Source organism: Neoarthrinium moseri (genome assembly GCF_022829205.1).
Source record: "Neoarthrinium moseri strain CBS 164.80 chromosome Unknown scaffold47_Wmoseri_CBS_16480, whole genome shotgun sequence".
NCBI lineage: Eukaryota > Fungi > Ascomycota > Sordariomycetes > Amphisphaeriales > Apiosporaceae > Neoarthrinium > Neoarthrinium moseri.
This window is the reverse complement of record NW_026055161.1, coordinates 1-67,257: the sequence shown is the minus strand read 5'-3', so window position 1 is coordinate 67,257 and position 67,257 is coordinate 1. Positions and strand designations below refer to the sequence as shown.

Genomic DNA, 67,257 nt, shown 5'->3' with positions numbered 1-67,257 from the left:
CACGTCCGCACCAGGAGGACCACGGATACTCATTCACCCCCATATCACGCCTTCTTCTTAGTGCACCTTGCTTCAACCGTCCTAGGTCGATATTGGTCCACCCATATGTTCTGACTGCAAGCCATACATAATGTATCGGCCCTTACTCGTTCTTAAACAACACCTTCGGCCATGCGCCTCTTCTCTTCTGTCAAGTTTTGTTACGTCAGTCTCCCAAGCTCATCGTAAAAGTTGGACACGATTCCATAGGCCTTTGTATTCATCTCTCACGGCCAGTAATATATACATTATAGGGACGAGTGCGTAGGGATTTTATCGTATATATTGTGCTTTTATTTTGGTACGCAGGCCATGTTTTCTCGCCCGGGTCGGTCCGATAGGTCAAGCCATAGCTTTCGCAGCAGCAAAAAGGGCCAGTCAACTCAAGTACGTTCAAAAGTTTGCTTCCATGACCTAACCCCTCGGTCATAGTAGTGGAAACCCCTTAGTCTGGAGTTAAAGTCATGTATTATCGCACACATCTTGCGCATCGCTAAACATGCGTGGTTTCTTTTAGTCCAACCGGCAGTTGATCGACTCACTTCGACACCACAGAGTAAATACTCTCACAGAACTATGTCGTATCGAGAGAGTGGCTGCAAGCTGCGAAAATGAAGACGACGTAGTTGCTTTTCAAGAGCCAATGACGGCAGCCTGGACACACTATGTCAACAGCCAGCTTCTTACAGAACTCAGAGGCTTGACATCTAATTACCCGATGTGTGCCGACATCCTCAACGAAGCCGTAAACAGGGTCCGCAATGACCCCGACTCGAACCGAAGTTGGAACATGGCTTGGCTCTGCCTGGTCAAAATTCGCGACGAGTGAGTCAATCCTTTTCAAAGAAGAAAATGCAGGTATGACTGACACTGCTCCAGTGGTCTTGTTCCACATTATGCCGGAATAGAATCTTACCGAAGAGAGATGTGGGGAGGTCGAGACCCAACTCAAGTCGAGGCTGATCAACTAAGTCAATGTTTTGAATGGGAATGGACACAGGCAATTGAGAATATGCTCAGGCACTGGCGCAACCCACCAACATGGTATTGAGGACGTATATCTCGGATTTGGTGCCTACTTATATGTTTTTCTTCTTCTTTTTTTTTTTCCTATGTTCTCTTAGACTTTCATTACGGAGAACCGCAGCGTTGTAGGTGTTCGGCGCATTCAGGCGATAGAAGGGGTGGCAGGACCACAGCTCACTTGACTAATATTAAGATTCAAGGAGGGCATCATTGCTCCCTCGTTGATAAACTACAAGTTTACGACGACGAATTTGTGTAGCTCATAATGGCGATATAATTAGCCTCAAGCTCCTTATTCCAGCTACTCATCAGACATTGATATTGCCAACGTGTTTCGCGAGGAGGGGTATGGCCGCGACTGTCCTGTCCACCGACTCTCCATGATATCCGGTTGCCGTGATGAAGTTGAGCTGGAGCAAAGACCATACGGCTAGCAGGCACTTAGGCAGCTGACATTGGGGAGCAAAACTGCGGGATTTGGACGAATTGCGGTGGACTTGCAAGGTGGCTCGTTGACTGTGTAGAACGCGGACAGGGAAAAGCAGTGAGTAATCTCAGCGGCAGAAGCAAAACTTCTTGATTCGAGCGGCTCAGCAGGCTAGTAGCAAGGGGACACCGGAAGGGAAGTGGACTTCTGGGCCTGTGAAGAGAAACACGACTTGGACCTAATCTCTTATGGTTTGTGCTGAAAAGATTAAGGATATGCTCTCCATGACCGTGTTACGAGGTTCCTCTGTTTAAGCTTTGACCGTTCGTTGAGCCCACTTAACACAGCGCAAGGTGTTTCAACCCCGTGTTAGATAGACTCTGGAGTTGACAGCTTTACCTATTTTAGGTTTTATGGATTATACCCACCGTAACCACTAAACGTCAAAATGCTTGTATGAAAAATCTCCGATTAGAGTGATCCAGCTTCCTCCTGTGTGAACAGGAGTTACAGATGTCTTTGGGGCTGAATTCTCCTAAGCTTTCGCAGGTGGAGCCAACCAACATCAGACGATGGGTCTTGTATAATCGCGACAGCCCATTTCCCGTCTACCCCGCCAAAGCCCCAATCATTTAAAAGTCCACCAGTAACGTGCAGAGCGGTTTGCCAATTCGGGCATGACCTCCTCCACACCGTGGATCTGGATCTTCCGGGGTAACTCGGCATTTCAACCCCGGACCTGCATAACCGCAAAAGGCACAAGGCGATGCTGGGTCATTGGTGCGCGTGGGAGCAACCTGGCGCATGCGGCTACATGACGTCGGCCTCGTATTGTTCAAGTGTTGTTTGGTCGGTCTCATACTTAGTTTTCCCCCTTGCAAGGCTGTCTCTGCTTAACCGTCACGTATACGTATATAAATCAGGGACAATCGCCTAGGAGTTGTTTGTTCATTCAGCAAGTAACAGTGGCCCAGTCAAGGAACTTGGAACAAGATCATGGCGACAATAATGAGTGGCCTGAAAGTTGCCGGCCTTCTGGGTATTGCCCTAGCCGGCATGGCGAGCGCATCACCACTGTCACCTGATAAACGCCAGAGTTCAACGTATGCCAACCCAATATTGTGGGAGGACCTTCCAGATCTCGATGTTTTCCGGGTTGGCGATGTTTACTACTACTCGAGCTCCACCTTTGCATACTCTCCTGGTGCTCCGATCCTCAAGTCGTATGATCTCGCGAACTGGACGCCCGTGTCGCACAGCGTTCCGTCCTTGGACTTTGGGTCCACAAAGTACAACCTAGCGAGCTCCAGCGACCGCGCGTACGTCAAGGGAATCTGGGCCAGCACTATGCGATATCGTGAGTCCACGGACACATTCTACTGGATTGGATGCATCGAGTTCAGCAAGACCTACATCTACACGGCGTCAGGCACCAATGCGCGGAACAACAATGGCGAGGTCGACTCCTGGGACTGGAAGCAGGCCGCTGTCCTCGACACATGCTACTATGACTGCGGCTTGTTGATCGATGACGACGATACCATGTATGTGGCATACGGTAGCACAAACAGCAACGGCCTCAGTGTGGCTCAACTGTCCAGCGACGGGCTGTCACAGGTGACGACAAAGCAGGTCTTCACCAGCGACACCTACTTTGAAGGGAGCCACATGTACAAGATCAATGGCTACTACTGGATCATCCCGACCAAGGTGGCAACTGGCGAGTGGGCGTTACGGTCCAAGAATCCCTTTGGTCCGTACGAGGATAAGATTTTCTTCGATCAAGTGAAGGGCCCTCTCAGCAACGCAGGAAACGCCCATCAAGGTGGCATGGTTGAAGCGGCCGATGGAAAATGGCATTACATTGCGTTCCTCGACTCGTACCCCGGCGGCCGCATACCGGTCATGGCACCAATAACTTGGGATGCTGAAGGTTGGCCGCAGATTACTCTAAACGGCACAGGTGCTTGGGGGCTTTCATACGACATGCCTGTCTCCACAAGCAAAACCGTACCGGGTCCGACAGGAAAGGATTCATTCACCGGGTCCGCTTTGAGCGCTCAGTGGGAGTGGAACCACAACCCTGACACGAGCAAGTTCAGCCTCGCGGGCGGCGATGGTGGCTTGATCTTGAAGACGGCCACTGTGACTGATGACCTCTTTACGGCTCGCAACACGCTGACTCACCGTATCCTCGGGCCTAAATCCGAGGCGGTCTTCGAGTTCGATATCTCAAAGATGGCTGACGGAGATAGAGCCGGCGCGGCCTTGTTCCGGGACTGGTCTGCGTATATCGGTGTCCACAAGGAGGGAAACACTGCAACTCTTGTCTACGTTAACGATGTGACGCTCAACGACGACTGGACAACCAAGAGCAAGGGAACTGTAGCTGCCACAGGACCAACGCTGACGGCGAGCACCGTCTACTTGCGTATAGTTGCAGATATCACACCAGCGCTGAACTTGAATCCGGTACGTGAGGGTGTTTTTTCGTACAGTTTGGATGGCCAAAATTGGACGCAGCTTGGGGGAAGCTTCCTCCTGAGAAACAGCTACACCTTTTTCATGGGATACCGGTTTGCAGCTTTCAATTTCGCCACAAAAGCCCTTGGAGGACAGGCAACCCTGCGAAGCTTTTCCATGGAGTTGGCTAGCTGAGAGCCAAGGCTGGGAGAACTGCTGTACAGTCACCAAGCGGGCTGATTACGTGTACATACACATAGCCCTCCGCCAGATCACCCGGCAGTAGGGTCGATATAGTGTGGCGTTTGATGCACAATGACGAATCCCTATCCCCTGGTCTGCATAATCTCTATCATGGGATGCGAAACCCTGGTTTTTAAGATACAGTACCGTAGTAGTTTGTAGAAGGTGCTTTGAATTGGCTGATAACAAGTTCCGGAAGCATGGACCCGCGGCCGGCGTGTCACAGCTAGATTCTAGAACGATGTCGTTATTGCTCTAACTATAGTGTAGGAATAGTAGTTAAACTTTCTTTTTGATATCCTATACTTAGAGCTGATGGACTCCCGATAAGTGATATCAAGCTAGATAACTTCCCAGGCAGAGAGCCTTATTCATTCATGGCTTACAAATCAGCTACATGCGCAATAGCCGCCAAACCACAGAAAACAAAAACAAAACCACAAAAGCAACACTGATTTATCAAAGTGAGGTCAAATATACGTCAGTGTACTGCTGCTGGGTGAGAGCAATGACGACTTAGCTGTTGTCGTTGCGCGATGGTTGAGAACGTGTTGCTACCTTGCTCAGAGCGTCTTGCTGTGAGATCAGTACGTTGAAAGGGGCTGTGCACTATGATAGCGCGCGGCCAGACATTCGCCCGACTCACTCGAATTACCGGATTAGGACAATGACAATTGCAGGCCACATCGCTGCACAACACCTAGACTTTCCAACTAGAAAGCGTCCAGACGAACTCAACACCAGAGATTGCACGTAAGGTTTGAGCTAGTATCAGAGACTACAGTATAGTTGAAAGCAGTGTTGCTGCTGTTGCTGAACCCACGCGTATAGAAGGATCAGACTAGGAATCCAATGCCAGACGATTCTCTCCTGTACATTGGCCCGGGCATGCCGCGTTACAGATGTGGCTGCGGCTCTCGCAAGGGAGTAATCCACCCCCTCTAGGCGTAGACGCAAGGTACCAGGAAGTTGTCTATTCCGTTCTGAACCAAGCAGCAGACGAGTCCAAAGCCGAAGCAGGGTGTTTCTGGGTGTTTCCTGTTGCACCGTGGTATTAAGAACGGGTCGAGAGCCTGGCCAGCTGCCTGGCCAGCAACTATTGACGAGTCGCGACATCCGCGGGCCGGCAACACACACCACCAAGACACTAGCCCCGGGGTACTCTTAGCGTGCCTGGCTGCGGTAGTGGGGGGCTAGCCCACTAACTAAGTGTATTGGGGGGTTTACCACATCCCTTTCTCGGTGTGGCCCTGGGATTGGCATAGCAAACGGCGGCCGGGAGGCCGGATGGAAACATTGATCGCTTGCAATCGTGGCAGCGGCCGATCCTTGCAGGAATGGATGCAGGTTCGGCCTGCATACAAACGGGGCAGTGCTTCGAGGGTTTCCAAGCGCAGATGACCAATGACACCGTTGGCGAGCTTTCTTAGCCATCTGTCAAAAGGTAGTCTATTTTGGGCGCAATTAAATATCCCGTGGCACCTGTCCAGTGCCGTCTCCCACGCTCCTCACCGTCGGTCGACCATGAGTATTGCAACATGGGCTCACCGACGACAACGGGAGGAGTGACGGGCTTCCAGTTCATCACCTCCATCAACACGATAACCCGCGATGATGAGACGCGGCGGAAAGTGCGCTCTCACGCGCGGCGGCAAAAGCTGTCGAATGAGCCGTCAAGTCAGCCGCCTGCGACTAAGAGCACCAGCCAGAAAGAACGCACCTCCAAGTTCAGACTCGGCGCCAGGGCTTCAGGCTCGGCCAAAAAGCAGAGCCAGCCAAAGTCAAGATCACCACAAGAGGAGTCCTCGACGTCGAGTCCTGACAGTCTCGTCGAGGAGGTCAAAAACGAAGGCCGAGATGGCTGGCACACTGAGATGATCACCGAGGAGTTTGGCTTCACAGTCGCTCCCGAGCTGCAGAATTTCTCGGTCTTACCGATCCGGACAACGCCGCTGACGGACAACCTGTTCAAATGGATGATCTGTGTGTGCCTTTCGCCGCAAGAAAAGTTCGTCCAGAGATGGTTTAACCGGTGCGGGGCGCCTTCGTATTTCAACACATACCATTCGAGCTTTCTATCCCTCTCTCATGCGATGAACCCCCAGGGCAACTGGTTCGATTTTGTGAGCCTCATCCGTGTATGATTGAGGTAACGCGGTGCTGATCCTCAACCCTAGATTACAGTAGACCCGGCAATGACCCACGGCTTCATGGGCCTCGTGGCGGCCATGCACAACGCGCTGGCCGAGTGGGATGATATGACAAGTATCGACTTCCATCGATATGAAACAATCAAGTACATCAACAAGCGGCTCAACATGGAGGGCCGCCATGATACGACTGTGTCTGACGGCGTCATAGTAGCCGTATCTCTCCTGGTTCAGATCGAGGCGTTCATTGGCTCACTCTCGTCAGCCAGAGCGCATCTGATGGGCCTGAAGAAGATGGTGGAGCTTCGCGGCGGTCTTCGCCACGGCTTTGGCCATAGCCCCCTACTTCAACGTGCCTTGGCATGGGCAGACTTTGCCTATGCGACGGCTTCACAAACGCCGTTGTCCTTCCCTTTTATCCCGCAACTGGCCGACCCACTGGGTATCCAGGACAGATTCTTATCGCGTTCTACAATGCTCAATGCGGCGGCGAGCGCTGACCCTGGGGCCGGCCTTGTTATCCAGAATCGAGAGATCCTGGAGATATTCGAGCTGCTCTATTCGACAACGCGAGCAGTCAACGGCTTCGAGTTTAATAAGCTGGAAAGTCTAAGAACGGAAAGGGGCCAGATGAGTGACAGCATGTACCTGACAGACTACAGGCTTTGTATCCTAGAAGAGACTATCCGGTCTCGCGAAAGGAGCAGGTATGAATCAGCGTCGATGATTTCGACGTCGCCCGTTTCCGCCCCCGACGATCAACTCGTGACGGCCTACAAGAACCCCAAGGATCTGTCTGATTCCCTTGTTTACGCCAGCCACCTCTTCCTGCACATGGCTCTGAGGGGACAACCACCTCTGGCAAGGGCACATAAGCTGCCATTGGAGGGGCTAATGGCGAGCCTGTACGAGCCCCTTGCAGCGTCCGGCCTCTTGATCGACTCGACTCCCAGTCCTTCCCTCACGTTTGCCAGCCAGAGCCCAGAAACGCAGGCATCCGCTGGGACATCGCTGGACAGTTGGCCAAGCCCCGTCAACGACAAGCCAGATGAGTCCACACACACATCGGCGCTTCCTAGGAAAGATGACAGAGACGACTTGCACGAGGATTTACTCTTATGGGTCCTGTTCGTCGGTTCATGCGTGCAGATCCGGCCTTCGCCAATCCTAGACGGCTTCGAGTCCATGCCGGATCATCGAGCCTTCTTCCTCGGCGCATTGCGACAGCACTGTATCGCGCGAAACATTCTAGACAGGGACGTGCTGTTGTCGAAATTGCGGGACCTGATATGGCTGGACAGCTGGTGCGAGAAACAACTTGATGTGATCTGGGCACGCATTGGTAACGAGCTCGGTGTTTAAGCTCCTTGTCGTGTGATTTTCCTGAAAACAACGGGACGGCGCATGTGAACGGCTAAAGGACGGGTTACGGTTTGAATCAATGGTCCACGATGCTCTGGGTTTACGGTTACGTGGGTTAATGAAGTCGGATTCAGGGAGGCACGAGATGGAGATACCAGCCAGTCATGTACGCATGGGTTTTGTAACAATATGGACAACGGAGAATGGCGACAGACGAGGGCGAGTTGCGTCTGTCCCCGAGAAAGAGAGAGAGGGGGAGAGAGAGAGGGAGTACCTTGGGGATTTGTTTTACTTGATCGACTGTGATACGTAATCCACGACCATGTTTGTACGAGTTTGCATGATGGAGGCCATGACGACAAGTCTTCTTCCACTTGTTGACTGTCTTGACTCGACAGACTCGGTGCTAGCATGTGTGTGCCTCTGTCCGGCGGCTGCTGGACGCCCCGTGGTGCACGGCTGCTCCGTTGGCCACGGGCGGCAAGGCGGGATCCAATGCTGCAGGTGGCATTGAATTCCTGTCTGGTTAGTGGGTCTTTAGCGGGAAATCCAAATTAAACTGGGCAGTTTGGGCACCTCCCACGCTTGGAGCCCGCCCGGAACAGTGGGGTTCTGCCCAATCCAAGGATCTGGAACGGTAACGTGGATAAGGGGATAAGGGAAGAGGGACAGAGGGAAAGAAAAAAAAAAGTTTTCGAGGGGCAGACAGGCACGGCCCCCCCTTCGCCCCAGTGAGATAAGCGTTCCTCAGCACTAATAATTCCGATTTCTGGCAACTTGGGAGACGTGAGATTCAGATTCTGCATACATCGCACTTTTTTCCTGCCCTGTGTCGTGGGCTATTCTTGGGCGCCTGCTGATTGTATCCCCGGTACACAGCGCGAGTCTGCTTTTCAGACTCATTTAGGCCCAGAAATCCGCAGCCTGGCCTGGTCCTCGCCTGCAACAAGCCCTTCACGATGCCTCACCCAGTATCGCCGCCGATAATGATAGCCAAATCTGGCTCAACGACCCCTCCCCCGCCCGAGATTGCGGCGTATCGCGACACCGCGTTCAACGCCTCCAGCTCCCAAGCCTCGATCGACGCTGCCTATGCGCTCTGTGCCCAGCTGCTCGAGACCCCCGGCGGCTACCGTGGCCTCCAGCAGTATGGCATCCTGGACGACGTCAAGAAGGCCGCAGCCGACAAGAAGAGCGGCCTCAAGCGCGAGGGTGCCCAGAACCTCTTGGGTGCGCTCTTCGAGAAGCTGCCCTCCCAGCAGCCCCTGAGCCAAGTCTCTTTCCTGGTCGAGGACCACGCCGTCCTGGGCTGCGCGCTTGACGCCCTGTCTGACAAGGGCACCGTGGTGCGCGATGCTGCGCAGTACGGAATCGACGCCCTGTTCAGCCATCTGAGCGCCGAAGCCCTGGTCGTCGGTCTTCTCCCCGCCCTCATCACCTACCTGTCCAAGAAGACCGGAAAGTGGCAAGGCAGGGTCGGCGCTCTGAAGCTGATGCAGAAGATGGCCGACAAGGCCAAGATGGAGATCGGTTGCACCAAGGAGCAGGCCCTGGAGAAGGACCTGCTCCGCGAGGCCATGGGCGAGAAGCTCGCTCGCCTCATCCCCATCGTCGAAGGCGACATGCACGACCTCAAGGCCGAGGTTGAGAAGCAAGCCGTCCTCACCATGACCTCTCTCACCACGCTCCTCTCCAACGACGACGTTGCCCCCAGGATCCCTCTGCTCGTCGAGACCATGCACCACCCCTCGACCGAGACCCTTCAGAAGGCCATCCACGCTCTTTCTCAGACCACCTTCGTCGCCATTGTGACGTCCCCTGTGCTTGCCCTTTTGACGCCCTTCTTGGAGCGGACGCTCAACAACCCCTCAACCACACAAGAAGTTTTGCGCCAGAGTGTCGTTATTACAGAGAACCTGACCAAGCTTGTTCACGATCCCATCGAGGCTCGTACCTTCCTGCCCAAGCTGCAGCCCGGTGTCAAGGGTGTACTAGACCGTGCCTCCCTCCCCGAGGTTCGTGAGCTGGCCCAGCGCGCTTTGGACGTCATGGACAAGGCCATGGGCAACGAGCACGCCGTCGTTGAGAGAACCACTGGCGATGATGTCGCAAAGGTCCTCGATGCCGAGGTCAAGAAAGCCGTCGGCGGTCTCGATCTCCTGACTGCCAAGGAGCGCGGCTACATCTGCGAGATGGTGGCCGAGGACGTCAACCACCGCCAGATCGCGCGTATTGAAGCACGCATCGCCCCCTACTTGAAGGACCTCACCAAGTCCGAGCCCAGCGAGCCCATCGCATCCGCTGTTCACAAGTTCTACCTCGAGGAGGATCAGCGCAAGTATGGTGTTCCCGAGAAGGAGGACGACGGTGAGACTGAGATCGTCAACGCCGACTTCTCCCTCGCCTACGGTGGTATGCTCCTGCTGTCGCACACCAACCTTCGCCTTCTCAAGGGTCACCGTTACGGTCTCTGTGGCCGCAACGGTGCAGGCAAGTCTACATTGATGAAGAGTATCGCTGGTGGCAAGCTCGAAGGCTTCCCTTCCCAAGACGTCCTGCGAACCTGCTATGTGGAGCACAACCAGGGTGAGGATGCTGATATTAGCATTCTGGACTTCATGGTTAAGGATCCTACCATTGCTTCCGAGGGCCGAGAGCGTATCTCTGAGGTCCTGGCCGAGTTCGGCTTCACTGCCGGCCCCGAGGGAAAGCAGTCGCAGAAGGTCGGCTCCTTGTCTGGAGGATGGAAAATGAAGCTGGCTTTGGCTAGGGCCATGCTGCAAAAGGCTGATGTCCTCTTGCTGGACGAACCTACTAACCACTTGGACGTTGCCAACATCGCCTGGCTAGAAAACTACCTGAAGACCCACACGGACATTACCAGTTTGATCGTTTCTCACGACTCCGGTTTCCTCGACAACGTGACCACTGATATCTACCACTACGAGCCTGGCAAGAAGCTTGGCCACTTCAAGGGTAACCTGGCGGCCTTTGTGCAGGTTCGACCTGAGGCCAAGGCCTACTACGAACTTGCAGCGACTTCTGTCCAGTTCAAGTTCCCGCCTCCAGGAATTCTCAGTGGTGTCAAGTCTCAGACGGCTGCCATCATCCGTATGAGCGGGTGTTCCTACCAGTACCCCGGCGCTACAAAGCCCCAGCTTACGGATGTGTCTTGCAAGCTGTCACTGCAGTCCCGCATTGCTGTCATTGGACCTAACGGAGCTGGCAAGTCGACCCTCATCAAGATGTTGACAGGCGAGACGATTCCCACCGTCGGACGTGTGGAGAAGCACCCTAACCTGCGTATCGGCTACATTAAGCAACACGCTCTTGAGCACGTCGAGATGCATCTTGAGAAGACACCCAACCAGTATCTTCAGTGGCGGTACGCCAACGGTGACGATCGTGAGGTGTTCTTGAAGCAGACACGTATCCTTTCGGACAAGGACCGTGAGCAGATGGACAAATTCATTGATGTTCACGACGGCAAGGGCGCGCGACAGATTGAGGCTCTTGTTGGTAGACAGAAGTGGAAGAAGTCCTTCCAATACGAAGTGTAAGTTGCAGTCTGTCGTTGACGATGAACCGAGCTAACCTCTTATAGTAAATGGCGTGCAACCCTTCCCAAGTATAACAGCCAGGTTTCCCGTGAAACCCTGCTGGAGTGGGGTTTCGATAAGCTGATTCAGGAATTCGATGACCACGAGGCGTCTCGTGAAGGTCTCGGCTACCGTGAACTGCAGCCAAAGGTCATTTCCAAGCACTTCGAGGACTTGGGTCTCGACCCGGAAATCGCCAACCACAACGAGATCGGATCTCTGTCTGGTGGTCAGAAGGTCAAGGTTGTCATTGCTGGCGCCATGTGGAACAACCCCCACTTGCTGGTCTTGGACGAGCCGACTAACTTTTTGGACCGAGACTCCATGGGCGGTCTGGCGATGGCTATCCGAACCTTCAAGGGTGGTGTGGTTATGATTTCCCACAACGAAGAGTTCGTCGGTGCGCTGGCCAATGAGCAGTGGCATGTCAACGATGGCAAGATGGTGATCAAGGGCTCCACGCTTGTTTCCCTTGAGGACTCTCGCCCTGGATCACAGCTGACGAGCGCTGTTGCCAGCACCGCTGCCAGCAGTGTGGTCAGCAGTGCAGTCAACAGTGGCGTCGAGGACAACGTGCCGCTGAAGTTCAAGGCCAAGAAGAAGAAGAAGAAGACCAAGAAGGAGCTGAAGGAGCAGGAGGTCCGGAGACGTCTGAGACACATCGAGTGGTTGAACAGCCCCAAGGGCACGCCCCACCCTGTGGATACCGACGACGAGGAGTAAAAGTTTTACGGATGACTTCAAGATTTAATGATACGGCAACGCACAGCGGTAGATGATTTGGGCATTAGAGGTTACCGTCTTGGATCCTAGACAGGACCGCATTGATGATAGAACGATGTTTTGTTCTGCATAAGATACGGGTCATGGGTCATAGAGGCGTTCACGATAGACGGCCAGGGGCCTGGATACTGAATTTAATTATTATTGCAATCATCAGGGGAGGTGCACGCCCATACTAACTGAACTGGTGCTATGAGTGTTTGGTGCCAACTATGATGTACTAAGACTATCTCGAAACGCGCAACAGTCCTTCTTTCTCCTGCCAAGAATGACAGAAACCATGGGGCAGTACTTAGCAAAAGGGCCAATGAATGAAAATACGCTGATATCATGTGGGCTCTGTTTGATTCATCGTCATTTGCGCCTGTCAAAGCAACGTATGTGTAGGTGAAAGGATGCGTGCGGAGGATCTGCTGCGCCGCCACCTAAAATGTAGACTTGATGTCAGCTCTCCACTAAAGACGGCTTACCGCTCCTGCCTAAGGTCACAACCAACCGTAAGACTCATACGCCGGCCCGGACCCATCAGTACAAACAACACAATACAGAAAATCTCTCCATACTTCTCGTCGCAAGAGCAATTCCTCTCTTGCTTTCATAGATTGACCTGGCAAACGCAGCCCTCCCCAACTGCTGGCAGTTTCGTCTACACAAGCACTCCTTGTGCCTGCCTTCAGCATGGCTTCCCAACTGGACAACGGGATCATACGTGGCAGTTCGCCAACCGAGCTGGCACAATACCTACGGGCAGAGCTCCCTCACGGGTGGGAGCCCATCTCGAAACATCTCCTGGCATCGGTTGCTTCTGGTGCCATCCCACCAACCGTTTTCCAGGTCTGGCTGGCCGTCTGCAAGGATCCCCATGCCGTCGTATTCGCTCTGCGACAGGATGTATCGGTTCTTGCCAGACATGTGGCCATCAGACGTTTCGGCAAATGGCTAAGAACGGCCGATGAGCTGCAAGCCATCTGGCAAGCAGTAGGGGAAACCAAGGGCCTGGTCGGCTTGATGGCAAACTTCAGCGTCGATGAAGTCCACCTGTTATGCCGGACCGTCCAACTGCAGTGCAGAGCAACAGGTGCCAAGGAGCAGCGTGAGAGTATCGTTTCGGAACTATACGGTGCTCTGACTGGCACTGGAAAAGTTCCAAACCCTGATTCACGCCCTTTGTCCGCGATATATGGAAAGCTGGTACCAGCTTGCAGTGCTGAGACCACTTTGGCGTTCGCCAAAGACAAGCATCCTACTCGCAAGGCCTATGAGAACCATACCAACGCATACGATCAATATGCTCTACAACGCCTGTTTCCCATCGAAGGGGAGGCTGAAAAGATTACAGCATTCACGAAGTTGTTCGAAGTGAACCGCCCCCTCGCAGTCCATGTCCTGCAACGCATTGCAGCCGATAGCACCGCCCTGGAGCACAACAAGCTAGGACTGCGGAATGACCTCATAATTCCACTGCTCAGGCGATCGTATCATTCTCGTCATCATTCAGAGACTCAACAGGTCTTGCAGATCGCAGTCGAATGTGCACAGAAGGAGCCTGCAATCCTGGGTGGTTTCACCGACAAGGATGATCCATTGTTCTTCTATGCTGTTCAGCATTGGAAACGATCGCCTAGAAGAGAGAAAGCAGAGAAGCTGCTGGCTGACCTCATAGGGGTTATGCCGGAAATAACAGGTTTCATGCTGCTTGTTCACGCATTGATGCAAAACGTCGAACCGGCGTTGCGATATCCTCTTCTGTGCCTGAGTCTTCGCAATTACAAGAGTGTCGCGCTCGATCTTGAGTCTGAAGACTCCGAAGTGGATGAGAAGCTAAAGGAATACCAGATGCGCTGGCCGGCTGGCTTGTTTCTGGCCCTCCCAGCCCCAACAGCTCTACATCTATTCAAGCGATTGCTGAAGACTTTCCCTGATGGAAAGTTCTACTACAAGGTGGGCTATGGCGGCATGAAGAGGCTCATTGAAGCCTCTTCTGCTGATGATACGCTTGATTTGGACACAGATGTTGCTATGACGTTTCTTGCTTCTCGTGTGCCGGCTACTGTCAGCGAGAGTAAAACCTGGCTTGATCGAGCGAAGGAGGAAATCCAGGATCGGAAGTACAAGTCAGGCAAGCAACGCGAATGGGAACACCGTGCCTCATGGGCCGTGTCCGTCGTGGAACTGGCTTTCGCTACCGGTTCCCAAGACATCGTTGCGGACATTCTCCTCTGGGCACGACGCTACAATCGAGACACAAACGTCGTCGCTCATCTGTATCGGGCCGGTGTCTTCTTCTCAGAGGATTCATTCGATGTGCTCACCGGTCTGCCTCGCATTACAAGCCCTGGAACACCGCCTGGTCTTCCGGATATCAAGTCGGCGGTCGAAAAGGGCAACGAGATCATGTTCCAGATGCTGGAAACAGTCGCCATGGGCCTCAAGGAACCGGCATTCAAGCGGTATAATTGGAACGGGCTCCTCAAGCTCTTACCAAGCGTTCTGCAACGTCGTTTGGAGAAAACACAGATTCTTGAAAAACAATATGATCTTTCCAAAGAGGAAGTCTTCGCCCATATCTGGCGGCCCACTATTGAACTCATGGTGAAAATCGAAAGATTTGGGCTTGAGCCAAAACATAACAAGCTGGAGCTGGCTGCTATGGACGGCGGCCTGAAGGACTGGGAGCTCGTCACGCCCACGGAGGCATCCGCAATGTTCCTGGACAAACTCGCAGAAGAGCGCAACACGATCTGGACGAAGTTCCGTCCAGAGAGCCACCCAGCCACCACGACACTTGGTAGTCCGTGGCCAAGAGGCTTACCCATACAACTTCTCGTTCCGCGCCTGTCCGCCGATAAGTACAGATTTCCGGAAATGCCGTATTTCCAATCACGCGCTGAAGCTGTAGTCTTTTCGGATTCGTCAGCTTTGAGTCCTCCGCCACAAGACAAGGAAACTAGGGATGCGATAGGTCCATTCGTCGAAGATTACAAGTTTGCTCTGGACATGTTCATCCAAGGGGCCAAGGATGAAGAGGACCGCAAGGCACGTGCTCTGAGAGCATGGGATCATGCCACGACTGTTCTGACTGGTGATCGAATGTCTGAAGTTGAAGCAGCCCGGTTCTGGCTGCGCGTCTTTGACTCTGAAAGCTACGCGCATCTTCTCAAAGACTTGGCTTGGCTGAAACTTGCACCTAAACGCAAGATGTTGTTACCTCACCTTCCTGAATACGACGAGGACGGCCCTATTGAGTGGAATGAGTCCTCAATAAAGATGTCATTCCAGACACCCTACAAGACTTTCCACAAGACTTGCCTGGACTGTATGCTCCGTAGAGCACAGAGCTGGGAATGCCCGGATCTCTGGAGCACTGACTTACCTTTCCACGAGGGAGCGTCCAGCATCGGAGACAGTCGGCTCATGTCTTTTTGGACTAGTGCAAAGCCTTCGTCCATCCCCAGGTCTGCTGCTGATGCAATGACAGCTGCGGCTGTGTGTTATCTCAACAGCAAATACGGCGCAGATTCTTCCCTATTACTGAAACCACTCCCGTCGCGGAATGACATACGATTCCCGCCTTTGTATCTCGATCAAGACTTCCTAGAATCTACGAAAGAATCGAACAGGGCTTACTACGACCGCCAAGCTCTCAGGCAGCTTGCTTACAGTCCGCCCGCTGATATCATGGTCCACCTGGCCCAGTCAATCTTGAAACGTCTTGAGGACGAGGCTCCGGAGGAGGACCCGAATGGACGTGAAGTCGCCATCAAAGTGGTGAAGCACCTGACGCGTAGTGATCACCCAGAAATCGCTCGCGACTTCGTGCGGGACATCATTCTAAATCGGCAAGAAGACAGCTCATGGCATCGCCATCTCTTCAACGTTGGGTACTTGCGACGCCTTCCAGCGAACGGTGTTAGGGCTTTTTTCGAGAATTTAGCTGCAGAGATACAGGTGCGATTGCAACAGCACACTGAAGGACGGGCAAAGTACTGGGCGGAAAAGAAGAGGCTCGAGGATGATGAACCCGCCGAAGAGAGTGTCGCCTCCACAGCTCCCGCAGTCAAGGTGTCTACTGTGAAGATGTTTGCGCTTATGCTACGGGAGGCAGACTATGTCGATTCACGCTTCAGCTGCGACCTTCTCGTCAAACTTCTGGCGAGTTTCAAGCAACTTGATATCCAAATTGCCATTGTCGAAGCTCTCGTGAGCATCTTATTGGAGACAAAGGAGGTAGAACTCCAAGCCTTCATTTACGAAGCCTTAGAGAAATACGCCATCCCAATTGCATCCTCTATCAACGAGCGTCGCCCTCTTACCGAAAGGATGTGGCTTGCTGCCGAAAAGGACGATAGGGCTATCCCGGGATTCTACGAAGACAACCCGGCGACTCTGCCACCTCTCCTCACTCTTCTGTTGGAGACAACCAGCCGTTGGGAGAAGAACAGCACCGGTTACGACAGGTGGATTTCACGCATCTTGCAGCCAGTTGTGGAGAAGTCAATTGCAAACCACGCGCGCTGGAATGCATTATTTGTAAGAAAGCATGGCTTTGACATTGCTGAAGGATATCTAGCGGCGGTCCCGACGCAGCCAGAACTGCTGTACAGGCTGTGGAATACCGTGCCTAAAGCCATTACCAAGGCCAACTTTGAGGCATGGAAGCAGTATGCTTGGAACAACCTCAGGCCTCACGCTGGGTTACAAGCTGCAAACAACGCCATTGCAGACGATCATGATCTGCAGAAATCGAATCCCGGCAGGCACTGGCTGCGCATCTGGAACCACGTCGATGCGCCTTTCGACTGCGGTATCAACCAGGTCGCTCGCTTCTTTTCGACTCTGGGTCCTGAGGATCAACAAATACTCACCCAACAGGTGCCTCTTCAGGATATGCGAGACTTCCTACAGGCAGTGTTGGAGGACCTGATCATGCACGGCCAAAGTGACGAATTCTCAAAGCTTGTTGATCTTTTTACACAGTCCCCTCGCGAGAAGGGCAAGAAGCGTTGGACTATTGGCTTCCTGCCGGTCGTCGAGCACAGCCTTATGGTAGTTGAGAAACTTCGGACCGCTGAGTGGCAGGGAAACCCACAAAGACACCCAGCGACACTACCGCAGGAGATTGATATCAAGCTCAAAATGCTACAACTCAAGTACAAGGAGAAGATTGATGACGCGGGTGAGAGCAATGTTGACGACCTCGTCTCCGACATTTTGGGTTTTCTCAACGAGATGCTAAGCGACGATGCGCCATACCACCGTGTATGGGACAGGTTCTACTACGCCGTCCGGGGTAGTGCTAAATCCTCGTCTTACTTGCTTGTGGGTAACAAACTTGCCGAGTCCGTGTCACTGCAACGGCCGCAACTGGCAGATCAGTTGAAGGTCGACCTGGTGACCAGGCTCTTCAAGGACGCTAGGGACTCCCAAGAGATACCGGGCAGAGAGGCCGCCGTTGGCGTGCTCAAGGGCTGGCTCGAATGCCCCAGTGAGCCAATCCGGAGGTGTGGCAGCCATGCCGTCGAACACTTGGTTCGCGAGTGGGATGCAAGCCGTGGCTGGTTAAGCGCGGAGGACATGCAGGCTCTCGGAGTCCTGCCCAAGGAATCTAGCCGCAGTGCCGGGGGGCGAGGACGTGCCACTAGACGTATGCGAGGTCGAGGAGGTCGGGGAAGGGGGCGTGGCTGGTAAAACAACACGTCCCCCTTTTGCTAGGCACACTGCAACGGGAGGAAAGACATACACAGTATTTACCCTAGACCCGTCAGCGAAAAGGCCACAGACGTAGCTATTCTGCAATAAATCTTATATCGAATCCTAGTCACAAGTTCTGCCAGACGCTGTCATTTGCCGCCAACGATTAGACGTGAGATACTAAGGCCCAACACATGGCAGCGCGGGCGCTCTGCTTGAGCGTAACTTAATCCTAGCCCAGGGGCATTTATCGAAAATCACGTCAAATCTGGGCCATTGTGGTTAATTATATATGACCTATCTAGCCCTCTTCCCCTCTTGGTACAAGCATCCAAGGCCATTCCAGTCGTGTTCGAAAGGCTTTCCGCGCTCCGTTTCATTGGTATCATTGGGGGTTGGCAGAGAGTCCAGACTCCAGGTCCGAGATTCTCCTCTGCCTTGGGTTTCGTGATTTTTCCTCCGGTACGCCAAAGAATGCGTCGCAAATAGTTGGTACACAATCGAGGTACTATACAACACGTTCAACTAACCCGTGCCCTCTCTTCTTCTTTTTTTTTTGTCCTCATTTTCTCCTGTTCTTTATCCTGCTCTTGCTCCTGCTACCTGCCACAAGGATGTAGATTGGCCCGTAGCATATGAGCCAACTAGGCAGACTCCAGTTGGCTAGCTCAAAATCCAAAACTCGATGGACCTATGCCAGTTTCTAGATGTGCCGCATCTGAAGGAGACACACATGTCGAGAAATGGAATATATGTGACACCTCGCATTCGTCTGTGCTGCCTCGTGCAGTCTGCCACTAATCGTGGTTTCTTTCAAATGCCAGTAAAGGGGTCTCTCCGGCTGGGCGATAGAGTCTGCTCGGCAATGGTAGGCTCTGTCTGCTGGCGCCTCAAGTCCGGACGCGTGGCACAGGCAGCACGGTTGACCAGGGACGATTTCCGGGGCGGCGGAAACAGGTCCGTGGCCGAGAGTGTGCGTGTGTTCTACATCACGGAGCACTCTCCCTCCTGCTGCTTGCCAATCTTGCTTCGCGAGATGCGCTCGCGCTGGCGAGGACCACCGTTCTTTCCAGAGCGCTTCAGATCTTCCAGCCGCTCACGAGCCTTGGGGAAGTTTTGGGCTTTGGGAAACATTAGTCAAGCACTTATCGTCAACCCGCATAAGGGGGTAACTTACCAGCAGCACGCCAGTACCAACGCTTTGCGTCTTCCATGTTCGCAGCAATGCCGATGCCAACTTCTGTAAAGTAGCCCATGGCGTACTCGGCCTTTGCCAACCCAGCCTGGGCCGCCTTTCTTGCCCAGAGGTACGCCTCGGTATCGCTCTGCTGCAGGACTCCTTCGCTGCCCGTCAGATACCAACCACTCAGGGCGAGCTCTGACTGGTGCTCTTCTTGGGTCGCGGCCCGCGAATACCACATTATGGACATGCGCGGGTCGATGGGGCAGTTCATGAGACCATATTCATACGCACAACCCATCCTGAACTGACTGAACTTGTAGCCCAGTTCTGCGGCCTGCTGGAACAACGACAAGGCATACGGTTCATCACGCAGGATGACATCATTTGGCTGTGCAGACTCGTACAGAAGACCCAGCTCATGTAGCGCGTGCGGGTTCTCGGCATCAGCCCGCTCTGCTGCTCTCTTCAACCAGCCGACGGCCTCGCGAGGGTTCTTAGGCTGACCAAGCAGTCCCTTGAGCAAGATCATTCCAACCTTATACATCGCAGGGGGGTCTCCAAGAGTAGCAGCTCGCTTATACCACTGGATCGCCTTGAGGGGGTCCTTGCGCGTGCCACCTCCATCATCGTTGCCGAGTTCACAGCATACTGCCGTTCGGTAAGCGGCAGCAGCATGGCCCAGTTTGGCAGCTGACTGATAGAGAGTGAACGCCTCTTTGTTGTCCGGCTCGAACCCAAGATTTCCACGGCCCATGCAGTCTGCAAGGAAGAACATGGCGTCCGGGTTTTGCGCACTCACAAGCTTCTTGAGGATCTTGTGCGCATCCATGATGTACCTTTCTCTCGACCGTGCACGAGCCTTGGGATCGGGCAGTCTCGGGACCAGGACGTCGGACGCTTCGATCAGCTTCTTGGCAAGTGTGAGGGCTGATTGCTGGTCGTTGGGATCACTCTTGATCACGGCGCGCAGGTGTTCCAGTTCTTCTACCGTGACCGGGATGTGTTCCACCGGTTGGCCGTTCGCCGCGGGACTCGGCTGTTTTCTCCCCTGAGCCCCGATAGCTGCTGCAGGCGGACCGGTATATTGCCGCTGCGGCGGAGGCTTATCCTGCATGTTCACCATCGAGTTTGGCATCAGGCCTGGGCGGATCGGGGCCGGATGCCCAGAGCCGGGTCCAGATTGGGGTTGCCTATTCGGCGCAGGCCCCTGGGGAAGTCCACCAGGGGGTCCCGGCTGGTAGGCCTGGAAGCCTCCGGCAGGGACAGGAGGCAGGTCACTGGCCATTTCGAAAACGGCGGCCTGTGGTTCGCGCAGGTTCGGCTGAGACTTTGTTCGGCTGAGCTCAGGCATGCGCGCCGCAACGTGCTGGGGCATCTCCGGGCCGGGTCCCGGGCGCATGTGCTGATCAAATGAGCTCCGTTGCCCTTGATCCGGGCCGGCATCGAAATCGGGCATGTCGTTGGGTCGTCCAGGCGGATACTGGTTATCACTATTGCGCGGGTGATAGTAAGCATCGTAAAAGTCGCCAAAGGACGCCCGCACCGGCTCAGCCCATGGGGTTTGCTTGGGCGGTTCGTAGGCATCGAACTGCTGAGGGCCTGGTGGTCCGGGAGGTCCCGGCGGTCCTTGGTCGGGATATATTCTTCGAGGAGGCGGCCGATTGCCTTGGGCTGTTGACGGCCTCGGTGGCATGCCGCGGCCACCCGGGCCAGGGAAAGGCGCACTATCTGTCCGCGGCGGCTGGCGCATGCCCATACCCATCGGCGGCTCAACGTTGTTGGGCATTGTCATGCTGCGCCCCGGCGGCCCAAATCCGTCGTCCTGATATCCTCCGTAGCCAGGCCCCGGCGGCGGTCCACGCCTGTCGGGGAAGCCTTGAGGCGGCGGTCCTCGTGGCCCCGGTCCTCCTCTCTGACTGTCCATTGAAGGCCTGCCGCCGTACCCATCGTCCATGGTCGGCCTCCTCGATCCTGGGCCTCTGTGTGGACTGTCGCTGGTCTGGCTTTGCATCGTCGGTCTTCTCGGCGCAGGGCGGCGGCCTCCCCCGTTCATGTCGAGATTTTCCATGCCATCCAGTATGCGGGACTCCTCGTCGAAATCCGATCGTCGTTGCTGGCCGGGAAAGACTGGAAAGGGGCTGCCAAAGTCCTGCTCGTTGGGGCTCATCATCGGGGGCCCTCCGCGATTAGCTGCGAAGATTAGCTGGGACACCACATTGCTATTGCGCCTTCAATGCATCTTACCAGACGGATCTGACGAGCCGGAGCGCTCCAGAGGGCCTGGTCGACCTCCAGGGCCAGGGGTATAGCCACGTCCAGGGCCCGGCGCAGGACCACCACCTCGGCCTCTCATCACCGGTCCCCCGCGTCCATTGGGCGGCGGCGGACGACCTCCTCTTCCGGGGCCGTAGGGATCTTGTTGTGGAAAGCCTCCGTTCGGGGGTGGCCTACCTCGTCCGTAGTTCATGTCCTGCGGCGGGGGCGGGCCGTAACCTTGATCGTAACCATCATCGTACTGGTCGTATCCGTAGCCCCCGTACTCGTCTTGGTACTGGTCGAATTGCTGCTGCTGCTGCGGGGGGCCGAAGTTCCCTCCGGGACCGGGAGCAGGGCGGCGCGCAGCAGGCCCGGCATAGGGGCGCTGCTCAGGGAATCCTCCGTTGAATGCCATGTCGACAGGCTGGCGGCCAGGCGGCGCGACCTTTGCTCTACTATTGGGGGACTTTAGTAGCTATGTAAGCTCTCCCCTGGCCGGCGACTCGTGACGATTCTCAGGATACTTGGCCGGCGAAAGCTTGGGGGCGCGTGAGACTCATAAACAAGCCATAGGCCAGGGCGGATGTGGATGTGGATGTGGATGTGGTGTAAATGTGAATGTGAGTGTGGTTGTGGATGTGGGGGGGTTGTTGTCGCGGGAATGGAATGGGCGAAGAGGCCCAAGTTTGCGACCTGCGTAGCCGTGGTCCCTTGCTGCAAGGTACCCGAACAGCTCCGGTCAGATCTTCCCAGGAGGATGTGGTACGCCTCGACTCGAGCAAAGTCAGCTTCGTGCAGGTCAGCTCCAGGCCGGCGAGAGTGTTGTTTTTCTAAAATTGGGAGGGGGGCTGTTTCGCCTCGGTGTTGATCGCCAGTTTCGGCGCACTGTTATAAGGTTACCTGGGTTAGTTAGTTACAGGCCAACAGACAGGCAGACAGACAGACAGACAGCCCTGGGGGACGGAATCGGCGGCGGGCAGTTCTGGCGGGTCGCTTCTCTCGGGCGTTTATTTAGGGGAGCGCTGGGCGCTGGCTTTAAGGTACTTTTTAATGACCTAACCACCCAGACAGCGGGGTGGGATTCTGGCGCGCGAAAGGGGGCAGTGGGGGAACGTCGTTGTTGGTTCAGTGCGACGGGGGGCGAAGGACCCTGGCGATGTCACAAGGTCGAATTCGGGCGGGTATCTCCAGCACCCCATGCATGCATGGAGTCTACTGTAGGTTGTAAGTTAGGTTTACTACCTAACACAGTAAGTACTGGACGCCTTCGTTGGCCGCCTCCAACAGGTACCTAGGTAGGTAGGACCGGCTTTGCTGCACCAGAAAGCGCCCCCAAAGGCACCCTTTTAGCAACGTGCCGTAGATATGTATGTTTATATGCAAGCCACCGGCGCGAACCAAACGTGGTGTGCTCGACCCGGCTAATTCGGAAGGGGGACTACTATCGTGGAGTGGAGCCCTGTCCAACGCGGCAGAGCAGGGTGCTGTGGTTATGGGTTATGGAGCTGACCAGTCAGAGAAAAGAAAAACATCACAAGCAATAAGCTCTGACAGATGTAGCAACAAGCTCGAGCAGTTCGGCCAATATCCTGGGAAGATCAGAGTTTGGAGACGACTTACTGAAGAGGATGATGCTGGTTCCACGTGAAGATAGGTACATTGGGTAAGCTGAGGTATGGAGGTCTGGCCGTAACGTATCAGAGTGCAGTGAGTGAGCTTTGAAGACTGAGTTGCCTCCCTCACATCAGTCCGTGTGCAGTTAGTTGCGCCACTGCAAAGATCTAGTTAAAGCCAACGGATGCCCAGGCGCCCTAAGTGAAGTTGGATCCTGTCGATCGGCACACAGAGTGCTCCGTCTGCGACTCTGCGCCGCCAACGTCAAGAACGGCCGAGTCACGGTCACGCAAACGAGGCTGTCACGGCACGTCCACCGAGCCCGATCCTAGCGCTTTTAATAACGAGTGTCAGAAGGATGCCCTGGCGGCGGGTCGCCTTGCATTGAGCAGCATCCTGGTAGCCAACGGGGGACAGTGGTCCCTCGCTCCCAGCCCTACTGGGGGATGCTTGCGCGCTGTTTTCTTTGTTGCCAGACTTCTTGTTCTTTCTCTTCTGAGCCTTTCTTTTCCTTGTGTGTCCATGTAACAATGCGCCCTCTCCGTGTTCCCTGTCCCGAGTCCCGATGCCTCAGCAGACGCCAAGTGAAAGGACGTACAGAAAACCCGAACGAGTTGTCGGATGACTTTTTGGTGTGGTTCAGCAGCATGGAGGAAATCATTGCTCTGAACCCGGTAAACTCTACCGACGGCGCACTTCGAAACATCTGAACATTAGGGGATCTGCCCCATCCCTACACATCATGGGCGACGACTCAGGAACTTGTCTCTGAGGAATCGACGCATTGAACTGGTTCCGTGCCAGTTCCAGGCAATGCCCGTAGTCCACGTTACCGTCTTACAGAGCCTTGTGTCAAAAGTGACAGGGGGCTGGCGCCGCTATGTGGTTGATTGGGCGCTTGACTTCCTGAGATGTCTTGGCACGTTTTCTCCAACGTGCCGGCACTTTTCTGGAACCTTGAACTCTCTTGTTCGGATGACCAGGACCCAAGACACAGCAGGCTGTGCGTAACTCGAGCGTGTGTTCATCACCGTCTCTTGTTGGGAAGATGCACATATCCCGGCGATCTGCTGCTGCACTCCTACCACATCATATTCACCGACGCACAGAGAGGGTGTGTATCCCATAGGTTGGTATGAGTATTTTAACTCTATCCTGTGATCCAGAGACCACCAGGGTCCAACCACTCTGTACCTTTGCATGATACATAGTAGGTGAAAGTACAGGGTTTTCTGACTTATACCCACTTTTATAGTACGTAAAACGATCTCAACTTCATCAGCAAGGTTTGGACACGGACGTGAGGAACGCCAGGCCTCATCCGGGTTCGTGCCAGCACATACACAGTACAACTTCGCAGAACGGCTCTTCAAGTACCTCACGAACAACAGACTTAGTCACGGCGATGTACGTGCAGCAGCTGCCATATGACATAACAGGAGGCCTCGATACACTGCCTGGCCAATCTATCCGAGGATAACTTAGAGAGCAAACCGAGCTAGAAGCCTTCTGCCGTGCTAGGGCTGAGCTAATCTGACCAATGCAAGACGTAGATGGCCCTGCCCAGCAAAGCGGCTGTGAACCACTTTAACAAGCATTGCGCACTAGAACAAGAAGGAGGGTCGTTTATGTAGAACATTGCTGCCGCCGCGCATGACCTCCACTTCGGGGCATGCCGCAGCGGGAGGACTCCTATTGTCGCCACTCGCAGCGGTGGCCAGACGATTGGTTGTCCGAGCCTCTCGCGGCTGGGGTTCGTATACCATGGGATTCACGATGTCTTTTAGCCAAACGCCGTCGATCATGCGGGAACGGCGCGTGTGATATGTATCGTGTCGCACCGTCATTCACATGCAGGAGCAGGAACGAAGATTCCGGGCTCTGACGCTGCTACGTTGTCGGAAGAAGCAAGTTGCTCGAGACACCAAGCAAAGCTTCTCCTGACCTGACCCGTACTTTATCGTGCCTTTCTCAAACACGCAGAAGCAAGCCCTGCAGATCATGGGGATGCGACAACAGTAGCCGCGCTGCTGGGCTGCTTAGGCGCCAGCTCATTGCATTGGCTACGGTTTGAGGGTTTGCTGACGGATATCCTGCATAGCTACCCAAGTCAGATGCCAAGGAATGACAGGAACACTCTCTTCATGCTCTTGTATGTGAAGTCGTGCAAGTCGTGTCACGAATGAGTTGACAGTGAGTCTCGAAACAATTTCGTAGCATAGGGTCAAGGGAACAGTAATAGTCCCAAAGCAAAGAACTTCAGCGTTGAGATTCTAACATGGCCAAAATCCAACGTCAATCTCGATGCTTATAATGCAAACATCTCAACTATTTCCCTCTAAGCCCGTGCATTGTCGACACTTCTGCTGTTCGTCTTCTCTTATTATGTAGGCCTTCTAGAAGCCATGGCGCGGCTTGGTGCCAGAGATCAGACGTTAGCGCCACAGCGCGCACCGCCACAGCGATAGACTGCAGCTAGGACCCTGGATATCGTCATTGAACCTTTCGCTGGCGCGGCACCAAAATCCGCGATGGAAGCCCGGAATGCGCATCGCCCTCACTGCCCAAGACACGCAGCAACATAATCAAAGATGGCGGCAAAGCAATCGAAAATAGGTACCTGGGTGAAGATGCTGGGCACGTGAGTCAATCCCCAGAACCAAAGCACCACTCTTCCCGCCGCGCATCGAAGCGCAGGCTAATCCGTTCTCCTAACAGTGGTGCTGCAGTCTGCGTCGGCGGACCAGCGTTCGTATTCTGGATTCAGCCGACCGATGAGGAGCTGTTCAAGCGTTACAACCCGGAATTACAGAAGAAGAGCTTGGAAGGCCGGTACGAGCGGCAGAAGGAGTTCGACGACTTCGTCACGCAGTTGAAGGACTATTCGAAATCAGACAAGCCGAGTATGCACGCCCTCCTCGATGAGCAAGTCGCAACCATTCGAACCGAGAACTAACATATAATACTACAGTATGGACCGTTCAGGAGGAAGCTGCTCGGAAGTACAGGGCTGCAAGACTGGAGGAAGACGCAAGAGTTGCCGAGGAGGCCAAGGCTCGCAAAGAGGCCATGAGGAGAGAATCCGGACTGTCTGGAAACTCGAGCAGCTAGGCACTTTAATAAGGCACTAAGGCACGAGTGTATTATCATTGTACTGAGTTGGAAACATCAAAGGGCACTGGAGAACTACGGCGTTCTGGAGGGCTTGTACGAAGCTCAAGCTTTCCTTGATTTGGACATCATACACCACCCATTTACGACAAACGACAGGAAGAGGGAGGTGCGGATGATACGCAGGAGGATGTATTGGTATCGACTAGCTCTGGCATAGGAATTTCATGCCATTGTGTGGTCAGAATGATTTATTCATCACAACTTCGCTACCTCAAGGTAGTTATTATGAGACGAGGGGCGTGTCCGCAGAACGCATCCAAGATTTGCTGCAGCCCCATGCGCAAAACTCCACTAGCACGATCACGAATCGCACCTTGAACATTTCCAATTCCGGCACCGCAAGCCTATGACTCGACCCTTACAACATGTTCAGTCACTGAAGCTATTGCCAAAGATGGCCCATCGCCCTCGTTAAGATACTTCGTGAAGCATACAATGGCCATTGCTCCTCATAGAAATCCCTTTCATTCTCACATACACCCACCTTGACATCTCACCGTGTCGAGTAAACATCTACAGACATGGATCATATACCAAAACTGCTCGATTGGGCAGAGACAAAAGGTATTAAGTTGGACGGCATATCTCCAAAGCGCTTAGCCGGCCGCGGCGTTGGCGTTGTGGCAACTCGAGATCTTAAGGTCAGTCATTCCCTCGTAAAGGCTCACACAGCGCGCTTGGGAGCAGGCCGCTCGCCGCGACTCGGTCTGATCGTGATCTAAATTGCAAGTACTTGCTAACTCCCTTCCCAGACCGATGACATAATACTAGAAGTCCCAACGTCGTGCCATCGGAGCATTGATACGGTCCCAAAGACCGTCCGCTCCACATTGCCCAAGGAAATCTCAGTCCAAGGCCTGCTGGCCACCGATCTGGCTCTGGAAGACAGCAGCACTTCGCAATACAGTATCTGGAACTCGGTATGCCCGACACCTGAGGACTTCACCTCCATACCGCTGCTCTGGCCCCAGGCACTGCAAGCCCTGCTGCCGGGCCCCGCCGCGAAGCTGCTCGCCGCGCAGCAGGCCAAGCTCGCGCGAGACTGGGCCGCCGCGAGCGCCGCGTTCCCGGACCTCGCGGAGGACAGGTTCCGGTACGGGTGGCTCCTGGCAAATACCCGTACGTTCTTCTACCCGAGCCCGGCGCTGAAGAGGCGGCAGAACGAGGGCCGCATGGTCCTGCAGCCTGTCGCGGACCTGCTGAACCACGCCGAGGAGGGATGCAACGTCGCCTTCGACGCCAAGTCGTTCGTGGTGCGCGCCAATCGGGAATACGAAGAGGGCGAGGAGGTCCGGATCTGCTATGGCAGGCATGGCTGCGACTTTCTGATGGTGGAGTACGGATTCGTGCTGGATCCGAACCGGTGGGACGAGTTCGGGCTCGACGACGTCATCCTGCCCAAGCTGACCCGGCAGTGGAAGGAGAGGCTCAAGGACCGGGGCTTCCTGGGCAGATACGTGCTCGACCGCGAGCAGGTGTGCTACAGGACGCAGGTCGCCGTGCGGACGCTCTGCTGCGGCGTCGGCGAGTGGATGCGGTTCGCGGATGGGGAGGACGGGGGCGAGGAGAGCCAGGACATGGTAAACGAGTTGCTCGCAGAGATGCTGGGCAAGTACAGAAAGACGATCAGGAAGAGGATCGACGAGGCGACCCACACGCAAGAGGGAGAGGAGTGCCAGAGAGAGCTGCTTGCTGAAAGATGGAGGCAGATCGACCGACTGGTTGAGGCAACCGTGGACAGGCTCCAAGACTAGAATATCAATCGTCTGAAATTGTGGATTACATTCAATCAATTTATGAGGTGAGATGTCTAAAGGAAGTTTACAGTGTTGCCCACTAGGAGAGTAGCTATAACCTTTTGATCGGCCGCCATGCCATTTGGTCAATATCTTATGCTCTACGATGATAATAGTGACATCTTCCAGGTTCCAACATTCAGGCTCATGCCAATCATGCTTGCAGCAGAAACCCCATGAACCGAATCACAGATAGGTATACGTACGTTCGTAAAGCGACACCCAAAACGTGATCTAGCTTCAGGGACTGTTTTGTGGGGGCGCTGTTGGGGACTTAACCCAAGATGTGTCACTCTAGACTAGGTCAGTCAGTTGGTGGGTTGGTTGCAGTTATCACGAAATGATATACCCCTAGGCTAGGCTTTACGAGAAAATGCGTCGTTACAAAGCAAAAGTTCCAAGCTACCAAAGTTCTCGGCTTAAAATCCCGTGCCTAAAGACAAATTGGGTATGTGAGAGAAAGCGAGGCTATACGTACTTTGGGCATCTTATCGAGTACGGGCTACAAAACCGCTCATGGGCCGCGACCCGTAAGCTAAGGCGAGAATTCGTCCCGGCATGAGTCAACGGCCGGTAACCCATGAAATCTATTAAAGCACGATGTCTTTCCAGTATTCAAGACATTGATCATATTCCCAGTCATCCCAGTCAATTTCGCCTAAAAGGAGGCATTATATTTCACGATGGCGGAGCCGTCAAAGATCACGATCAAGACCAGGCTTCCGGTGGGACTGATCCCACCTAATCTGGAGCGGGCGCAGATCAAGACCGAGCGACTCGTGATCCGACCCTACACCCAAGACGACCTCGCTGGCATGCACGTGCTCCGAACGCAACCGGAGGTGATGCATTTCACTATGCGGGGCTGCATCGACCAGAACCTCGCGGAGACGCAGGAGAGGCTTGACTGGTACCTGCCGCCGCGCGACTTGGAGAGCTACAACTGGGCCATCTGCCTCGCGGAGACGGGCGAGCAGGTCGGCATGGGTGGCGTGAACCGCCTGAAGGCGAACGGCCAGACGGGCTGGCCCGAGGTGGGCTACATGTTCAAGCGCGAGCACTGGGGAAAGGGGTACGCGACCGAGTTCCTGCGCGCGTTCCTCGACGCCTGGTGGACGCTGGAGCGGAGCGAGGTGGAGCTCGAGGTCGACGCCCGCTCGGTGGACGGGATCGTCGACGGAGCCCAGGCCGTCGCGATCCCGGACCGCGTGACCGCGATCGTCGACGCGAACAACCGGGGCAGCCTGCGGGTTATGGAGAAGGCGGGGTTCCGGCAATACAAACAGTTCGTCGAAGCGGATAGTCGAATGGGTTACGAAGGGAAGGACATCACCCTCGTCGGCTTCATTCGGAGCAAAGAGACTTGAGGATGGACAGAATAGTGCCTGTAATAGAGCGTTGAGCAGCTGCTTGCACAAGCAACGAGGGGCTATAGTTGGCGATTACAATGGTTTCCGAACTCTTTTCAGCGGGCGAGTACTTCGTTTCTCACCAACGTTCCGGTCAGTCAATTAAGCATATCATAAACGGACACGTACATAGACAAGGAACAGTCCCCCATGTCTTTTGAACGAAATACCAAAGGAATATCCCATAGTCAGCTTCATCAAGATGGCCAATACCAAATGGATACAAACTCTAATTTCTATCATCCGCACTGTCGCTTATCGTGGTCGCGTCAGCACACCTGTAGGATTCAACCTAGCTCTTCAGGTTCGGGACCGAAGTGTTGGAGGCGTTATTCATGTGTGCGGCTAGCGATCCTGAAGGGAATTATAAAGTGCATCAGAGGTGCATGCTAACGCGGGACTACGGGCAACAGCCTTCTGTCTTACTACCCCATAATACGCGGAACAGTCACTTGTCTTGTCACGCGTTGTGAAGTCGTCGCGAAACTACTTGTGTGAGAAACTTAAAATCATCGATCGACTGGGCAATGTCACTCTCGCCGGGTTTGACGCTTGCCGCCTCGGCAAGCATTGTCGGTTCCGCAGCAGCAGCTGGTAGGTTTCAGCCCCAGAGAATGGCCGTCTCAAGTAACTACTATACTAAACGCACTATCTGAGTGGTTAGGAGCCATTGCCGCTCTCTCCGGCTGTGCCATACCGGCAGTCCTGGGAGCTGGAGCACCCACGGAGGTCATGTTGAGGCAGTGGTATATCATCTTCAACAGGGGTAAGGCAATCCCACTGACGAGTCTGATATCGGCTCTGAGCTACGGCGCGGTTTCCTACGGCACATGGTCTCATGGGCTGCCGCAATGGAAAGGATTCGCACTAAGCGGGCTGTTCGCCGCCGCCTCGATTCCTTTTACGATCGCTTTCCTGATGCCGACCAACAACGCACTCGAGGCTGCCGCGCATAGCGAGGTGAGGACGCTGAGCGACGATAAAGTTCGGGGGTTGATTACGAAATGGATGAAGATCAACAACATACGGATCTTCATTCCGCTTTCTGGCGCGATCCTTGGCTTGTGGACTCTGCTGGGTTGAAACTTGATGATGCAAGGCGTTCAGCACGTAGGTTGCCAGCGTTCAGCATCGTCCATTGGGGTCACAAACATCAAGTTGGATAGACTAAAGCCTGCAACGCCAAAATAACATGATCAAATTGAGTTCGGTCTGTCGCGAGCTGACACATTGTGCATCATTCAAATGAACCCATCTCTTAGGTAGGGTATCATTTCTGGCCAAGGAGGAGACCGGTGAGACATGGTGAACGGTGGAAGTTGTGTCGGAATCTGTTGTTGTTGCAGATCAGCCTTGTGCACAGTAACTTAACACACAGTCCTGCCATGTGAGGCGACAAGAGCAAAGCCTCAGGGCTCAGCCGTGTGGGCCCAGCTCGTGACAGCGTAGAGATGTCGTCAAAGCAGCAGCTCTGGCACTCTGGCACTCTGGCAGAGCCCCCAGCCTCTCTGGTATCGTAACGGACTCCATCGTAAGGTAGACTAATTAAATGGGCGGGTTGGCGGGAGATGGTGACATGATCCCATCTTGGGCCAAGTTCCCCAGGTTGGAGGGCAGTTGGGGCACGTGTCAAGCTGGTAGCCAACCTCCAGGGCCGATCGCCCCGCCCATCTGCAACTTTGTTGCGCGACACAGCCATGATGCCTGCTGTTCCTGCCCATCTGAATGCCTGAAGTTGGATGCGACCGACAGTTCGATGGATGACGGACCAGAGCGAGACACACCACCTAATTTGCCTGCACTGCACAGCTGAGAGAAGAGGCAGCAGCCCGCGCGCGCGCTCAGGTTTTGGGGTCGCTTGTTGCTGAATATAGGTACAGAGTACATGCATCCAACCTTTGACTCACTTGGTGGCAGCGGCAGTGGCAGCCTGTCGTCGTGCCTGTTTATTCCTTGTCTTATTTACAGGACCTGGGGTCGCTAATCCCGAGGTCGCCAGCCTGACCTCCTTGGAACTTTATATACCTTACCTATTTACAATTGATCCCCCGGGCCGCCCGAGAACCGTGATAACTACCGTTGCTGTCCTCTCTGCGACTCCTCTTCGTGGCTGGCTGTCGCAGCCTGACTTGTCTGTCCCTCGTCTTGGCTGGCCCGTCGTGCGTTTCTGTGCCTGGCTGTTGCGCGTGCTACCTAGTCCGGGGTCAAGTATGCCGCCTCCGACAGCTGTTGACCGCCCATTGTTCTACCTCGAAGCGAATACCGCGACTGCGCTCGCGAGGCATCGTCAGCCCTGCTGCTGCACCCGCCGTATCTCCCTGCGTCTCCCTTGAGCCGAATGCCCCCGATGGCGACAGAGACCAGGACCCAGGCGTCGGTTGAGGAGCCCATCAGTGCTCATCCTCCACCGCCATCTCCACCTACATCTCCGCCCGGCCAGTCTGGGGAGAGTAAGCGACCACCTCCGACGGCGCATGGCAAGGCGTATTATGGGTATCTCTACAATAAAGACAAGACGCCGACCGCGCTGCTGGACGCGCTACTCCATGCGATAGGGAAACATATTGTAAGCCTTCTCCTGTCCACCACCCAAGCCGGCGGGAGCCCGACGTCGTCCTAGCGCGGCCCAACTGCCCGACTCTGGCACGCAACGTTTGGCTGACACCAGCAACACGCACAGGAGACCGAGATAGGCGACAAGAGCCGTCGCATCATCGACAGGACCAAGCTCGCAGCCTTCTACAAGGCAGTGGGCGGCGACTACGATTCCCTCTTCGTGAATGCGCCGGACAAGTCGATATCCTACATATGGCAGGCGCTCGGTGTGCAACATACGCTGCAACCATCTGGCGATGACTTCGCAGAGCCGTCCGTCCCGGCCCTCACACTGAAGGGTTTCATACGTTGGGAGTCGATCCAGATCCTGCTGGAACCTGACGAACATGTGGCTTTCGTACAATATGCTGTACGCAACTGGGCGCTGAGGCATCCCGACACTGGGGAGCTGTTCCCTGCTGATCTCCCCAGAGATTCTTTCCCTGCAGTTTGTGACCCGCTGATAGACGATTGGCATAAGCGATGTGCGATGAAGTTGCGCGACGCCGCACCTGTGTTGGAAAAGCCCGAGCATACTGCCGCCCCGGACCCCAGGGTCCATGTGCATTTCACTCACGTTCGACCGAACGGCCCGTCTCGCCATGGGCCCGCGATGGACTATTTTGAGCGGAGGCGCCCAGATATTCCCTTCTTGCACATTCCCAAGCACGCAGCCACTGGCAACCCGCAGGGCCATGGCCACTCGCCATACAGGCATCGCGGCAGCGGCAGCAGCTCGCCAGATGAGCGTGAGCGCAGGAGAAGGAGCTTCTCTGATTTCCCCTCGCCCGCGCAGGACCAGTGGCGCACATCAGCTCACCCCGGTCCCCGTCCACCTGGGCCCGAACGCCGTCACAGCCAACCCAGACATGTCTCCTCGCCATCAAGTGGATCCGACTCGGATGCCGCCGTGAGTCCGCGGTCGAGAGATCACCGGCCAATGCGGCCTCCGACTGCCTCCGTTCGCGTTTTCCCACCTGATGTGCCCACAGGGGCATCTGCAGGTCGGCCATCTCACCGCGCTGAGCTGCGACAGGATGACCCGAGAAGGAGCAGCCTACCGTCAGGGCATTTTGGTATCCGGCAGAAACTGTCGTCCTTCTTGCCAGGGTCACTAAACCGGCCCCGTAGCACATCGCGGAGCGATCGTGAGAATGACAGTAGGCCAAACAGTGCTCGTTTGCGTGCCGAACATCCTTCATCTAGGTTGGGTCACCGAAGATCCGTCGAAGACCACTCATCTGAAGAGTCGGATGGTGAACGCTCTCCCAGATACCGCAGTCGCCATGACCTAGACCGCGACAGGGACAGAGATAGAGAAAGAGAGCGCGAAAAGATTCGAGAGCGCCAGCAAAGAGAACGGGAGCTTGAGGACGAGCGCGAGAGGCGAAGCAGGAAAGACCGGGCCCATCTGAGACCCGGGGTAAATCGCCGTACCAGCAGCGCAGCGGAAATCGAAAGACGGCCCCGGGAATGGGATGTGAGGGACAGATATAGAGACCGGGATCGAGACCGGGGACGCGAAGTTAGAGATCCTAGACGCAACCTGGCAAGTGAGGACAGGGAGAGACGACACTGGAGGGACGATGAGAGAGATAGAGATCGAAGAAGAGGAGGCAGCCCAGTGGTCGTTGGCGTTGGGGGAAGGAAATACCCGACCGACGGCGTGAAGCCTGCTTGGGCTTGATTTTTGACGAGATACGAACACTGGACTCACGTGGCGCATGAGGAGTTTTGGGTTACACTAATGCTGGCAAGTGAGCACGGCCTGGGATTCTCCTCTATTGGCAGTTTATATTCATGGAAGGTACACGGCTTCGGTTTATCAGTCCCGCGCACAGATACCAGTTGTTGCGCTGCCTCCTCACATGGGGACACGTACGTTATGATAAAGGCAATATTTAGACATTGGGCATATGCACACATTTTTCACTCGATAGCCCCGTGCCCGAGAATGAAGCGTGAGCCTTCACTGCTGCGCAACACTGTCAATGCTTTCCGCTAGACTTTGCGGCCCTGGATTGCTAACACAGCGAAGGAGTAGAAGAAGCACATTATGCAATCAGAAGATCATGGTAGGTCTGGACCATTAGTACTTAGCTGGAAAATGACCCCTACCTCAGGCGAATCCAAGACGCCCAATAGTCATACAGCATCTGAGTAGTAGTAATCGATCATCCACGGTGGAAGCCTCAGGAGATGATAAACCACACGATGGCTCAATGTGATGGTCCCAACGAGAGGTGGTAAAAAGCACATGCTGTATTCCCTCAACCTGTGGGGTCTTTCTATCCTACGGCCTTAGTGCCTTATTCTCTCATGCTTCTTCGTATCTGCTGTTTTACAGAATGGCGGATATGCCGTACTCCTCCAACTTTCTTATCATTGGCATCATCGAGTTGCCCAAGAGCACTCCGAGCGCCCCGGGAAGCGATTCATGGCGACAACCAAGAACACATATGGTTATCCGTCACATCGAAGTCTTTTCCATCACAGATCCTCTTGTTCTCACAAAATCCCCCAAGGGATCTCAGCAGACCCCCGTAGCTTCTCCTAACCGAGAGAGGAGAGAGTGTGCCGACAAGTCCTTCGCTGCTGTTGCGGCTGCTGCTGCTGATGCATGAATGCGGGCGATCTGGCGACGCACATCTGGATCTGCCGGGCATGCCAGGCGGACGACCGGTTCAGCAGCCAGCGGTGGTGGTGACAGAAGTCGCGGCCAGCCCAGACGAAGGCCCTCGTGACGTGGCGGCAGCGCGGGTCGGCACGGCCGTACTCGCACTCGTCGAGGCGGTAGCGCAGGTGGCAGGGGCAGCAGGCAAAGCGGAGGTAGATCTGGGTACACATGGCTCTCGTCTGGGTCGGGTTTCGGTCCAGTTGCGATGGTATGGCCTGCTGCCGTCGAGTGCTAGCAAGTGATTGGGTTAGCTAGGGAATTAACATGCGAAAAGTCATAGGAAGTGATAGATGGGGATCACCGAGTCGCCGACCACCCTATGCCGGAGTGGCTCTCACCACGGCGCACTGCCTCTGTTTTTAACTCACCGAGGGGGGATTCCGCTTCTCAGATCCTAGCCAATTCTGTGCCTGCAAGTGATCTGCGAGTATGGCGATGTGCTCTGGCTTGCAGCAAAGGTGGTGGTGATGGAGGCTGTGGCAAGCGTTCGTGGCCGGCTTGCGAAATATGTGAAGAAAGAAAGAACAAACAGGGAAATAATCAAATGAGTGAGAATTGAGAATGAATGAATCCACCGTCCACGTGAAGTTCTCAATGAATCAAGGCAATGGACTATTCGGTTTGGCGCCGGTGGTCTGCAATGATATGCACACCATAGCAGCCACCACAGCATTGAACGCACTTGTCAGTCCGTGAATTGAGTCTGGCTTCCCTAAACTAGAAGGACAAATTCTTCTCGTTATTTCAATCTTTCAACAAACATTTTCGTCTGCGATTCTCAATGGCAATATTGGTGATGGCATCGTGTGCTGGGAGTATCGTTGGCGGTAACCCAGTAAGAGCCTTAGGCAGGCTCGCGCTTGAGAAAAACTCGGTAAGCCTCTCTCCACCTTTTGTTTAGGAGCATCGCCAGCTTAGAGATCCTATATGACTTGGAATCATCCAGATGCTCTTTCTGTCTGCCGGGACTGCATTCCTACAACGTTAGGGTACTAGAACGATTGCCCGCATCCGCCTGTGATATCCAGCCTCGCCATTGGCAGCTGGCAGATAGTCCAATAATTGCCATGCGTTGCGGCTTGGCCCGACAGTATTGGGACTATAGCATGAAAATACCGCAATCCAAAGCCGAATTTTGGCAGCTCTTTGGAGGACCTATACTGCTTAGTCTTACGTGAGTAATACACGCAGCAGGGGTGAGTGGTCTCTTGATGTTTCTACTTCGAATGGGTTCTCTTGTATAAGCCGATGGATCGCACTGAATTCTGCCCGTCAAGACCTTGAAAAACCCTCTGTGTGCTCTCGTCTGCGCAATTGTTTTCATTCTTTTCTGGGTTGAAGCGGCAATTGAGAGGAGCAATGGGTTCTGGGAAAGGATTCAAATCTACAAGGTTGACAGAGAGAAGTGGGACTTCCCAATGGAGTCTATGAAAGGTACGTTTCTATTCGAATGATAGATGCCGAGACTGATGCGGCACATTGATTGCCATCGCGTAAAATCTTGTAACAGATTGGAAGACTTTGCATTTGGCGTATCATTCCACTTTTGTAGTATTTTCTTGTTATCAGTCGCTCTTCGAAACCGTCCTGGAGGTGGCCCTTAGCAATGGGTGTCTGTAGTTGACAGTCCCACAGTTTTAGTTGCTGATGGCGCTAAAGCCGAGCTTGGACAGGCCTAAAGGCGGGCGCCCCACTGGAGTCCCAAACTGGAAAGGGCAGTTTGTTTACTTTCCAGCTCCCCCCAAAAAGCGCGACGGGCTTCCCCGTCCCACCTCAACCTCAACCCACCATCACCCAGAGCTCGACGCGTCGGCCGACCACGACCATGGAGTCGAGAAACAGATACCAGTCGCGCATCCTTAGGGAGATGCATCAGAATAGAGAGAATCCCTTCAACTCGCCCCCCTCCTCTACCGGTTCCCACGGCACCGTCACCGTCACCTCCGACCTGTCCGTCGGCCCCCAGGGCGAGTCGACGCGACGCTACGACGACTCCATCATGCTGCCCGGCTTCTCGAACAAGCAGGCCACAGCCAGAGGCACCCACCCCCAGTCCTCGCCGAACAAGGTCAACACCTCCGCCATTGGCCGCGACTTCCCCGAGTGGAAGGGTTGGAACACCAACGAGCACACCGACGATATCTACAACGTCACGGGCGACTACGAGAACCAGGCCAAGGAGAACATCCCGCCCTCGTCTTCCACCGTGAACTCGCCCAGCCAGATTGACGTGAGAAAGGCGGCCCAGGGCACCTTTGGCACGCGCGCACATATGCAGGCGCGCGTCGACGACTACTCCGACCACTCGGACCACTCAGGCAGCATCCTGGGCAGAAGGCAGCCGGGTAGCGCCAGCAGAAAACACGCTGGCTGGAAGCCTCAGCGCGGAAACGTCACTTCACTTATCCAGACTCTCAAGGCTGCTCAGGCCGCCAAGGAATCCACGCCCAAGCGGTCGTCGCCGAAACACGACGACAGAACACCCAGCGCCAACCGACAGCCCCACGTCAGCAACATCCACATCAGCCCAACCACACCTAACCAGACGGCGCGGTCCTTCTTCCTTCCGAACCTCGAGCACGTCAACGACCTGGTATCCGGTGTCCTCAGATTGTCATCGCTCAAGAATGGCATCCCTGTCTTCGTCAAGCATGGCAAGGTACACGACCGCGAGGCTCACAACTTACCCGACGATCACGCCGCGCTTGATGCCATCGACATTCCGAAAGATGAGCAACAGATCTTCGTCTCGCTGGATAAGATCCGCGAGGAGATCCAGGCCCTGCAAGCACACGATGACCAGGTAACGAGGCAGGCCGAACAGCTCCAGGAGGAGGTCTATGAGCTTCAGTCCCACATGGCCAAGTCTCGGTCCCGCAAAGACAGTGCTATGGGATCCGACTCGGAGAGCTCCATGGTCGACTACCTCAATGGCCAGAAGTCACAATTGGAAGAGAAGGTGGCAACACTCCAAGCCAAGCTTGACAAAGCCAACCGGAAGATCAGCATCAACGAAATCCATACTGAGTCCTACGTTACCGAACGCGATGAGGCACTGAGGAGTACGACTGTCTATCTCGAGCGGATTAGCAATCTGCAGGCAGAGCTGGACTCGACTCGTCACGAACTGAAAGCGGCGCGTGGTGGCACCGCAGGTAAAGGCCTTGTCGATGATGAGATCAAGTCCCTCCGCGAGGAAAACATTTCGTTGCGGTCGCAGTACAAGACCATGCTTGATGAGAACCAGTCTCTGCGGTCGCATAACGGTCTTTTGACCCAGGAAAACACAGAGCTTCGACAGGAAATCAAGAGACTCCAACGGCTCCTCGGCGCAACAGAGGATGACCGTAACTTGCTCCACAGGGAGTTGGAAGAGGTGGCTGAGGAGAAGCGCGTCTTGCGAGAGGACCACCTCAGCCTTGAGCGCCACAACGAGAGGTTCTACAACGACAACAAATCCCTTCAGCAGAAGGTGACCCTGCTCGAACGTCGCGTCCACGATCTACAAGAGAACAACACCCAAATGCACCAAGTATTTGACACAGCCAGCAACAAGGCAAAGCCCGTCAAGGTCACGCGCATCATTGAGCCGACAACGGCGAGAAGCAGGTCTACTTTCAGTGAGGTCTCTGCTAAGAGCACGACCGAACAGCTGGACACACAGGCCCGGGAAGACTTCACACAGCAGATCGACTTGACGCAAGGCTCAGATTTCGATGTCCTGCCGAAGGAGGAAATGAACAGATTAAGGGAGGCACTCCGCAAGGCGCAAGCTGATAACAATCAGCAGACTGTCACAGAGGACTACCTCGAGGAGCGCACCGGAGCAGACTATACGGAGGACGCAAGCCAGAGCCTGCCCCCTCCGTTCATTCCTTCCCCGCGGCATGAGGCTTCGAAGACGTCTGAGTTTGTTGCAGGAAAGAGGCAGCCATCCGGGATCCTCAAGAATGCCCAGGCCCTGCGTTCCCTGCCCGATCAAGACACCGGCCGCTTCAGCGTCAAGTCGGCCATGAGCGGCATGAGTGTACCGAGTCAAACCACGAGATCTGAAATATCATTGAACCGCCGCCACTCTGACAGCGTTCGCTTTGACCTTGATTTGGATGAAAACATGACATCGGCACTGTTCATCGATGATATCACTCTCGACAAGCGTGCTAGAGTCACCCAGAAAGAGAAAGAGAAGGATGTTACCAGGACCAGGGTGGAACCCCAGAAGCCCATCCGTGCCCTCTCTGCTGACGCCAAACGGGTTCTCGACAGCCTCTGCGACGATCACGACTGCCGCAACTGTGTCATGTGTGTGCGTATTAACTCACACCTGCACGAGAGTGAGGCACAAGCGGGATCAAATAAGAAGAAGACCATCATTGTTCAGAAGCCGATCCCCGTGACCGACAGAGTCCCCAATCCAACTACCTCTGACGCGGACCACACGATGCGCCCGTTACAACAGCCAGGCCTTGCTCTTGCTACCGTGATGAAGATGCTCCAAGACGAGCTGGCCCACTTCAGATCCTCCGTTGCCAGGAAACGAGCCCAGTTGGTTAAGCTGGATCCTTCGTTTGGACAACGCCAAAGGAAGCAGTTGCACGCCGAGATTGCCCGGCTCACTCGTCTCGAGGAGATGAAGAGTGACCAGATTTACCGACTGAATGATGTGCTTGAAGGTCAAAAACAGGGCGGCCAGCAGATGAGTCAGACAGAGGTTGAGATCACGATTGACAGCATTCTGGCAGTTGATGACACATGGGATGGAATCTTGGATTAACTACACGCACGGTCTGGCAAAAAGGATGGAGTTGAGGTAGGAAAGCTAAGAAAGAATCCAATGGGCTGCGAGCGCTGCAAGGAGTTTGGATTCTATTGTGTGGGCTATACACTGGAACAGCCTCTTTGGGCTGTGGTATTTGGTTGCAAGGGGAAAGGAACGGCGTTCTGCATTTGCGTTTGTACAAATATTATTTTGGAACGATCCAGTCAATGACCATGCGCCTATAAGGCGTCAGGATAAGGGTCAGCATTGAGTTGAGTTATTGATTTGCATTTACATTGCCGAACAAAGCACTGCCTTGAAGGCCAGCCGTCTCAGATCGTTGTGATGATTGTGGCAAAATCAACTTGACCAGCCAGTTCCCAAATTGAAGTGCCGTATCTGAGGGGCCTTGTGATACATCATCTTTTCATCTGCCAGAAATCAAACCCCAGAGTATCATGAGCAGATCTCGAACTTTGTCAGACCGTTCTACAAACTTGCCTTGCCGCGTGATTCAAACGGCAGGGCCAAGACCAGAACGCCAGCGGCAATAAACAAAGCCCCACTGACATAGACGGGTGCGGCCGTCTCGAGATTGGCAAACATCGCAACAATAGGGGCCATAATGCCAAAGACGCGGTTCGCCGTCGCCGTCAGCGCGTTGCCCGTGCCGCGGTCCTTGGTTGGGAACAGCTCGGGCGTGAAGGCGTACAGCACGGCGTACATAACGTTGCTGGTGAAGTTGTAAGCACAGTTCCAGCCCAGCAGCGACTGCGAGCTCGTCGCCGTTGTCGAGCAGTAAAGGAAGACGCCCGTGAGCACCGTGCTCAGAGCCAGCGTGCCCTTCCGGCCGAGCCCCCGGACCTCGACCAGCACGCCGCCGATGATGGCGCCCGGTACGCCCAGCGACGCGATGATCAGCGAGTTGCGGTACGTCAGGTACGTCGACCCGTCGCCAAAGTCGGCCCCACGGGTCGCTTGGATGTAGGGGAGGAAGGCGTTGTAGAGCGGGTATCTGCCGGTCATGTTAGTAGTGAAGATTGCGAGACACTGGAATTAAAGGACTTACCCAAGACCAATAAATGCCCAGATCAACATCAGGCAACTTGTGCTCCAGGCCAGCTTCCCTGTGGCGAAGAGGGAGCGGACGTGCTCGGAACTCATAGCCTCCAACTTCCGCTTGATGGCGTCGCTAGCTTGAGCCCGCTGGACGTATCCTTCCGGCTCACAGACCTTCAGGTCTTCGATGGTCAACTGTGTCGTCTTCCCATTCCGTCTTGCGACCTCGTGCACGATGCGGATGGCGTCTTCGTCTCGGCCCTTGCCCATGAGGTACTTGGGGGACTCGTAAATCTTGAAGCAAACAAACCGGATGATGAACATGAGCAGGGTAATGGCGCCCATGGTGACAATGAAGTAGCGCCATCCGATGTTCTTGGAGTAGGTGCAGTCGGGGTCCTTCTGCTGGCAGGTGCGGAAGCCCAGCAGCGGCCAGGCGACGAGGGTCGCGATCAGCTGCGCGAGAGCCCAGTCGACCGACAGGATCGTCAGCAGGTACTGGTGCGACCCTGGCAGGAACTCGAGGAAGATGGCCGAGTCCACAGGCAGGTTCCCGCCGACGCCGAAGGACCACAGCGCCGCGAAGGAGCCGATCGCCGCAAAGTTGGGCGCCGAGCCTGCGATCATGCCCCAGAACGCCGCCAGGCCGAGCGTCAGGTTGAACGCCCACTTGCGCCCGAAGATGTCGCAGCCGAACCCCCAGAAGATGGCGCCGGCCAAGAGGCCGATGTTCTGGGCGAGGCTCAGGAACGGCACCTTGTCCGGGTGAAACTCATTGCTGATGGGGGTGAGGATAAGCGATGTAACGATGGGCCAGAGGTTGTCCGAGGCCCAGCCGAATCCCACGACGAGAAAGAGCTGCCACTGGTATTTTCCCATGCCAATGTCCTGGATCTGTTTCCTTGTTAGCCCATTCCCAGGCAATGATGGGGGCACAATACTATACTAACCGCCTTATTAAGCACTCGCGCCTTGGCTTCGTAGACGGGGTCCACTTGGCCTTTGTACATGGCCAGCTCCTCATTACTACTGTTCAAAGCCTCGTCGGCCAAACCGGCGCGACTGGTAGGACCATTATTGCTTGGGCCCATCTTCTCGACATCGACGTCCGCCATCGTGAAGTACGAGAGACGGAGAAGTCTCGAGGGTGTTTTGTGAGTGGGTGCCCGTGTGAAGATCCCTCGGGGTTGCTATTTGTACTTTTGTCGAACGTCGTGCACGTAAGACTTGGTAGGATGTCAATGGCGCCGCCTATGGCGTGCTCTCGGCCGAAGGCGTTATAATTGGTTGCTTGCGCCTGCAGGATTCTGCAACTAAATCGGCTTCTCCGCAAACACTAATCGTCGATCGCCCCAAGATTTGGTTCCCAGCTGTAATCTCATCAATGTTGAAGTACAGGGAGTGCATACCTGGTTTTCGCTGAGTGGGAGCAGGAAAACATGGTAGAGAGACAAGTTAGTTGTATTTATATGAAATATGGCCGGTTCGGCGCAAGTTTAAGACTTCTCTATCGGAGATGCCAACTATACTTCAAGGTTGTGATTAGGCAGGGCCCCACACAGACAGGCACATAGTCGACTCCATACTTTCCCGAAGCTATATCCGACCAAGGAGGGTTTTCTCTATTACGACCACGTACCATCCCATGTCCTCTCATAGCCATGCAACTCCAATTGACGGGCCTTAGCTGTCAGGTCCATCTTATGCTCTGAAGAATTTGTCTCTGACGCGACCGAAAACTGCACTTTGGAGGAACTATAGGGAGAAAAGCCGTCTGGAACTTGTGAGCAGGAGACCAGCGGCTTGTCCCAAGCTTCGTAGCAACAACACGGCCATGTGTCGCAGCGATTATCTAGTTCCTCGTATTGGTGGGCGTGGTGAATCACATCGAGCCCGCACACGGGGATGCCGCTGATAAAACCCGGGGTCTTGACGCCCTCCTCGTAGAAGTACCCGCCTGGGCCTTGTTCCCTAACGACGCCGTAAGCTTGGTTCTTGTCCGCGGCGCGCCATCCTTCAAATGCTGAGATGGCAATGTCCTGCCAGACGGCGCCGTTGTAGTCCTTATTGCCTGGGCTGAGCTTGTCGAAGCCATTAGGCTCGCGGAACGTCCATCTACGGTCTGCTTGGGCCTTCTGGGGGATATTGAAATAGACAACGAGCCACAGTAACCATCCATTATGGTTAATGAGGGTGGCCCGCGCTGTGTCGTCACTAATCCATCCCCAGGCGATGTTCTCTTCCTCGCCCGTCAGGGAACCCCATGGCCACAGGTGAATCGGCGAGTCTGATCCTCCGGTCCGGCCTTTGTCCTCCCAGGCGATGACGACGGGTGTAAGCTCTGCATCAGACGCCCAAGCCGCCGGGATTAACCTGTGTCTCATGGTTGCCTCAAGATTCTTCGTGATGTTGAAAGTTGAAGATCCGGACTCGTACGGCAGAAGGAATGCACCGTCCTTGATGAGGTTTTTGAGCTGGTCTGTACCTTCATCAGACCCATCGAAGAGATGTCCAAGGGCGGCATCGGCCACGCCTTTGCCTGTCTCTATGAACAGATTTACCGCATCTTCAAGCTGCTCTTTTCCTTCCATCTCTTTTCCTATTCTGTAAATCTGTTAGCGAGAGAACGACTTCATGTATAAGGGGTGTAGTTTTGAAACTTGCCCTTCCGCCGCATCCCCTGCAATGGTCTCGTACAATCCCACGAAGAAGTTTGCATTCTCACTGATTTCACCTCCATAATCAATCACTTTCTGGATGCTGTCTTTCCAGGTTTTCATGCCAGCGAAGCCGAGAATTATGTCAAACCACTCGAGTGCTGTCTTCAAGGTATCTAGCTGGCCAGGCTTGTCCTCGGGGCCGAAATCTTCCGAAAGCTAAAACAGAATCATCAGCACTGGTGAATATCCATGGCTCGGCATCAAAGGGGTAGGTGGACTTACCTTATTCACGATCCCCCTAACGTTTACATCGTTGAAAGTAGTGTAAAGCCCTTTGAACGCTGCCTTGATGTGGGTGAACGATATAAGATTCAAGTCCAATGCCACGTGCTGTGTCACGCCACACCATATTTGAGCGGCTGTGCAGAAGGCATCGTTGACTTTTGCACACCGAAAAGGAGTAGGACCTCGGTATCCTGAGGTGATTGGATCTTGTCCACCGTACCTCCTAGAAACATATTCGGGGAAGTATTTTCCAATAATCCCCGTCTTGTCCTCGTCCAGTCCAACCCGGTTTTTGAAATCGCTCTGTGCATCGGTGAGAACCAAGCCAGCATCGACGTAGTCCCACCTCTCCTTGACTGGTATGTTAATATCACCAGAAATGCCACACGAGTCGACGGAGTGGCATTGCCATTTACGCTTCTTGCAATTCGGCAGTTCAATGAAGCTACCGCCATTGGAATATTGTTTGCAAACGTAGCCGGGACACGTGCCTCGGCTGCAAGAGAACGCGCAAAGATCTGCATAGCTTTCATCATGGCCGTTAGTTGGGTACCCAATACTGGTTGACGCTTCCGGGATCTTCTCCGGAGTCCCGTATCTGGTGCAAGCGCAAGGCGGCGGGCAATAGCCAAACTTGCAGCTGAACTCACAGAGCTCTGCAAAGTCCCCTGGTCCAGTGCCCGCGGCGCAATCGCCACTGCTACCACCATCGCCAGTGCCTTGACCAGGCGTGGTTCCTGGCATGTAAGGCAGGTTCGGGTTCGCCGCACCAGAGTCATCGCTGCTGTCTCCTCCGCCCCCACATAGGTTCAAGGATGTCTCAGCTCGGTTATCGAAGGTTCCATGGATTGAATGCTGATCCGCTCTGCCGTCGCCATCCATGTCCACGTAGTATGTGCATGTCCCTGCTTTATAACCCGAGTATGTAGCCTCGCTGGCTTTGCGCCAGGTGAAATCAGATCCACCGGCCGGGATGCGCCCCTCGTTGTACCAGATCCAGCCTTGGCCGTTGTATTTGTCGACCCAGATCATATCGGCTCGCCCGTCTCCATTGGCGTCAGCGAAGCGGAGGTTGGCCCGGTCTTTCTCCTCGGTGAACTTGAATTGATTAATGCGTTCCCAGCCGCCGGCGTCGTTGTGAACCCAGCCCGAGCTCCGCCCGTTGGGTTCCATACATAGATAGTCTCCACGACCGTTACCAGTGACGTCGGCAAATTGAACGGGTAGGTCGTGGATACCAAGTCCACGCTTCTGGCTACAAGCCAACTCAGGGGCTGGGTTTGAGTAATGATCCCATTCCCACCGCCCAGTTTCCTTGTACTTGTTACGCCAGACTTGGACACGGTTTCCATTATTAGAATCAGCCCACACAATATCACAGGCTCCGTCGCCATCCCAATCTGTAAGATAGAGGTCGCGACGGTCAATGTTGAACGGGGGTGTCCATATTGGATCAATAACTGGACCCCACCACGACTCACCAGACGATATGCGTCCGACGCCTCGACTGGGATACATCAGCATCTTGCCCGTCGACCATGTCCAAACGTAGTCTTCGTTGCCGTTGGGGTGGCCCATCATATTGCAGTACTTGACACCATCGGCCTTGAGCTTGGTTCCACCACGGCCGATGTTCTTCCAGACGCGGACATTGAACCTGTGTTTCTCTCCGTCCTGGATATGTTCCAGGAAGACATAATCTTGCTTGCCAAGAAGTCCAAACTCCTGTGGCTCACCGAAGATTCTGGCGAAATGAATCCTGTTACGTAGACCTGTGCTCGCAAAGCTGCCCATGCCGTTGTGAGTCGGACCGCTGGAGGCTCCTTTGAGGAAGCCCTGACGCCAGGCAACATTAAGTCCATCGCCATCGCGACCAGAGGCGCAGCTACGTGCGTTAGTCCAGATCGTGGTCTGGCCATCGTCACGCACCCAGAGCCAGTCATCTCGCCCGTCTCCATTGATATCCTCAAAGCGAACGCCATGTGCATCGCCCATGCCCTTCGCAGCAAATCGCATGCCGAGGTTTTGCCAGTACTTGGGCTTGTCGTCGATCCAACCGTTGCGCCAGCACCAGATATTGCCACCGTCATCCCAGTAACAATAGTCTGCTCGGCCGTCGCCATCTATATCTGCAAGCACTATATGCTCTTGCGTCCAGCCAACATTCTCTTTCCACAAGCCGATGCTGTGGAATGTTGGGGGAGTGTTGGCGTTCCCATTACCCTCATTGATAGACGCGTAGACATCTCCGTTGGGGGCGATACAGACAAAATCATCCAGACCTTCAAAACCCCGGAGTTAGCCTTGCTCAAGTAGACAGAGTCCGTGTTTCTTTTGCTTGAGAACTATTGTTGCATAATGCCTGTAGGACTAAGATTAAAAGGGAGGAGGGGGGTAGGATGGATAGGGCGGATAGGGGCAGAACATCGAAGTCGAAACTCACTTACCATCACCATTGACGTCAATGAAGCGCACACCACGAGGTATGCAGTTGTCGTCGACAGTCATGTCGGCAATCTTATCGAAAACCGCCGTGTTGTAATCTCCGTTGTTCTTCCAGACTCCGTAGGCGGCAACCCCCGGAGACTTTTCAAACCAGCCAACAAGATCGTCTCTTGCGGTGCTGAAAAGACGCGCGAATCGCCATTGATCACGATCCCAGTCCGATGTGATCGTGAGAACGATGTCCTTCCCTAAACTTTCGTGATAGTAGATCCCATCGTCGTACCAGCTTCCTTGTTGTGTGAGGCCGCCGGCATACACACCGTCACCCCATTTCTTCTCACAGCCTGGTTTCGCGGTGCCAAGGTCAACATCATACTGGGATGCACACGTTAGCTTATTTTCGAATGCGTAACCTTTCCCCCGGTACCAAACATATGAAGACTTTATGCGGTGATGCTCAATGGAGCGGTGAAATAAGATGTCATATGGGGAATGGTCGACGGCAGAAAAGAGGCAACTCCACTCACCGGTGCTTGAAGTTTTCCTTCGTTCATGGCAACCTCTATGGCGCTCCAGTATACATAGGCCATCTTCTGGAACCCGGCGTCGTTGGGGTGGGTATTATCAGACATGTCGCTTCGGGTGATCCAGCCATTGCCTGGGTGCGGTGAGACAGGGTTCATCTCCGCGAGAACAACTCGTTTTCCTTCCGCACGCATGGCACTGGCAAGTAAGCGATATTGGTTATTGATGCCGCCTCCAGGCGCGTTAAAGTCGTCTTCGCAATAACGGATATTGCTGTCGAAGTTGGGGATCAGAGTGCTGAGGATGACGGTTGTCCTGTCAAACCCCGGGGCAGACAACAGCTGCTCAATAAGGTTACGCATGCGAACTCCAGCATTACCGGTGTCTATATTCTGGGCGCAATCATTACTTCCAGCTTGGATTAAGACAACGTTAGGCTGATACACCAGCGAGTTCCTGGACGCCGCAGCGACTTGCTCAACGGTATCACCAGGACGAGCCTCCACATCCTAAAATGAAAGGTCAGTGATGTACACAAGAGCTGGGCTGTGATTGACATGCTCACGTTATCTTTCATGTTGCCGTTACGTTTGCTCCCAACCATGTTAACATTCCATCCTGTGCTACGCAACTGGTCTCTCAAAAAGGAGCGATAACTGTGTCAAGGACCACGTCAGTATTAAACCCTTGTAATGCTTATGAAGTAGCATTATTGAAGACAGACGTGCGTGCCTATGAACATGATATTGTGCTGAAAATAGATATTGCGGCCTGGTTGAACTTACGAGTTTCCATTAGATGATCCGGTGCCATATACAATCGAGGCACCAAGGTTCAGGATTCTGAGATCAACTTTCTCATCCTGGCGCTCAGATAGCCCAGGAAAGTTACCCAAAGCATTGGAGAGGTTATAAAAATCACTGGAGACTTGAAATGAATGCTCAGTTGACTCAATAGTCATGGGTCGCTGGGGCGGTAGTGTAGCAGCTGGCGCGATGCCTGCGGCTATTATTAGGCCGAGCTGCCATAAGAAGCGGCCAAAAGCCATACTTTCAGCACTATATGTTGCAGAATGAGTGAATGATAGTATCACAAGGACTGTGCTCCTCTCATGTTGGACTCTCTTCTACTGGCGATGCCAGCTAATTTATATTCTGTTCTCTTACCAGACAAACTACCTGCCAATGGGCTTCACTCAATGAACCATGTTGCTAGTATGATGCCAAGGACTACCCGTGGATGGTCAACAGGCTTGGTTCAATAGCTGGATGCATCTTACGCCCTAGCGTACTCCGTTGTCATGAACAGTACCCTCCTTACAGCAACTACAACCCTAGAGTTGGTAATGAGACCAGAAAGATACGTTGTCCATAGTATCCCCCAGACCTGGGCAGCAGCTTGGCAGGTTGGAAAGACCACCAGATACTTCAAGCTGAGAAGGGGGCCCGTACAGAGGCCAATGAAAATTTGCATTGCATCAGAACACACGGTCTAGAGCGACCCTTCACATGGAAGAACAATTAAAAGAAATTGCGAGGGAACCGGCGCTGCACAATAGAGGAGTGCATGCGACTGTGATTGAGTCATTCCTGTGTTGGTTGAACACCCGGCAGAGACATGTTCTCGCTCATAATCCTCCTGTATCCATAAACGTACAGATCCAGAAGGTATACATGGCCCGGAATACGAGCAGGGAGCTTCCTAGTAATAGAAAAACGTACGATACTTTGCCGCGTAGGCGCATCCCTAGGGTCTCAGCAACATGTCACTACGGTACGGAAAGGATCCGATCCTCAAAGGGCGATGGTTATGTTGGTCATGCATTCTCACCTGATCATGCCTAATTGGGGAGACAGGGTACTCAATCGTTGGTCTAGACTTGTATAGTGACATAGACTCAGTGGATACTTAAATAAACTTGGGTGCTGGGATCCGCGAATGTGTACGTATAGGGAGTGATACAGTCAGGAAATGGAAATACCTCGGCAGTACGCATTGCCTTTTTGCAATCTTACTCTGCAGCGTGTAGTGTCAACAGGTAACAGGAAGAAAATTCAGTAGTCCAAGTAAAGCAAGCGCTTAGTGACATAAAAAATTTTGACAGATGGCAAATTTCAAACACAATTGGGATACGATTCTAAGCCAACGTTCTCAACCTTTGGAGAGGAAAACGATGCTAATTATCTTGACGGTGTAACTAGGTATAATAAGAAGAGTCTCCAATGATGAGTGAATTCTTGTGCCTGAAGATTCAGATATGACGGGAACAGCGCCGGCCCCAGATGATTATCGTTTACAGTTATCTGTAGTGGATTCATATGCAAACTGACTTTCTGTTGGAACCAAAACGAATGCAGTACTACCAAGTCCGAGCCTAACTAGAAGAACTGTCGTCCCGAAGTGAGCCACTTTACGAGAACTTTCGGCCCGCATGCTCTTGGTTACTACTGGATCAGTCCCTTGGCGACCAACACTGGAGACATTTTCATTGGTTCGGAAGCTTCATCGTGCGGGTATTGTTAGGCGCCGTGCTCCTTACTGACTGTGCCGATCTGCATCGCACGGAAACCTCAACTCGTTTCAGGGTCTTGGCCCACTGCAGCTCCACAAAAGCATGCAGTTGCTTGTCCTAATTCGTGCTTTAAATAGAGTTCTCTTCAGTTACACTATGTGTGGCACGGTCACACTAGAACCAACGGCTGCCATATTAGGAAATGCGCTCAGGAAACTCCAGGTTCGAGGCTACTCTGGACCACTAGCTTTGCTCCTCTTATACCATGCAAGATATTTGATAAGTTTACTTGGCTGGTGGGCTGTGTAACGTTGCTAAGACGAGCCGCATCTTGGCAGGGGAGCGGCAGTCGTTTGGGTGTCCAATGGGACACATGCAAGGTGACACGTGCTCACTGAAGTTGTAACTAAGAAAAAAGTGTTGGCTTGGCGACTGGCAAAAGCTTGGCCAACCATTCTTGCTTTATGGCGCGGAAATTGACGAAAAGGTGCATTAAAAAGAGATCAGAATCCTAAGAACTCATGACCTGCAAAAGCCATGTAGCCATCGGCCAGCAAGCGAAAATGGTCTCTCTTCGAAAGACCCTAGCCGTCACCCTAGCCTCTAGCGTAAGGGCAAATACTGGGCTCCGGCCCGTAAGTGGCCATGATTTCGACATTGACGTGGTCTACCCATCCGGTCTATCATTTTCTACGGACAACCCGCCAACTGCGCCTCTACCACAGACCGTGATTCAAAGCAACGCCAGTCTTCCTCAGATTACTTTACGAAACCTGGAGAACAGCAGCACACAGGCCCAGTACATCTCTTTCGTGGTGATTACGCACCTGGGACATGACCGTTGGGATCCGTCCATCAACGGGACGTCTGAAGTCATATCCTGGCTACGGGCCAACCAAACACTTCTCGAGAACGGCACACTCAGCGGTGGGGGAGGCGGCAAAGACAATGGACGGTCGGGATTAAGCGTGGAGATTGGGGAATATCAGAACGCGTCGCTACACGTGTGGCAGCAGCACCCAAACGTAACAGACTACATCTTCAAGAATAATCGCAACGCTGCATGGGTGGCGCTGCTCGACATCTGGGGTAACGCTACCTGGGGTGGCTATGGTGAACCACCAGCATACGTTTCATATGACTTCCAACGAGCCAACATCGACTTTGGTGTGCGCAATGACACAGTAATGGAGGAGGAGCCTAAGAGCGCGGCTGGCCAGCCGGATCTGCCAAGCAAATTACTTGCATTGTGCATCTCGGGTGTGTTCTTCGCTGCCTACCTCGCCTAAAATGCGGGGGAAGAGCGGCCCGTCCCTTAATGCGACCACTAGCTAGGGTATAGACTAGTCTCAACGCTCGTGGCGTAGCTGCAGTACATTACAACCCTCTCTGCCGAAGTATAGTCATTCCAGCTCCGAATACCCGAGATACTTGACTAGCTGCAGGGCATTGTGCTGCCTTGACCAATGATTGGTCTGGTGTCTTTCATTGGCTATTTACGTTTCATGGGTACGGAGTCGTCATGGGTTCGACCATCTGCCCTGGTCGGTATTGTGAAAGCAGCGGAAAGCAAAGCTGCCCATTCACCCTTGGAGAGGATTGAAGTGCAGCTAGTCTGACGCCTATAATATATAGATCTATATTCCATGTCTTCGAAGTTCTCATCAGCTATTCCCGAATGGTCGGACTCTTAACGGGGCCTTTTGCATCATAACGTATCTCAAATTGGCAAATAATTTTACTGGCATCCCGATACTAGCTGCTGAGATAGAATCAAAGCAATGTACTAATGTGTCCTAATGAGCCCACGAACTAATCAATCAGTAGTCGCATCAGCTCAACTGCCGATACTCCATTAGTCTTATCATGTCAGTTATAGGCGCAGAGTATTCTGCGCGAAGGCATTGTCTGATTGATGTGCAAAAGAGAGCGAAGTCTACTTAAATTTTGTGGGAATGGCCCTCTACGGGCCATGAGCAAGTGTGGATTGAATCAACCTTGGGTAAGGCAGCCATTACCGATCGTGGCAAGCTAGTTTACATAAGTAAATCGTATCATCTCATGTTTTTTGATACTCCCAGTGCTCAAGTCATTTCACATATAGCGTGCATAAACATGACTGAACGTGTCTGTAACTGGCTCGCGTGGGCTAAGACGTGTGCTCTGATTAGGGGATGCTGTTAGGTTGATCAACCAGGCACTTGAAATTATATACGCCTTAAGAGACAGAATAAAAATATCCACAATAAAACGCCATTATAGAGCAAGCTCAATCCGTTAGTCTTTTTGGCAACCTTGCGACCTCCTGTATCATGTGATTCTTGAAAGCGATCTGCTGTACATATTCATCTCCGCGTTGATTCCGAGCAGGTTTGAATCTGGCAGCAGGAATTGGGGGTTGGTCCTTGGTGAAGTTCTTTGTGCTTGTATCTGAAACAGGCCCTTCAATAATGTCCATGTGCTGTACTTTCCGCATCTTGCCTTGTTGAATTCGTTCTTGTCTACGATTTGCTTCCACAAACTTGCCATGCAGTCAGAAAATCAAGCCCTAGTCATTGGCAAGCAAGGAGGACTTACACGTCTCCAGTCATCGGTGGGCACATCATCGAACTTGTACGCCTTGTTCGAGTGCAGCATCTCTCGCGGAATATCCTGCCTGATTATCTTTCCTGCTGGTGGGCGACATGACCGAGCATACTCTTTATCGAAAGTGAAGTAGGCCGCAGAATCCACATTTTGACGGTGGAAATCACCAGGACGTTTAGTTGTGATAAAGCCGGGGTTATCTTCAAGAATGTAACCCATTGCATCGGCGGCCCCGGTTCCCCTGTACACAGGCCTTGTGATACCCTGTGGTGCACTAGTCACCATTAGAGACGAAGGCACACTCTCGAGCAATGTTGGGCCCAACCCCACGCTACTCACACAGGATCTGGTACTCACAAGTTCTTGCCTTTGTCTGACGCTGGCAATGATGCACCACAGCCCATAGCTATGGTCACTTCTTGGCACGGTGCGAATCAACGAGGACTTAACAGAGAACGGGGTAAGCGGGAGCCAAATGTTAAGATGTGAACAATATAGACAAAGAGGATTGGCCGTAGCATCAGTAGTTAGAGGCCACATGTGCATTTATATAGCTCGGGTACCAGGTTAGCTTCTGCCCTGCTTCGCTCTTGTTTCACTGGTAGTCGCGCTCTGCCGCTGCCAAGCGTCGCCATATAGGGGATTTAAGGTACTGGGAAAGAAGCTGGCACACCATAGTAATCACCCTGATAACCTGGGGCGCGTAATTTTCGCTTAACAAGCGCCTATCAGGGAGGATGCTTGTGCAGCGTTCTAATACGCGCCGGCGATGTGCAGCGGTCGCAGCTGGACCGGACCCGGCTTGCCGCAAGCCGGGCAGCGGCAGCACCTCACCTGGCCTTGGGATCAGGCCAACATACCTATGGAGTTTCAGAGACATTGTCGAAATGGGTTTTTGTTCTATCTTGGCATCTTTCCCGACGATAACAGTTGGAAGCAACAGGCGCAACGCCGCTTTCAGAGCTATTATTGGAAACGAGACCAGTATGGCCGGCCCTATTGGCGGCTATGGAGATGATAGGTTCAGAGGGTCCAGGGACCGTGTCGCCCAAGCCAAAGCCCCACATCCGCGGCATAACCAGCCCCGCTTGGCCCAGGCAAGAAGCCTGCTACCAGATAGAGGTGCTTTGGCCAATCTTATCCTCATTAATACCTATTGTCAAGAGTCCAAACCCCCACCACTCTGCTTTCTCTATTTTACGAGAATACTCCCACTCAAGTTTGATGCTCCAGTGGTGTCTGATGCACTTGACAACCACACATCTCCGCCTAGTCAATTGATTCGGCGCCTTTCAACATGGCCGAATACATGAAGCCGAAGTTCGTCATGACCCCAGAGCTGGAGGCTATTCGAGCCAAAGGAGGTCTAGATTATGAGCCTTGGATACAAGATGAAAACACCGAGGCACCTCAGCATATTCTAGACAGCCTTCCTGAGCCAGATGACATTCCTGGCATGGCTTGGTTTCTTGGACTGGATGGAACAATGAGCACCTTGATTATGCGCAAATACCAAGACAAATACAGCAACACAGATACACCTCAGCCTTACGAACTTCAGACCGCACCTTACGATGATAGCAAGCAATTCTACCACTTTCCCATAATGCAGAGACTAGTGGAGCTATACCTAGACCGCGATGCCGGCGATGAGAGCGATCCAGACGAAAGCTATGGTACGTGTACTCAAGCGGCTACGGGCCAGCCTCTCTGAACTGAAACTTACTGACCTTTCTTAGAATCATATATACGTGGAGGCTTGACTCAGGGTCTTAGGCCTGAATATGCAATCTTTTGTGGATTGCATGAGTCCGAACCCCGCTGGACCGAGACCTACGCTCATCATTTCTACACCAAGAGCTATCAGGAGCACGCGGACAATGTAGTGAAGGGCAACTGGGCCGCGTTCGGCATACTGTGGTGCCAGAGACTGGAGTTAGAACGGACCGCTTTACCTAAACATGATGGAGATGAGAAAAAGAGTGTTGAGTCAGTGAATGATGTCACGGAAAGCTAGGGGCGTAGTATCTAAGAGTACTCACACTTGGTAGAACATACACGAGAGTCACCAGTCTATGTGTCGAGGTTTGTCTTAGCAGAGCATGGCAAGTAAACAATAGATTACCGTATTTGAAAGTCGCTCTTGTTTGATTAAGTGGATATTGAGCTCGGGCTGGTGAGACGTGGTATAGAATTGTGGCTGAGAAATGGTGGCTGTGCTTTTTCGCGTTTCACTTATTTAATTTCCTTCCTTTCCGTAGAATTTAATACACCATCGCACTTTTTGCCTTCATTTTATAACTGTTCGGTTTGGCGACCGTCGATTTACACGTCTATTTTGACCACACGAACAATGTACGTTCAATTCGTCGGCACTGACGAGGAGAACTGCGTTGGCTGAGGTTGTGTTACTTGGGGAATATGGCCCAGGAGCACCACTCCAGTTCAATATTTGGCTAAAAATAGCCTAAATCATATCATGAATGTTTTGTTGTGGCACAGCTCATTAGGAATTACATGACGTCAATCCGTGAAGAAATTAAAAGCCGACAAACGGCCGCATGAAGATTGTTTGAATATGCGTTCCAGAATGCTGTATCTAGAAATATTAGTTCACACAGCTGGCCTACCAAGTTTCCGTCCGTTCGCTACTAACGCTAGGATTAAGACATTCCAACTCAAAACTTAACATGGCGACTGAAAAGATTTATTTGAACAACCGCTGTAAGGGGGTAACTAGTGTACACCTTCCGCTTCATTCATTCCGATTTTGACATTTGCCCAGGAGCGTCCAGATGCCTACGGACCTGGCAAAAATCAGCCAGTGTACCTTGGTGACGTCCTGGACAACCATTACCATATCTTCCGCAAGTTGGAGTCTGGGCATCGGTACACTGTATGGTTAGCACGAGACAAGAGGTATGTTGCTCCGTAGCTCGTACTTCTACTTGATAAATATCTGATCATGAGCCCGCTACAGAAACTCAGAGAGGTCCTTTGTGGCTATCAAAGTGTTTTCTGCCGATTCAACCCAGGTGATGCCCACGCTCACTAGATGTCTCGGCCCACTGAATCACCCAGGGAAGAGCCATGCCGAGTTACCTTTGCGTTCGTTCATGGTGCGCGGCCCCATGGGAGATCACCTTTGCAAGACTATTGAGCCCGTGGGAAGCTGCATCTATGGCATTATAGACGAGGCTTACAAGATAAGGGGCGACCTCAATGAGCAGCAATCGACCTTGCATAGAGTATTAGAGGGTGACCCCTGGTCAGCAGATTTCGCCAGACGTGCCTGCTGGCAGATGCTGCTGGGCGTTGATTATTGTCATCAGCAACGCATAGCCCACAGATCTGTTGCGCCGTGGAGTGCCCATTTTGTTTTGGACCACGACCTTTCGACACTTAGTGAAAATGAGCTCCTGAAGGACGTTTGGCCTTCGAAAAAGTCGGAAGGTGTGGATGAGAACCGATTCATGCAGGGTACCGCTGTGAGCTCTGACACTCAAGTTGAAGCAAGTAGCAAACCTGACGATTGTGACGATAATGATGAACCAGACGAGTCCGATGAGTCCGATGAGTCCGACGATGGCTCTATCCCAGACTGGCAAAAGGACTGGGAAGAATGTGAAAGGCGCATTGCGAAGCAATGGGAGACTTGTGACCCAAGTGATGCGACTGCCGAGCCACATTCTGCCGAGTGGAAGAAGGCAAATTTCTTCAACAGCCGAAGCGACATTGAATTATTACAGCGCAAAGATGGAAAACCTCTGGGACCAGATGAGGTTCATTATACCGTGGCTCCAACGCCATTGTACAGTGGATTTCCTCTCAAGGACGTTGCGAACCCAGAGAAGCCATTTAGGCTTGTTCTTGCCGATCCAGGCTCTACCTGCGCCTTTGAAGATTGCGAAAAATGCCCTTTGACCAAAATATCAAACTACCTCGCCCCTGAAGCTCTGCTAGGCTTACCGACCACCGAAAAGGGTGACATCTACTCAATGGGCATCGTTTTCTGGGAGTTTGTCATGCTCCGCCTACTTGTCGAATCGAACTATAGTTCTCAAGATCCGGAGCATGTCAATCTCAAGAATCGACAACTACGTGACATCGCTCACCGTCTTGGCCCAATCCCAACTGCCATACGGACGCAATGGCGTGACGCGGAAAAGTTCGTAGATTCGGAAGGGAATGCATTGGATATGCAAGAACAAGATGGAGAGACATACGGGCCCGACGACTTCGAGTATGGTGATATCTGGTATCAGGCCAGGAAATGCAAGCCTCTGGACATGTCAGAGGAGACGATGGAGCATTTTGTGCGTCTGGTTCAGACAATGATGCAGTGGCAACCTGAGCTGCGGCCATCAACAACGCAGCTGCTACAGGACCCTTGGTTCAAGGACCTCCGAGAAAAAGCTTCGCTATAAAGTGACTCCAAGCAGGAGATCTCGTCTTCAGGCTGGAAACTAAATCTCGCGCCGCAGCGGAGCATCTATTCATCCGATTGGTCAGCTAACAGTTAGCGGGTGCATGGTATAGACAGCCTTGCGTTCTCAGGAATTGTGAGTAGCTACTGGGTTTTCGATATCATGCTAGAAGCAAGTGCGGAAGATATGTACCGTTATAAGCAATTACGAGATGGCGAGATACGACTATTGCAGTGTCAACGGCATACGGGCGGACGCAGTGGGGGGGATTCAAACGATCCCGCGGGCTCCCATCTGCAAGGTTTCATCCAATCGTTTGCCTCGGCAGCCTGCCCTCGTTATGCGGCTTTGTCCTACTGCTGGGGAACGGACCAGCCTTCTGAGTGTTTGGTTTTGAATGGCGAGGGGGCCTTGTTGCGAAATAATCTCTACCGCCTTTTGTGCCGCCTGAGTGAGGACCTCCCAGAGAATACAGCCCGGCGTCACAACTCGGGCCATTTTGACGATCAAATTCAAGCTCTGACGAATGATGCATACAATCTGACCATCAAAGAATCTCCGCGCAGTCTACAAGAAGTCAAGGATGCACCAGGTTTCATATGGACTGACGCATTGTGCATAGACCAGCAGAACATAGCGGAAAAGAATGTTCAGCTCGGAATGCTGGGGGAGATATATGCCAAGGCGGAGCGTATCATCATATGGCTCGGCGAGTCTGATGAAAGCAGTAGAGCCGCATTCAATGCATGGCGAAGCCTTGCCCGATGGGCTCGAAGTAACCCCCAGGACAGACCTGACCTAGAATTATCACCGGACGAGTGCCGAGCTTTGGAGGACCTCCGCGAGCGAGAGTACTGGAGACGGGTCTGGATCTGGCAGGAGGCTTCCACACCAATGGTCCCACGAGAGATCTGGTGTGGCGATGAACGGATCGCTTTCGAAGACGCTGTACTCGCAAATGATGTAGCCAGGCAGTGGCTGCTGGCTCTGAACCGTATCCCTGAAGCCAACCCCTGGAATACGGAGCTCGAGGGTCTGAATACTTTGAGCCATATTCGACAAACCCAACGAAACATGGGGCCATCCGATTCATTAGAGTCAACCATCATCAGGGGGTGGGACAGTCTTTTAAGCATGCTGTACACGACCTTGGATCTCCAGGCAACCAACCCCCGGGACAAGATATACGCACTCTTATCGGTTTATGCCGACATTAGGAACCTTCCGTTGAATCAAATAATCTACCGGATAGATTCTCACGCACGGGGGAGCGAGTCATCTTCACACCGAGGGAATTGGCCTCTGGAGGAGGCTTTGATCGGTCAGAAGGGCACATTCTTGCGTGTAGACCCGGAGTTGTCCCATTGGGACCATGAGGCACCACCGCAAAACAGTAAAAGCTATTCGAGTGCGCTTCTGCGTATAGATTACGATCTACCTCTCGAAGAAACGAGCCGGGAGTCTGCCATATTTATGCTCATTGGCGAGCAAGACTTGCGCACACTGCTGCTATGCAGCATGACAGGTCCGCGTGCATCAATTCATACCTGGATACCAAACTTTAGGAACATCTCCCAAAGGTTCAACCTCTTTGACTACTGTCACCTTTTCAACGCTTCGCCCAACGCAGCCTCGGAGGTGACGCTGGCGCAATACCGAAACAAAGTAACATTGCGAGGCATTCTCCTAGATGAGGTTGCCTCAGTTCACCCACCTTTGACTGCAACCGGCGACAGTCTCGTGTCTGATCCGGTTGAGTTCGGACAGCAGAGGTTCGCTGAATGGATTCAAAGCATCGCGAGGTTCATTTTCCCCAAGGCGAAGGAGCGTCGTTACTTGGGTATCGGGTCACTTTCACAAGCTGTGGATCGCCTTTTGGCATTGCACTGTGCTCCTGGCATGGTCTTAACGCGGTCTGACAGTGTTACACATTGGGGCCTTCTAGAAATAGCGGCCGGCGGTCAAGTTCCTCGAATAGATGCCATGATGACCGAGTTCACCGACCTGCTGCTGCGGGTGAGTAAGGCTTCACTGTTTTGGACCAGGGGCGGGTTTCTTGGTCTGGGAGACCCCAGCATACGTGGGTATCAGCGTGATTACATTGTAGTGTTCGACGGACTATCAATTCCAGTCGTCATTCGGGATGCAGGTGCATTCAATATGGTGGTCGGGCCTGCCTTCGTGCAGGGCATAATGGATGGAGAGTTGTCAGGGAAAGGATACCAAAGTCGAAACTTTACAATACATTAGTGTCGAGGATTGGCTCATACCGACAAGGGTTGGCTGCGATAGCGTCCCGAGTCTTCCTGAGACAAGAGTCTCTATCGTTCCGATTACATTGAGTTTACAAACTTGACAAGAGTAGCCCCACGTAGTCAGTCTACTTAAGTATATAACCATCTTGAAAAACGCCAGCGTCCGCCAGCTGGCGTGGGGTTGCCAGGTGGCCTAGCCTATGGCCGGGGCCCAACTGCCCCGCAACCGTGCTGGTGCTGCTGATGAGGCTGGCCTTCCGCAAGGCTACCGACCTGCCTATGTGCATGCTCAAGGACTCGAGCTCCCTCGCCGTCGATCTACACACTCGCGCTGCAGGCCAACAAGGACCGCCCACAGCTCTATCACCCCTCGAGATACCCTATACCGGTTCTTCAAGAGCCACAGCAAACGCGCATCATGGCTGACGTCGAGATGGACGTGGACGAGCCTGGCTCTCCCCAGGCCACCCAGGCCAAGCTCGGTGACATGCAGACCCAGGCGAAGGCGACGGCCGTCCGGTCAATCGAGGGCTGGATCATCATGGTGACCAATGTCCACGAGGAGGCCGACGAGGAGGCCCTGCAGGACAAGTTTGGCGACTTTGGCGAGATCAAAAACCTGCACATGAACCTGGACCGACGAAGCGGTTATGTCAAGGTACGGCCCAGTCGCGCTGCAGAGCTATCACCGCCACGGGGGGCACAGGAGTTCAATCGCTAATCTCGGGACCAGGGATACGCTTTAATCGAGTACCCGACGTTGGCCGAGGCGAGAGCCGCCATCGACGGCGCGCACGAGACCAAGCTTCTGGATCAGACCATCTACGTAGATTTCGCCTTCGTCAGGCCGCCGCCAGGCAAGAACAACAATAACAGAGGGCCTCGCCAGTCCCACCGTGCCCGTGGAGGACGCAGTCGAAGCCGTAGCCCCGAGGCCGGCAAGGACGACAAGGAAGACGAGGAGGTGCAGTGATTGGGATTGACCCCAGCCAGGTTGGGCAAAATGACGGAGTGAGAACTATGCTCAAGGAGCAAGATACTAGCAAACCTAGACGTGGCATCTTCAGGGCCACAGACTGGCGTTAGCCGATATGTCGCCAGGAATAAATGACATATCGGCATGTACTTGATGTCCACCATGGTAAGTCCAAGCTGAGCTCCAGTCGCGCCGCCGAACCTGACCCATAAATCTAGGCCGAGCACTGCTGTTCTGTGACTGTCTCTGCGCCTCGTGTCTCTACGTGGTGATGTAGATGCGTCTCAGCTTGTAGGTGATCGCGCTGACCCACCGTCATGCAGGATGCGTGCATATAGCTGCAAGTCAGAGCAGAAAACGATTATCGGGCTCGTATTATATTATAGGCCTCTGAAATCATTATGAGCGTTGAGGGCAATCGTGCATGAGCCCCACCGTCGGCTATTCATACTTACCTCCCATTGGAACGACGTCGTGTAGGCGAAGGTGTGTTTGCAGTCTACATGATCGAAGCGAGAGTCTATCAATTCTGGTGGCTGGGGGAGATGTCGCTAATCGCCAAGTGGGTTACGACCCCGTTCGCGAGCTGCCAAGATTGGTGAGGTATGAATCTTTGCAGCAGTCGGCAGGCTCCATGCTTCGAGTCAATACCCTTCGAATCGAGGGTTGGACATTCAGTGAGTGTTAGTGGTTGCTGTATAATGACCCCGCGCATGTGATATTACAATTCCATCCTCACAATATAAGACGCGACAGCTGTGAGTTGCAGCCAAGAGTCTCCATATTACTCGAAAGGATTCGTAGATTTGCACTCTCTTCGGCAGGAAGAACTGATAACTCAGAGTTGTGTGTTTACTCCTCGTATGCTTGGCTTGCGGGAGACACAGCCTTCTTGATCAACCTCAGCGTTGGTCCAGGTGTGGAAGACATTATGCAGATTATCGGATAAATAAACCATGTCGATGTTTCAGAGTGGATTCTCGATGACGCGGCACCTGTTACCAGAAAGGAGGCTGGAATAGCACAGTATAGAACGCAGTCCGGAATGTCGATTTCTCCATGGTGCGGATCGGAGGCGGAAGTGGGTCCGGCCAGCCGGTCGCGTGCCACCGCGTTCTCCGGAGCTGACCTCGTATCCAGAACTTCCCGACTGGCGAGCATGACCACGCATCCCCCTTTCGCAGTCCAGCACATCGGCCGCAAGTTCGCGGACACAGATGGAACCTTCGTAACATGGCATTCCTCGTCGGTGCCTCGGCGCCATTGGCGATCCAGAGACTCGCCATCCCCGCCTCCTGCCTCATAGTCCTGTTCCTGGGCTACGGTTCGCAGTACCTCTTCGCCATCTCGCCCGACCTCGCGCCCGGCCCGCTCACCAAGACCGAGAAATGGATCTTCAATGTTCTGCTCTTCTGCCAGTGCTGGACGTACTTCAAGACCTGTTCGGTCGATCCGGGACGGTACACCTTCCCTCCGTCGTCCAGTCACGAGAAGCAAGGGGAGGGAAAGGGCAGAGACACAAAGGCTGGGGAGGGCAGCGATGACGAAGACGAGGAAGACGAGGCCGCCGATGGGGGAAGTAGGCAACGGCCGAGGCGCTGGTGCAAGAAGTGCCGCCGGCCCAAGCCGCCGCGCGCCCACCACTGCCGCACCTGCGCCCGCTGCATCCCCAAGATGGACCACCACTGCCCCTGGACGTCCAACTGCGTCAGCCTGCAGACGTTCCCGCACTTCCTGCGCTTCCTGGCCTACTCGAACCTGGCCGTTTGGACGCTACTGTACCTGCTCGGCCGCCGCTTCCTCGCCCTCTGGGAGCACCGCAACCTGCCCGCCTACCTGGGCCCCACGCACGCCCAGCTCGCCTGGCTGACCGTCTTCTCCTTCCTGGCCGGCTGCGCCGCCCTCGCCATCGGCATCCTCTTCGCCTCCACCTTCCAGGGCTGGCTCTTCAACACCACCATGATCGAGGGCTGGGAGATCGAGCGCCACGAGGCCGTGCTGGAGCGCCGCGCGGGCGGGAACCGCGACGCCGGCGACGACTCGTACTGGCGGGGGAGCGCCGGCAGCGACGGGGACGGGGGGAGGGAGCTGCCGCCCGATGCCGTCGAGTTCCCCTACGACGTCGGCATCTTCGCCAACATGGCCGCCGCCATGGGCACGGCCAACCCGCTGCTGTGGCTGCTGCCGTTCGCGGGCCACCCGACGGTGGCGCCCAACGCCGACGGCCGCCAGCGCGGCACCGGCTGGGAGTACGAGGAGAACGGGCTCAACGACGCCGAGGGCATGTGGCCGCCCGCGGACCCGGCCAAGGCGCGCCACGCCAGCGTGTGGCGCCGGCGGCGTCGGGAGATGCTCGAGGAGGAGCAGCGGCGCCATGCCGAAGCCGAGCGCTGGGACGGGCCCGAGCAGCACCGCGAGGCGTTCCGTCGCCGCCAGGAGCGTGACCTCCGCAGGTGGGAGGGCCGGATCCTGGGCGAGCTGGAGGAGGTCGACGACGGGGGTGACGACCAGGACCAAGGCTACGACTTCGTGGACGAGGCATACAGGGCTGGGGGCGGTGGCGTGCCTGGTAGGTCGCAACGGGGCATTGTCGTTGACGAGGGAAAGAAGGGCTGGGTGAACGCCGATGGCGAGCACCTGGGGGACTACGGCGTTGACGAGGACGCCGAGTCTGACGAGCTGGATGACGTCGACATGATCCCCGACGAGGATGACGACGACGACGATGTTCCGCTTGGGGAGCTCATTCGCAGGCGGAAAATCCGGCTCAACGACGGAGAGGATACGTGATTCATAGTTTGTAGACAACCACCAAATAGAAAATCCATCAGAACACGAATACGGGAGTGCCAAAAACGGTCTTTCTATCTACTATCTCTACAGCCAAAAAGCTACTTGGAACGGAACTTTTCCTTGCCTGGACAGCATCCAAATCACCGTCGCGAGTTTCGTAGTCATGATCATGACGGTGGAAAGCACAGAATCCACCCCACAAGAGGTGACGGGTACCCAGGGGTGTTGAAAAAAAAAAAAAAGCCTGCGCTTCCTCGGTCTAGAAAAAGAAGAATTCCAAATCTCCCGTCTCATCTCGGTATAGGCATTTCATCATCCGCTGTCGTCATCCATCTGTGGAAACAGAACCACCTCTCCCTTGTCATCGTCTAGTGCTCCTCTTCATGAATCTCGAGCACAGGGTGTCCTCGTGTCATTTACCAGTCGTCATCGTCATTTTTCGTTTGCATGGCATTTTGACGTGCCTTCAAAGCATTGGCCAGAGCGCCTGCCAGAGGAGCCTGGGTAGGGGTGTTGCTTCGGCTGCTATCCGAGCCATTGCCAATACCAGAGTCTCTTGATACCAGGTTGGCAGGTTTCTTGTTTGCGGCAGGCCGTTTGGCGGGAGGTTGAGGTGGAGTAGGTTTGCCCTTCGCGGCGGCGGCCCCGTTCTGAGCTGGAGGCGGCGGCGGCGCCCGAGGTGCGGGAGCTGGTGTAGGTGCTTTGATCTCCTCTACGTACGCAGCTGGTACCCACGCCTGGCCGGAGGCATTCTTAGCTAACCACCAGCCTGCAGAACGTTAATTTGGTGCTCAATAATTGATAGGGATACTCAATAACTTACCATTGTTTTCCCTCTGCACGATCTCGATGATGTCGCCAGCCTTGACGGTAAGCTCGTTTTCCTTCTGTCCAGCAAAGTCATACAGGACCTTTGCTTGGGGCTTACTAGGCTTTGCCGGGGGCGCTGCAGGAGGAGGAGGCGGCGGTACGCGAGCAGCCGAAGAAGTGGAATTCTGGTTGCGCGTGTGGCTGGGGATACTACTTGTGATGGAAGCAGGGGTTGGTACAGGGCGAGGGGTTTGTAGCGAGGCTGGTCCACGTTTGGTAGTCGAAGATCCACCAGCTTTGTTAGCAGGGAATCGCGATGGTCTTCCGCCCGGTCCACCAGGCTTGATCAGCTTGCCACGGGTGATGGGTCTTGGAGGCACAGGCTTGCCCTTTGGTGTGGGCCGTGAAACAGACGATGGCGATTCTCCAGCTTGAGTATGTACGGCACCACTCTTGTAGAAATCCACTGGACTGGGAGAATCCTTGAGCACCTTGACGATCTGCATCTTGCCAGGCTTCTTGGCATATTCGATACCCTCACCAATCTTGAGGTTGAAACCTCCAGGCATGCCCCGTTGCATCTGTGTGAACAGCTCGGTTTTGAGCACACAGTTCAATAAGGGGTCAGCTTCTTGCTGAGAGCCAATACCTAGTGAGAACCAGTCGTCCCGAGCTGTAGATGCGCCGATGAACTTGATGGCTCCCAAGGGAACAGCACGCTCGACCGAAATCTGCAGCTGGCCATTGGCCAACGCTTGGGCAACGACGTAGAACTTGCTGTTGCTGACAATGAAGATTCGCGGGCTGGGTTTACTGGAACGACCGAACTTGGATTCTAGAACCTCACCACGGCAGGAAAAGAGTGCCTTCTCGTTCCCTGTCATCTGGATGGCGTTGCGCACTTGAGATCCAGGGCCGGTAGTGGCATTGATCCCCAGGTAGTCGCCTAGGAAACGTCTCGATCCCAACAGACTGAATCTGCGTCGCTCCTTGCGGCCTTGAAGCACGCGATGGCCCTGGTCTCGCAATTGAAGATACTCGGCACCGACTCTCTTCTTCCGCCAGAATCGCTGGATCCGAGTTGCCGACTCTGCGCGGTAAGCCAGGTACGCCCTCCACATTCTTTGGATACGGGTAGCCATGTTGTGCCAATACCTGTCGCGCATTGTTTCTAATGCAAACAAGGTCTCGGGCGACTTGATGAATGCCTTTGTCACACCAAGCTGCCACTCCTCCTTGGGAATACTGGTATCCTTCAGGATCTGTTTCACCGCCGCCTCCTCGGAACCATTCCACGTATATTCGCCGGCGTAAGACGTCGCGGGAGACAGCAAGAAGAAACGCTCGACAAACTTTTCGAAAGACTGACGATATGCGAACCCAGCTCTTCGGATTCGGACGTTCTCTTGTAGACCCAAATACTTGATCTGGTGCAGCACGTTGGGTACATTGTACTCGGTTGGCGACTTGTTCTCGTTGGGCTTGATGGTGCGGATATAGGAGGGCTGGCACTTCATGAGGGTCTCAACCAGAGCGTTGGCGGACGTCTTGATCCTGTCACCCGCAGTAGGGGGCTGCTTTCGGTTGTCTGTGTCCACCTGCTGGGGGAAGATTGTGTGGACGAAACGGTTCTGACTCTGCTGGAACAGGCTCTGAACACCCTTGAGCAGCTGGTCCTTGTTCTTGTCCGTAATTCCTTCGACGGTATAGCTCACATCACCAGCGTAATGCTTGATAATGAAGCTGCCCTGTCGCGGCGTCAGATGAGCATGGCTCATTCCGTTGATGCTCTGCATGAACGTTCGATCACAAGCCGCGGGGTCGGCGTGGGCTGTCTTGGTCGCATCCTTTAGAGCCGAGAAGATACCGACAGGTCTGACCTGTTCAATGAGCTCGCACACCACCTTGTTGTCGAAATACTTGATAGGCGTCCACTGGATCTGTTCGCGGGCATACTCGTCCTGCTCGGCCTTGAGCGTGAGGGTGATAAAGATCTGCTGAAGCTTCTCGTTGACGTAGTTGATGCAGAGCTGCTCGAAGCTGTTCTTCTCAAAGATCTCGAACCCGTAGATATCGAGAATGCCAATGTTGTTGGCAGTGGCTTGTTGGGCCTTGAGCGACTTGTTGACACGTCCGACAATCCAGTCAAAGAGGTTGTTGTATATGGCCATGGCCAACGCGTCCCGAGTAGCATTCGCCTGCGCCGGGTTTGCTGGAGACTCGATGACCTCTCCACTCCTCGGGGTCAAGATGCGGATCGTGATGGCCTTGATCACAGCCTCGGGGGTAGCTTCGAGGAGGTATGCCAAGAAATCGACCACGGACTGGTCTGCAACCTGGGCAAACGAGTCGTCGCCCTCGACGAACTGGATGTTGCCGCACCAGAGGATGGCAGCCAGCATACGGAACACGTCGTCCTGTTCCGCTTGCGACAGGCCAATAATCTTCATAGCCTCGAGGGTTTCTTGGAAGTCGGAGATGTCGTCGATGCCGTCTACATCGTAACATTTCGACCGGCTCAGATATGCGTATGTCTGGGGTTGTTGGATGCCGAACGTGGTCCGGTAGTTCTCGGAGGCGCCCTTGGCGAACTGGTAGAAGATGTGGAAGTTGCGCTCGTTGACGATCTGGCCGACGACCCTCGTCTTCTCCAGCAGGTAGTTGGTGATGTCCGCTCCGACGGGCTCGCCGTTGACGTTGAAGTGAATCTGGAGATACTTGCCGAAACGCGACGAGTTGTTATTTCGCAGCGTCTTGGCATTGCCGAAAGATTCCAGCAGGGGGTTGGTGGCCAGCACCATGTCCTTGATGTGTTGAATCTCGGCGCTGCCTCCGCCCGACACGTTGGCGATGTACTGCATGATGCGCTTGGCGGCCTCGGTCTTGCCCGCGCCGGACTCGCCCGAGATGATGACACACTGGTTCTCCTTGTAGGCCTTCATGTTGTAGTACGACGACTCGGCGATGGCGAAGACGTGGGGCGGCATCTCGAGACGGTTCTTGCCCTTGTAGGACTCGAGGACCTGGTCGGTGTATATGCCCAGGTCGCGGAAGGGGTTGACGGAGACCAGGACATGGCCGATGTAGGTGTAGATCTCGCGGCCCTCGAAGCGCTTCTTGAGGTTGTCGTTGATGGCCTCGTTGGAGACCTTGCTCAGCAGGGTCAGGTCCGACACGCCGATCTCCTTCTTCTTGGTGGTCTCGAAGGTGGCCTTCTTGGGCTTTGCGCCGCCGCCGGCCTGGGACTGGGCGCCGGCGCGGGCAGCCTGGCCCGACTTGTCCTTGGGCCGTCTGCTAATACCCTGTTGCGCGTGAAGCACGGCATGTCAGCGTTCTCTTCCGGGGCGTCTTTCGCGGCTTCGGCGCGGTATCAGGCAAGGACAGCAACGGGAACGAGAACAAGGGCAAGGGGCAACAAGGAGAAACATACCATTGTCGCCCGGTCGTAGAAGTCTGCGTGCGGGTGCCAGGACGGGGCGTCGAAGTGGTAGCCTGTCTCGACTTGGAAGGTCTGGGGGTTGACTAGGGATGATAGGTATTCAGGCGACGAGTTGAGCAGCCATCCGGCGAGAGGCACGATATATTGGGTGACTGAGTCGTGCGACGCCCACCACAGATTCGCAGTACGTTGCGCTCTCAGGCGGCGGCCAATTGCTGCGCGGTGTCGATGGGGATAGCGGCCTGGAGCGGAGGCCCGCCTGAGGCTGTGCCGCACTGATGTCAGGTAGCAGCTGCGCCATCGCCGCCCGTTCACCACCCTGCAAGGCCCGGCGTTTTTCCGGTGCTGGTACCCGTCCGAGAGCTCGGTCCACCACAGGTCCCTGGCCTTCTCCATCAGAGAATGAATCTTGGGTGCCGTGCCTGTAGTCAATGCTGCCCAGCCCCGGCCGGCCGTCCTTGTAACGGTCGGGTATCGATTTTTGGCTTCTCTTTAGGGTTCCGAGGCTATTGGTGATCTGCGGGCGGTTGGGTGTCAGTGTATTGGTGAAGAGCAGTAACCAAACAACAAAGGCAAAGAGTGCTCCACATCTCGCAAGTCGTTCATCTCCCGTGGGTGCGCCTGCCTGGTCTCGACGAGTGCACTGAGCGCGACACTACACCTGTCTTGCCCCGACATGGGATCGTGAACAATCACCTGCTGGGGGCTTACCAACAGGCGATTCTTATTGTGGCAACACTACACGTTGCCCAGTGTGCGATATCTTGGGTTCATCCTCCGTATATCTGATATTGTTGCCGGACGTCGTGTTTGCTCGCCTGCCTTGCGCAAATGGCCGTTTATGATATATTCTGGCCGCAAATGCAAAAGCACATTACTTCGTGTATTTCCAGTACTCGTCATAATCATCTCTGTCGAATGGGTTCAGATTGCAGTACGCTGCGACATAATACAATCCCTAGTGTGGTCTGCTTTGAAGACTGGTTTTGACCACGATGGGTCGGCCATATAAGTAAATATATCAGACCGCCCAGGAGCCAGAGGACGGTTTGACTACTTCGTAACTGCAGCACGCCCTACCGGAACGATGCGACAAGAGAGTTTCATTGTTCAATGAGACCTCTTCCACGAGGGTTTCTCTGAAGATATTCACGCCACTAGACAGATTTCAGTGCCACCTCGTAGGTTATTCTCTCTTGAATTCGTCCTATAACATGAATGCCACTCAATGGCTTTTTT

General features: G+C 54.0%; 21 protein-coding genes across 21 annotated transcripts; 16 read left to right on the top strand and 5 right to left on the bottom strand.

Moving 5' to 3' along the window:
- Positions 1 to 2,500: 2,500 nt before the first annotated feature.
- Positions 2,501 to 4,150, top strand: JN550_009824 (uncharacterized protein; the record flags this gene model as incomplete). Its single annotated transcript, XM_049321937.1, has 1 exon — positions 2,501 to 4,150. The coding sequence occupies one exon, from the start codon at positions 2,501 to 2,503 to the stop codon at positions 4,148 to 4,150; it is 1,650 nt and encodes a 549-aa protein (XP_049168146.1).
- Positions 4,151 to 5,736: 1,586 nt separating this feature from the next.
- JN550_009823 (uncharacterized protein) lies at positions 5,737 to 7,710 on the top strand (the record flags this gene model as incomplete). The annotated part of the gene is made up of 2 exons (XM_049321936.1): positions 5,737 to 6,321; positions 6,376 to 7,710. The coding sequence occupies 2 exons, from the start codon at positions 5,737 to 5,739 to the stop codon at positions 7,708 to 7,710; spliced, it is 1,920 nt and encodes a 639-aa protein (XP_049168145.1).
- A 959-nt stretch (positions 7,711 to 8,669) lies between these two features.
- Positions 8,670 to 12,032, top strand: JN550_009822 (uncharacterized protein; the record flags this gene model as incomplete). The annotated part of the gene is made up of 2 exons (XM_049321935.1): positions 8,670 to 11,266; positions 11,315 to 12,032. The coding sequence occupies 2 exons, from the start codon at positions 8,670 to 8,672 to the stop codon at positions 12,030 to 12,032; spliced, it is 3,315 nt and encodes a 1,104-aa protein (XP_049168144.1).
- A 738-nt stretch (positions 12,033 to 12,770) lies between these two features.
- JN550_009821 (uncharacterized protein) lies at positions 12,771 to 17,780 on the top strand (the record flags this gene model as incomplete). The annotated part of the gene is made up of 1 exon (XM_049321934.1): positions 12,771 to 17,780. One exon carries the CDS (start codon positions 12,771 to 12,773, stop codon positions 17,778 to 17,780), a length of 5,010 nt encoding a protein of 1,669 aa, XP_049168143.1.
- Positions 17,781 to 18,767: 987 nt separating this feature from the next.
- On the bottom strand, positions 18,768 to 21,637 carry JN550_009820 (uncharacterized protein; the record flags this gene model as incomplete). The annotated part of the gene is made up of 3 exons (XM_049321933.1): positions 18,768 to 18,904; positions 18,961 to 21,156; positions 21,211 to 21,637. The coding sequence occupies 3 exons, from the start codon at positions 21,635 to 21,637 to the stop codon at positions 18,768 to 18,770; spliced, it is 2,760 nt and encodes a 919-aa protein (XP_049168142.1).
- A 3,829-nt stretch (positions 21,638 to 25,466) lies between these two features.
- On the top strand, positions 25,467 to 25,947 carry JN550_009819 (uncharacterized protein; the record flags this gene model as incomplete). The annotated part of the gene is made up of 3 exons (XM_049321931.1): positions 25,467 to 25,477; positions 25,555 to 25,739; positions 25,808 to 25,947. 3 exons carry the CDS (start codon positions 25,467 to 25,469, stop codon positions 25,945 to 25,947), a joined length of 336 nt encoding a protein of 111 aa, XP_049168141.1.
- Positions 25,948 to 26,531: 584 nt separating this feature from the next.
- JN550_009818 (uncharacterized protein) lies at positions 26,532 to 27,764 on the top strand (the record flags this gene model as incomplete). Its single annotated transcript, XM_049321930.1, has 2 exons — positions 26,532 to 26,651; positions 26,763 to 27,764. 2 exons carry the CDS (start codon positions 26,532 to 26,534, stop codon positions 27,762 to 27,764), a joined length of 1,122 nt encoding a protein of 373 aa, XP_049168140.1.
- A 725-nt stretch (positions 27,765 to 28,489) lies between these two features.
- JN550_009817 (uncharacterized protein) lies at positions 28,490 to 29,173 on the top strand (the record flags this gene model as incomplete). Its single annotated transcript, XM_049321929.1, has 1 exon — positions 28,490 to 29,173. One exon carries the CDS (start codon positions 28,490 to 28,492, stop codon positions 29,171 to 29,173), a length of 684 nt encoding a protein of 227 aa, XP_049168139.1.
- A 569-nt stretch (positions 29,174 to 29,742) lies between these two features.
- Positions 29,743 to 30,298, top strand: JN550_009816 (uncharacterized protein; the record flags this gene model as incomplete). The annotated part of the gene is made up of 2 exons (XM_049321928.1): positions 29,743 to 29,809; positions 29,880 to 30,298. 2 exons carry the CDS (start codon positions 29,743 to 29,745, stop codon positions 30,296 to 30,298), a joined length of 486 nt encoding a protein of 161 aa, XP_049168138.1.
- A 1,264-nt stretch (positions 30,299 to 31,562) lies between these two features.
- On the top strand, positions 31,563 to 33,497 carry JN550_009815 (uncharacterized protein; the record flags this gene model as incomplete). Its single annotated transcript, XM_049321927.1, has 2 exons — positions 31,563 to 31,781; positions 31,896 to 33,497. 2 exons carry the CDS (start codon positions 31,563 to 31,565, stop codon positions 33,495 to 33,497), a joined length of 1,821 nt encoding a protein of 606 aa, XP_049168137.1.
- Positions 33,498 to 36,312: 2,815 nt separating this feature from the next.
- JN550_009814 (uncharacterized protein) lies at positions 36,313 to 39,261 on the top strand (the record flags this gene model as incomplete). Its single annotated transcript, XM_049321926.1, has 1 exon — positions 36,313 to 39,261. One exon carries the CDS (start codon positions 36,313 to 36,315, stop codon positions 39,259 to 39,261), a length of 2,949 nt encoding a protein of 982 aa, XP_049168136.1.
- Positions 39,262 to 39,735: 474 nt separating this feature from the next.
- Positions 39,736 to 41,420, bottom strand: JN550_009813 (uncharacterized protein; the record flags this gene model as incomplete). The annotated part of the gene is made up of 3 exons (XM_049321925.1): positions 39,736 to 40,261; positions 40,316 to 41,199; positions 41,256 to 41,420. 3 exons carry the CDS (start codon positions 41,418 to 41,420, stop codon positions 39,736 to 39,738), a joined length of 1,575 nt encoding a protein of 524 aa, XP_049168135.1.
- A 510-nt stretch (positions 41,421 to 41,930) lies between these two features.
- Positions 41,931 to 47,268, bottom strand: JN550_009812 (uncharacterized protein; the record flags this gene model as incomplete). The annotated part of the gene is made up of 7 exons (XM_049321924.1): positions 41,931 to 42,909; positions 43,003 to 43,181; positions 43,248 to 45,532; positions 45,698 to 46,070; positions 46,223 to 46,729; positions 46,786 to 46,876; positions 47,006 to 47,268. 7 exons carry the CDS (start codon positions 47,266 to 47,268, stop codon positions 41,931 to 41,933), a joined length of 4,677 nt encoding a protein of 1,558 aa, XP_049168134.1.
- Positions 47,269 to 49,295: 2,027 nt separating this feature from the next.
- JN550_009811 (uncharacterized protein) lies at positions 49,296 to 50,021 on the top strand (the record flags this gene model as incomplete). Its single annotated transcript, XM_049321923.1, has 1 exon — positions 49,296 to 50,021. The coding sequence occupies one exon, from the start codon at positions 49,296 to 49,298 to the stop codon at positions 50,019 to 50,021; it is 726 nt and encodes a 241-aa protein (XP_049168133.1).
- Positions 50,022 to 51,001: 980 nt separating this feature from the next.
- Positions 51,002 to 51,722, bottom strand: JN550_009810 (uncharacterized protein; the record flags this gene model as incomplete). The annotated part of the gene is made up of 3 exons (XM_049321922.1): positions 51,002 to 51,253; positions 51,310 to 51,592; positions 51,676 to 51,722. 3 exons carry the CDS (start codon positions 51,720 to 51,722, stop codon positions 51,002 to 51,004), a joined length of 582 nt encoding a protein of 193 aa, XP_049168132.1.
- Positions 51,723 to 52,615: 893 nt separating this feature from the next.
- Positions 52,616 to 53,335, top strand: JN550_009809 (uncharacterized protein; the record flags this gene model as incomplete). The annotated part of the gene is made up of 2 exons (XM_049321920.1): positions 52,616 to 52,994; positions 53,058 to 53,335. The coding sequence occupies 2 exons, from the start codon at positions 52,616 to 52,618 to the stop codon at positions 53,333 to 53,335; spliced, it is 657 nt and encodes a 218-aa protein (XP_049168131.1).
- Positions 53,336 to 54,008: 673 nt separating this feature from the next.
- Positions 54,009 to 55,745, top strand: JN550_009808 (uncharacterized protein; the record flags this gene model as incomplete). The annotated part of the gene is made up of 3 exons (XM_049321919.1): positions 54,009 to 54,050; positions 54,104 to 54,237; positions 54,299 to 55,745. The coding sequence occupies 3 exons, from the start codon at positions 54,009 to 54,011 to the stop codon at positions 55,743 to 55,745; spliced, it is 1,623 nt and encodes a 540-aa protein (XP_049168130.1).
- A 162-nt stretch (positions 55,746 to 55,907) lies between these two features.
- On the top strand, positions 55,908 to 57,995 carry JN550_009807 (uncharacterized protein; the record flags this gene model as incomplete). The annotated part of the gene is made up of 1 exon (XM_049321918.1): positions 55,908 to 57,995. One exon carries the CDS (start codon positions 55,908 to 55,910, stop codon positions 57,993 to 57,995), a length of 2,088 nt encoding a protein of 695 aa, XP_049168129.1.
- A 423-nt stretch (positions 57,996 to 58,418) lies between these two features.
- Positions 58,419 to 58,973, top strand: JN550_009806 (uncharacterized protein; the record flags this gene model as incomplete). Its single annotated transcript, XM_049321917.1, has 2 exons — positions 58,419 to 58,658; positions 58,734 to 58,973. 2 exons carry the CDS (start codon positions 58,419 to 58,421, stop codon positions 58,971 to 58,973), a joined length of 480 nt encoding a protein of 159 aa, XP_049168128.1.
- A 1,236-nt stretch (positions 58,974 to 60,209) lies between these two features.
- Positions 60,210 to 61,766, top strand: JN550_009805 (uncharacterized protein; the record flags this gene model as incomplete). Its single annotated transcript, XM_049321916.1, has 1 exon — positions 60,210 to 61,766. One exon carries the CDS (start codon positions 60,210 to 60,212, stop codon positions 61,764 to 61,766), a length of 1,557 nt encoding a protein of 518 aa, XP_049168127.1.
- Positions 61,767 to 62,185: 419 nt separating this feature from the next.
- On the bottom strand, positions 62,186 to 66,414 carry JN550_009804 (uncharacterized protein; the record flags this gene model as incomplete). The annotated part of the gene is made up of 3 exons (XM_049321915.1): positions 62,186 to 62,538; positions 62,593 to 65,881; positions 66,010 to 66,414. 3 exons carry the CDS (start codon positions 66,412 to 66,414, stop codon positions 62,186 to 62,188), a joined length of 4,047 nt encoding a protein of 1,348 aa, XP_049168126.1.
- Positions 66,415 to 67,257: the final 843 nt, after the last annotated feature.